Genomic DNA, 72089 nt, shown 5'->3' with positions numbered 1-72089 from the left:
CAACGCGAAAGACGAATAAGGTAATATGAGGCAATTCTTTTGACAATGCGAAAGACGAATAAGGCAATATAAGGAAATTCTTTCGACAACGCGAATGACGAATAAGACAATATGAGGCAATTCTTTCGACAACACAAAAGACGAATAAGGTAATGTAAGGCAATTCTTTCAAAAATACGAAAAACAAATAAGGTAACATGAGAAAATTCTTTTGACAACGCGAAAGATGGATAAGGTAACATGAGGCAATTCTTTCGACAATGTGAAAGACGGATGAGGTAACATGAGGCAATTCTTTCGACAATATAAAAGATGAATAAGGTCATATAGAGGAGCATGGCAATTCTTTCGATAATGCGAAAGATGAATAAGGCAATCCTTTTGGAGAGGAGTGAGGCAATTCTTTCGATAACGAGAAAGACGAATAAGGTGATCCAGAGGAGCAGGGCGATTCTTTCATCAACACAAAAGATAAATAATGTGATCCAGAGGAGCAGAACAATTCTTTCGACAACGCGAAAGATGAATAAGGCGATCTAGAGGAGCAGGGCGATTCTTTCGTCACTGCGAAAGATGAATAAGGTGATCCTTTCTAAAAAAATAGTAGGGCAATTCTCTTGACAACGCAAAAGATAAATAAGGTGATTCAAAGGAGCAGGGTGGTTTTTTCGACAATGCGAAAGATGAATAAGGCGATCCAAAGGAGCAGGGTGATTCTTCCGACAACGTGAAAGACAAATAAGGCGATTTAGAGGAGCAGAGTGATTCTTTCGACAACGTGAAAGACGAATAAGGTGATCCAGAGGAGCAGGCCGATTCTTTCGACAATGCAAAAGATGAATAAGACAACTCTATGAAAGATGGAAAGGCAACTCTTTCGACTATGCAAAAGACGAAGAGGCAACACCAGGATATATCAAAATAGACATCAAGTTTTTATTTCATATCAGAAAAGTCAAGAAAATTTTGCCAATAAAGTAAAAATGTAACTGATTCAAATGTTGAAAATGTGCATGTATGTGCAGAAGATATTCTCTTTTTTACCTAGAGTATTTCCTCCAATGAGATTAACTCCATGTATTCAAGAGTAAAATTCAAATTTTGTTGTTATTGGGCTTCTTCAAGGACGTTATTCATTTCCTTGATATGAAAAGAAAAGAATTATTCTCAGTTTCATAAAAGTAAATGATGAAAGGACATTGATAAAAGAATTTCGCATAAGAAAGGATAATTTTTGGCAACTTCAGCAGCTTGATATCCAGGATTTTCCCATGATGATCTTTTTGCACTCTTTTTGAGACCTTAAGCTTTCTTGGGGTTTGGCGAGAAGTTCATCACATCATCCTTCATCTCGAAGATGTTCTGATTTTCTCTGGAAGGATACGTCACACGCTTTTTCAACTCAGAGGTGATCCGAGTCTTCTTGGGTCCCATGAATTATATTGATAATATTGTCTCTTTGACTGAAAATCTCTTGATGATAACAGAAATCAAATATCTTTTAGGGTTTGTCGGGAGGTTCATCGCATCAACCTTCAACTTGGCAATGATTTGAACTTTTTCTAGAAGGATTTGTCGCATGCTTCTTCAACTTGGAGATGATCCAAATCTTCTTTGTCCCCAGGGCTCTAACTCGCCTATAAGCCTTCAACTTGGTGGGGATTGAGAGATTCCTTTTGTAGATAATTAATTATGCTTGCTATATTGATGAAATTGAGTCGATTTTTTATTGCTCCAGATATTTTCACTGCCTGATTGCTAGAAAATCATCTTTAAACATGCTCCATAGCTATGGTCAATATCAATTCATTTTTGGCTTTTCAAAATCATTGAATGCCCCTTTGCAGCCATATCAGGGACTTTTCCTTTATCCTTTCGGTTGACCAACATAAAAAAATTTGAATTTTGCTCCTTTTTTGCAGAGAGATTCACCCTTTTGAAAGGAATAATAGAGGTAATTTGAGGTGATCTTTTTTGTGCAATGAAATTTTGAGATCAACAAATAGCTTTGGTAGCAAATTGACAAAATATCCTAGAATTCTTGGTGAAGGAATTTACTTGATATTTAAATTGATGGAATCCTTAGCAGAGATCTTGAAGGAACGTTCAGTATAAAGCTGAAATTGGAAGGAGAGCCCAGCCCAAAGCTAGAATTGGAAGGGAATTCCGACATAAGGCTGAATCTGGAAGGGAAGTTCAGCAAAAACCTAGATTTGGAAAATTGGAAGGAAAGTCCAGCATAAAGCAGGATTTGGAAGGAAATTCTAGCACAAAGCTAGATTTGGAAGGAAATTCCAGCACAAAGCTGGATTTGGAAGGAAATTTTAGCACAAAGCTAGATTTTGAAGGAAATTCCAGCACAAAACTCGATTTTGAAAGAAATTTCAGCATAAAGCTGGCTTTGGCAAGAAATTCCAACACGAAGCCGGATGTGGAAGGGAATTCTAGTATAAAGTTGAATTTGGAAGGAGATTTCAGCACAAAGTCGAAATTGGAGAGAAAGTTCAACGCAAAGCTGAAATTACAAGGAAGGTCCAGCATAAAGATGAATTTGGAGGAAAACTCTAATAGAGAAAGGAGATTTTTGGGCTTGGAATTAAGCTAGAAAAAGGCAAATTTGAAGATAGAATTTTGAGAAGGGACCGATGAAAATCAGATTTTGGAAAGGAGATCAACCCAGTGGTTGTTTTTGGAAAAGATTGGTAAAAATTAAATTTAAAAAAGGAGACCAACCTAGGGGTTGTTTTTAGAAAAGATTGATAAACATTAAATTTAGAAAAGGAGACCAACCCAGGGGGGTTTTTTTTGGAAAAGACCAGTAAAAATTATATTTAGAGAAGGAGACCAACCCAAGGGTTGTTTTTTGGAAAAGACTTATTTGAAACTAGTTTTTGTAAAAGGAGATCAACATGAGGGTTGATTTTGAAAAGACTGATTCAAAACCAGTTTTTATAAAAGGAGATCAACACGAAGATTGATTTTGAAAAGACTGATTCAAAACCAGTTTTTGTAAAAGGAGATCAACACGAAGGTTGATTTTAAAAAGACCGGTTCAAAAACAGTTTTTTATAAAAGGAGATCAACACGAAGGTTGATTTTGAAAAGACCGATTCAAAACCAGTTCTTGTAAATGACTCAACCCGGGAGTTGATTTTAAAAAAGATTGGTAAAAACTATCTTTGACAAAAATATTGAACTCATGATTTCAAAAAAGACCGTTGCTTTAAAAAGCTCTCAGTAATCATGATGAAGATTTTGTAAAAATTTTCAAAGGTTCACAATTTTGGACAAACCCCTATGGGTAATCTTGTCGCTCCTATGAATGGTCCCAGGATTATCCCTAATCCTGAATGGGTAATTGAAATAGGAAATTGATGAAAATTTGATAGAAATTGATACAAATTGGTGATGAAAGAGTTTGATTCTGCCTGCATACAGGATATTTTGAAATAAAGATAAAATTTCAAAAGATGCCCCAATACAACAACAAGAAAAAAGGATATTTGAAAAATGCTTTCTGAAGATATCAAGGTGACGAGCTTTTTGATTGATTTGGGAGATACTCTGAATAAGGTCACTCCTCATAAAAAGACACTTTTGCGAAAAGAAAAAGAAGCAAAGAAGATGGCACCAAGCTATGAGGGAAATTGATGATTTTATTGATGCATTGAAGAAAGAGTGACAAAGAAAAGAAATAAGACTACATTGTCTCTTTAAAATGACAAAAGCAAAAATGGGAAAGCATTAGCATTGTCAGTTTCTTGAATGATTGGGGAAAGGCTTGGTCAGAACGGCTGGCTGGTTTCTTTCTTCATCTTCAACAAGGAGATTCTTGTAAATGCAATCTTGAACAATATTTTTGAAGATGAAGCAGTGGTCGGTGTCATGCCCTACTGCTCGATGGAATTTGCAGAACTGATTCATGAATCTTCCCATGATCGTGGGAGGGTCTGTGGCTCTTGGGAGTTTCACCAATCCCTTGGTCAGCATGTATTCAAGGACTTCTTTGAGCGGTTGCTCTAAGGGAGTAAACTTATGGTCGCTATCACAACTGTCACGCTTTATCTTTTCTTTTTGTTGAAAATTGGATGGAACCGACTTGTTGTTTTGCTTGGAAGACTTTTCTCCATGAGTTGCACAGTTGTTCTTGCTACCTTTGTTGTTATTGTTGCCAGAGTTGGTAGAGAAGGCGAAATTTATCTTCTTTTTTTAATCTTGACTGCTCTTGACGAGGGTGATGCCTTCATAGACTCTGTTGTCCATTCTCATTTCGAGACATTCAACTCATTCAGTAAGTTCGATGAACTTCGTGGAAGGTGAAGTTGAAATAAGACCTCTGAGAGGTTAAGAGAAGTTGTTCAAGATAATCTGGAGTGCGTGCTCCTCTAAGATAGGGGTTCTCATTTTGTTGCAGGTGTCTCTCCATCTGCGAATGAAGTCTCTCACTTTTTCTTTATCATTCTGCTTCAGATGGTATAGGTGATTGAGGGTTGGCAGTGCCTTAGTATTGAACAGGAACCTTTCAAAAAATAAATTAACAACTTTGTCGAACTCTCGTAGTTCAATCGGGTTGATGTCTTCAACATACCATCTCGTCACAGCACCTTCTAGACTGCGCAAAAAACATATAAACAAGGCTCTGTTATCCCTCTTAAACCGGTTGCATTCTGCGAAAAACATAGCCAAATGAGCCTTGGGATTGTCTGTTCCATCAAACTTAATGAATTTACGAGGAAACTCCTCCAAGTTGTCATCTCCTTCTAGGCCGTCATAGAAATCCTCACTGGTATAAACTCTTTTGCCTTTGTCCCGAGCCTGCAGATCTTTGACCATGCGGGTCATCTCTTTCAATTGTAGTTGGATTGAATCTTCTGCCGGGATTTGAAACTTAGGATTGTTCATTGACTCAGGCTCCTCAATGATTTTTTTGGGCTGATACAGGGGGTTTTAGAAAAATGCAGGCTGCTCTTCCTCCGAGTTTTCTTCTGCTGAATCTGTCCCTTCTGAATTGTTGTCAAGTTGAACCCTTTTCTTGGTAACTTTGATAGGTTCTCTCGTGAGATTTCCCTTGGATTTCTTCTTGGATGGTTTCTTTCCTGAATCTGCCTTGGTTAGATCTGATTGCATCTTGATCATCATCTTTTGAAATAAATCATACATGGCGGGATCAATGTCATTGCCGCCTATCTGATCCTGACCTCTGGCCGATCTTGGAGAGTCCATTTCTTCTGTATCGCCGTACTGTCTTCCTCCCAGATCACAATGCCAATGCTTCCTCTGCAGAATAAAAAGGGCGGTTTAGACTGAAGAAATTTTGGAAGAAAGAGAGATGATGAAGGAGATATTTGAGAATTGGGTTGACAATTTAAAAAAGATATCCCATTACCAGGGATTGGGTCGTCATTGAAGTCATGAAAATTGCATTATTGTTTTCGTAAAGGGAGTAAACATATAAAACACGCCTTGTTACCCAGGCGGGGTTGCCAACCATGACGAAAGAATGAGTAAGAAAATAAAAGATTCAGGCTGACAATTTCTCATTGAAATGATCAGAGGATTTATTGCAAAATATGAAGAAAATAAGGTGAAGAGATTTGAAAATAGGATTGAAATGTAGAGATCGAAAAATCCAGGAGGAAAGGAATGAGAAAATAGCAGGCATGATCAAAATAAGATTGGAAATTCGAGATCCAAAAGAAGAAAAGAGAGAAAATCACCTGGAGTTTTGGAAAAATAGAGGACAAATTTTATAAAAGGATTTCCAGGGTTTTTAGAAAATTGATCTTAAAAAAATATAAAAAGAAGGAAATATACACCTAGGTTTTGAAAATAGAGGAGAAATTTTGAAAGAAATATCCAGGGTTTTGAAAATATAAAGAAATACCAAAAATAAATGAGAGTTATAAGATAACATCCACATTAGCAAGCAAAACTATACGAGAAATGATGCGCAGAACAACATTCCCTAGAAGCTGATTCTAATATGCAAACTTTAAAAGAGCTTATAGGACCTTAATCCTAATTCTCAGATTTAGATCATTTGATTCCAATAAAGATATGTTGATATACTCAAGCCAAAGCTCAAAGTATGTGGCATAAAATTTTCTTCGGTTCTAAGATAATGGTTTCCTAACATACTTGAGCGCATGCCGATATACTTCAGACTATGGCCCTTAGTACGTGGCATGGGGGGTTTAGCCCAAATAAGTGGTCCAGTTATGAGGCTCTTTCACGAACTATGGTTCAGTGAGACAGCCCAGCAACGTGAAGACTGGGACAATATAGGTGGGGATGTTTTGAAAATATGATTCACATGCAAGAAATCAGATGTTTCTAATACAAAGTCCTAATGAAATAAAATTTTGAAAAATTATAAAGAAGCACAAACTTGCATACATTGTTTTCATTCAATCCCTAGATTGAGGAGAGTTGTATTTCAGACCTAAGTCTAAGTGAGCATGCATAAATAAATCTTCTCAATTTGGTCCTATCAAACCATACTTAATCCTATATGCTTAATGTCAGCTGGGTATGATTCTTGGTCTCTAAGGCTGCGTGAAAATGAAGCTGACATTTAAAGAATAATAACTTGGTCAAATTTAGACAAGGCAAAGGCATTTAATTTGATCAACTAAAAGATAAGTCCTATCACGGTCGCCAAACCTGTGATCATTACAAAAAAAATTCCTTTTGTTCCTTTTTAAGGGAAAAAGAGAAAAACTCTCGCAAGGTCTCACTTGACCTTTTATACAGATGTTTTAAAATTACTCATCTCCATTTTGAAATTTGGGGGACAATGGGGAGACGGGATTCGCTCGTCAGTACGAGGTTCAACCGTTCCTAGCGCCTTTATCAGGGGTAATTGAACCAAAGATCGAATTTATGCCTTTGACTTGCCTAAATTTGTCTAAGAAATTATTTTAAGTCCTAAATGCACACTGAATCAGGCTTGTGCTATGATTTTGAATTTGAGAATGTATATGCTTTTGAAAAATATTTTTTTAGAAGTATGAATCTTCCAAGTGATTTTGAAATGGATTCAAAGTTAAGTCTTGAAATTTGAGATCTGAATTGAGTTTAAGATAGAAAATCAAAATTCCAAGTTTGATTTATGAATTGAGAATTGAATTTAGAAAGCAAACTTAGAACTGCATTTGGAATTTTAGAATTTTGAAGCTTTAAAAAAAAGGAAACTTGAAATTCGATTTGAAATGAAATTAAGAATTGAAATGAAATTTCAAGTTAAGAATTGAAGTTTTTGGATGAAAAATTCGAAATTGGATTTGAAAATGAAAATAGAATTTAAAACTTGGAATAAAGATTAGAATTCAATATGTGAAATTGGAATGAAATTCAAAGTAAAAGTTTGAAAATAGAAAATAAAATCAACATTTGAAATTTGAAAATTGAAATTAAAACATGGAATTGAAAATGAAATTCAAAGTTTAATTTTAGAAATTTAAAAATAGAAAATTAGAATTGGAAATAAGAATTGAAAATTGGAAATTAAAAATAGACATTTGAATTAAGAAATGAAAATTATTTTGAAAATCACTTAGAAATTTGAAAATAACTTGAATAATAATTTTTGAAAAAGAATGATGCAATTCTATCTTAAATGATGAATGTATTTAAAAGAATTTATTTGAAATTGGAATTAAAATCAAACTTCATTCTTTAATAGAATTAAAAAAAGATTGAAACTTTAATATATTCATGACTATGGTCACAAATATATTCTAATTTTAATCTTTATCTAAATTCTAATAAAGAATGAAATGAATTTTTGTGCCTTTATAGAATTAAAACAAGATTAAATTTTTGTATATTTATGACTATGGCCACAAATATACTTTGATTTAATATTTATTTTAGATTCTAATAAAGGAAGAAAATATATTTTAAAATATGATGATCTTTTAAAATGAATTGTATTTTAACAAAGAATAACAATTTTAAGTATTATTCATATCTCGACTATGGGCATGAATACGAACTTTACTTAACATTATTTATCCTTTATTAAATGGTGCACGTGTCATTCGTGTTTCTATAGTATTTTTAAGAAATAAAAAAATATGCAACAAATTAAAATGAAGAAAATTAAAGTAAGATGCTCATTCATTTTAAACTACCCATAAAGTAAATTTTCTCATTAATGTATTATTACAACACTTGAATGAATTACATTAATTGAAAAAAAAAAGAAAAGAAAATCCTGCAAAATGAACAAACATGTTAGAAATAAATATACGCATTTATGTATTTTCTTTAATTATTAAAAAATTGAGCATTTACGGATTTTTTTAAATTATTGAAAAATTGAAGAAAATCCAAGATTTGTCGTTTTATGCCCCAAAACATAAAGGAAAAATCGTAAACATGTCAGAAAATTATAAAATTTTATGTAGATAAACTAGAACTAAAATGAAAGAAAACCTTCTTTACGGATTTCAAAAATAAATTTTTATTAAAGAGGACACATCAAATCAAGTTGAAATGAAGCTTGAGAAATGCTTAAAAGGGCAAAATGATAGTGTTCTGACTTTTGCTCAAAATCGAATATGAAAACTTTTTAGAAATTTCTGAAAATTTAGGAAGATAAACTAGACATGTAAAAGAAAAATCTTCGATTTACATATCTAGAAAGTAATCTTCCATAAGGGAGATCTCATCTGATCAAGTTGATCAAAAAATCTGTAAAAGCCTGTAAAAGAAATTTCAACAGGTTTCTAATTTTTTATTTGAATGAGAGATGAAAACTTAATAAAAATTTATGAACATTGACATTCATAAACTATACATTATAAGAAAAAAAGTCATTTTTACAGATCTAAAAAATGATCTTTCATTAGGGAGATATGAATGCAATAAGTTGGTTCAAGTCAAAATAATGCTTATAATTGCAAACAGACAAGGTTTCAACTTAAAATAAAAAATAAATAAAAATATTTCATACAAATAGATAAAAATTTACTTTAAAAAACTAGACATGAATTTGAAGAGGATATTTTTTATATATCTTAAAAATGATATCTCATTAGGGAGAAATCATTGAAACAAAATGGGCTAAAAATTAGACCATAAAAGTGATATAGTAAAACATAGTTGCGGTATTTGGCCAAAACTAGATATCAAAACATCATAGAAATTGATAAAAATTTACATGAATAAACTAGACGCAATGTTAAAGATTTCACTTTTTACATATTTAAAAGATCATCTTTGGTTAGAGAGAAATCACTCAAACAAGTTGATCTAATTTTAGGAAAAATTTGGACAAGGAAAAACAGCAGGTTCCGAATTCTAATTTGTTTGAGGGATCAAAACACATTAGAATGATCTGGTTTTTGGCATGGATTTCTAAAACATACTAATAAAGATGTGATAAAAAAAACAGATCAAATTAAAACCTAATTATATGTGAAATGATGAAGGAAAAAGTAGACCAGAATTGAAAATATTATCTCAACACCATTGAATGAAATAGAATCTCAAAATAGAGTGATCCAATGATCAAAACGTGAGATCTATCATTCTAGATCATTGTTGATAATAAAAATGATATAAAAACATAAAGAAAAGCATATAAAATGAAATTGAAATCATTGAGGCATAAATTGAAATTAATTTTGCCCATAGAATGTAGAATTTGATATATTGAAGATCAAATCCTAATTCTAAATGGCTAAAATTAAAATGCATAAAATAAAAAGCAATTTGAATAGATCAAAGCATAAAAAATAGAAATTTACATGAAATTAAACTAGTTCTACAATGCTATTACACAAAATTGAAAGAAAATGCTAGAAAGAAGAGAAGAAAGGGGAGTGATTTTTGAGAAAATAAAGAAAATAGAAAGAAAAAAAATCAAAAGAAAAGGAGAGAGATGGCCTACCTTGGGATGGAGGAGCTTTCTTCTTCTTCTTCACTTCAACCACCAAGAGAGGAGCCAAAGAGGAGGAGGGATGCGTGAGGGAGAAGAGAAGAGAAAGAGAGAATTTCTTTGATTCTCTCAATTTCTCAAACTTCTACTTGTTGAGAAGAGAGACCCCCAAGGGGTCTATTTATAGTTTAAGAATGAGGTTGGCTTTTGCAAAACTTTAGATATGGGACTAAAAAATCTTCAACAAGAGTGGTGCCAAGCCCATGTGGGCATTTCCCTTTTATTCTAATGGGCAAAAATGCCACTTTATAAAAATTTTGACACATGACACCTCTTTTGCAAGTGGGTGCCCATGTGGGTCTTTTTCACCTTTTATAAATGGGTAAAATGGGTACTTGGCTGAAATTTTGACACATGGCATCACCTTGGAGGGTGATATTCATGTGGGTTTTTAAAAGTGAAGGGGTTTTTTAAAGGTTTATTAAAAACCGATTTTGATTTTAAATCTTGAAAATGCCAAGTGGCACCCCTCTTTGAAAATAATATTTTTGAAATTAGGGTAAAAAGGAAAATAAAACATGAGAAAAAAAGGGAATTTGGGCAAAAATTGGATCTAGATTGAATTTTGAGAGATTTTGCAAAAATATCGATTTTGGTTTCTAAAATTTCAAATATTATTTTGAAATTGGGGATAAAATTTGGATTTTGAAATTGAAATTGAAATCCCCAAATTGATTTTGAATAAAAATTGGATTTTAAAATTGGATCTGGATCCATTTTGACATTTCGAAATCCAAATTGAATTTTGAACTGGATCCAAGGTATTTTTTAAAGGAATTTTGAAATTCAAAGGTTTGTTTTTGGATTTTGGGATAAAAATTGGATTTGATTTTAAATATAAAATCCTCAAATTGATTTTGAATAAAAATTGGATTTTGAAATTGGATCTGGATCCATTTTAATATTTCAAAATCCAAACTGAATTTTGAACTAGATCCAAGGTATTTTTCAAAAGATTTTTACAAACTGGTGGTTTTGAATTTGAAAATCCAAAGATTGATTTTGAAATTAGAATAAAACATTAATTTTGAAAAGGATCTGGATCCAAAGTTTTTGAAAAAGATTGGATTTGGATCTTGATCTGATGAAAATTTGGTTCAAAATGGGAATTGAGCCCTAAATTATTGATTGCAAATGGAGAAAGCCCTAAATTGATAATAAAATTGGGATTTTGGATCTGGATCCAGTTCAAAGAATGATGCTGGGTCTAGATTTGAATCAAAATCTCAGAAGTGAAATTGAATATGAGATGTTAGATTAATCTGAGTTCAGAATTTGGTTGAACTGAACTTCTAAATGGATCAGATGGTGGATCCAAACTGAACTGGATCCGAAATGTTTAATTGGATCCTGGATATCTGATAAGATATTTTGGGTTCAAAGAATGAAATTGGACTTTGGATATGGATTTCTGAATGAATTAGATGAAAAATCCAAGTTTAGGGAGGAATTAGACACAAGATCCAACATTGGATCCAATATCTGAATTGAAAAGGAGCGGATCTCGGATATCGATAAAATATTAGATGAAGGAATTGATCTGAATCCTAATTTGGGGTCTGTCCCAGTTCAAAAATTATTGGAAACAGTGTCCCAAATAATTTTATTTTTTGGGGTCTTCGCCCTGCAGGGGCAGAAACACGGTACTAAACTAGTCTGAACTAATTTGAGTTGAACTGGCTCGAAATGAACTGAATTAGAGGAAAGTTATACTGAGACGAACTAATTTTGGAGCTAAATCACTAGCTTAACCAGCTGGAGTCAGCTCGATTTGGACTGTATCGAGCTCAAACGAGCTAAAATGAGCTAAATTAAAGGTCCAAGTGTGAAAAAGTGACTTTAAATTGAAACTGAGCTACTTGAACTTCTGGTGAACTTAGATAAGACTCACTGAGATGGGATCTACTAGATTTGACTGACTTGGGGATAGTTTGGTTAAGATTTGAGCTAAAATGAGCTTATTTTTCTTGAAATGAGCTAAATTAGCTGAAATGGTCAGAAATGGTTAGGATTCACTCATCGTGAGCTGAGAGGAGCTAGAAATGACAGTCATCCTAACTTTTCTGAACTCGAGATGAGTTTGGTTAAACCTAACTAATAAGAAGACTAAGGGTGACCTAAGGGTAAAATGGTAATTTTATTGGCTAAACGGGGTAAACTGGTCTCTAAATTGGGATAAACCTAGGAGTGAGACTCGATATCACCCTGCAGGGGACTGGCATCTATAAAATAAAGATGTCTACAATGAACTTGAAAATTTTGGGGTGTTTACAGTAAGGTATCAATTTAGCAGGGTTAAGGAGTGATCCTCCTAACCATTGCATCATATATCCAACCTTTGTCTTTGTGCAATTAGACTTATATCCAAACTTATACAAAACCAGTTTGGGAGCATTTATCAACCGGCTTAAGTTTATGGGTTCATGCATGAAACATGCAAGATGTATAGTTATTCCCTATAACTTGGTTTTGGTTCATACAAAATTAGGTTTGGGTTGGGTTTAATTGGGTATTAAGCATTTTTAGTCCATACTCAATATGAAAAGTTACAATAATAACTGAAAAGTAAAAAAGCTTTTCTTTAACAAATCAAAAGATGATTGTATTGTACAACAAAAATGGTGTTTTATGAAAAATCCTATAATTTTTGGAAATCCGCTTGTGTCCAAAGCTACAACTTTTTTACAGTAAAAATACCTTTTTACCATTTTGCACATTCAAATTTCCTCTAGACATGTAATGATCTCAAAATTTTGATCATTTTTCTTTTAAATATATATAAAAAGATTTGGATATTTCAAACCACAACGAAAGAAATATTATTTGAAAAAGTTTTCTTTTAAAAAAACCAACAAGATGAAAAAGGAAACAAGAGAATTCTTTGCATGTCGAAGAATACAAAACCATTTCATTCATTGAATATTTCAATACAAAGTTTAATGAAATACAATCTATTTACAAAATTAATGTTTTCTAAATGCAATGTTCACCTAAACAAAAAACTGGTAAACAACCAATACTATTTACAAAAATAATGTATCTATCATAGGGGTAACAATACAAAAAGAAACAAGGGCCTCAATATATAATCAACCCAATATACAAAATAGTACAAAAAGCAATTGTGGTCCCAAAAATAGAGGAGTCCAGAGTTAGCTCTAGGGATGACCAAGTTCTCAATATCCATCATCCTTGATGCGCAAGTATGAGACTAACCACATGTCTCAGCAGGAACAAGACCACTCATCCTGCAATAGTGGGCACAGATAGGTCACTAACCCAACTAGACTCCAACTAAATCTGTGGCTCAACACGAATCCAAACTCTTGACTCTTTACGAGAAAGACTTGACTCAACCTCTAACTAAGAGATTGAACCCACACATGTATGAATATATTTTATTGATCTTTCATTTATCTTATTCTTTTTCTCTTTACATGATATATTAAATTATTATTTCACTTTCTTTTAATCTTCTCCTTAGGGGGACACCATTGCTCGAGCCTCTCTAGGCTCACCGGTCTACTTGGGGGTGTATTTTCATACACTTGTGTTTTCATCATATTTTATTATTATCTTCCAAGTGAAATCCGGATTTTGCTAGCACCAAAAGTCCAGAACGCTTTGTCAAGATGTTCATTCCCTTAAAAAATTATAGTATACTACCGCTAGCGTACGTAGCCAAGACCTCCAACAAAAGAGTCCTTGTCCCCTAAGCCGTTGTGGTTAGGGACTGGTCCACCCTTAGTGACCAAGGTGGGGCCTACCAGAAATCACCACCGCCTTCAACAGAACATCCACGGGGTTGGTGCTAACTTGCTCAACGAGCTGAGTCCATTTATAGATCACCCATTTTTCAAGGCATAATTTTTAAAATATGTGTAACTTGTTTCATATTTAAATATGCATTATGAATTTAGTTTTCATAGTACCCCTTAGGTACACAGGGTCTTGCTCAAACAAGTTACATTAGTTCTTAACTTATGAGAAAATTTATTTAATGTGCCAACTCATAGTTGCACACTTGGGTTCACCATCGGGTCCCAAACAACATTATAATTACCTTAGCCTTACTGTGTCACAATAAGCTTACACATGGGCAAATCTCATCTCCCAAGGTCTAATTTATTTACAAGAGGTAAATTCATAAAATTAACCTTTTACGAAACCCTAAAACTAATACATATTCTCCATAGACCTACGCATTTCTAATAATCTCAACATGCGAACTTAATCACACTAACTAGTGCTATAACATAATTCAGCACAAGTTCACCGTTTTATATATATATATCATCACTTCTTAATAACTAAATGTATGCATATTGATCATGCATATATTTTAGGGTTATTTCATATAAAAAATATGCATGATTTCATAAAAAATGATTTGAAACCCAATTTTATGCTGGTTTTGAGTGAATGAGCTAAAATGAATTAAAAATAGAAAATGCTTGAAAATTAGTGTTATTTTGCAATTTAATGAATATTTTAATGTTTGTCATTGTGAGTTCCTAAAAATGAAATAAAAATTAGAGTTGAGAATATAGTTAGTTAGTTTTAGAAAAAAATAAGTTGAAATGAGGTTTATTGTAAATATTTTTAAGAAGTAGTTTTTAGGTTAGAGTAAACTAATTTTGTTTTGAGGTTTTTAGCAAATAAAATTTCTTTAAATAGTTTTTAGATTTTTAAAAAAATAAAACAAACCGGTTTACACGGTTTGGGCTTTTTGAAATTAAAAACTGAAAATAACAAACCGGTTTACACGGTTTGCTTTCTTTGAAAAACTAAAAAAAAAACTGAAAACAAACCGGTGAACTGGTTTGTATTCGTTTTAAAAACTCAAAAGAGGGGAAATTTTCGTTGTCTCCCCTCTTATGCCTGAGTCTCCCCTTTCCCCTCTTTCCCTCTCTTCTCTCTTTCCTAATCCTTCCCCTCCACCGTGTTTCTTCCCTCTTTCTTCCCCTTCTCCCTATCTCTCTTCTCTTTTTCGGTGGAGGTGGCTACACAATCCGGCGACGGCGTGGGCGGTGGAGTCCACCAGCTTCTCTTCTAACCCCTCTGGTTCGGTAAGATCTGATTCTTCTTCTTCCTCCTCCCCTTCTTCTTTCAATTATTCATTCTTCTTATTCTTCTTCTTTACTTTTTCAATCGGTGATGTGCTTATTTCAAAAAAACTAAAAAAAATCATAACTCACATCCGTTTCCCTGTTTCTTCTTTGTCTTTTCAATTGATCTTGTTTTTGTTTTAGAAAAAAATGAAATTCGGCTATTAATTTCTGTCAATATTTGTTCATGCTTTCCGTTTTTTTATTTCATTTATAGAATTAGTTCAATTGCTGCTTAATGTAGTTTGATTCCCTGCTCTTTATTAATTTCCATTCTTGTTTATTTTTCTGTTTTACAATTTCCTGTGCTCTTCCTGTTTGTTTTGCATTCAACAGTTCATGTTTTTTTCAGTCATCGAATTGAATTTTGAATTTTCTGTTTTTTAATTAAGTCATTTCTTGTTTTTACATTTATTTTCCAGTTTTTATTTTGCATTCATTTCCTTCTCATTTTGTTGAATTCTTGTTTTGTTTTCTTTCAGTAAGTTCATATTTTCTGCATTTTCTAAAATTCTGCTTTGCAACCTCCAATTTTTGTTTTTATATTTTATTTTCTATATTTTTTTCAATCCATTTTCCTGTTTCATTTTCCTGTGTTTGTTTTGAATCATTCCATTTTCTGTTTTACCTTTATTTCTTATGTTTTTCAGTTGTTATTTCCAGTTTTAATGTTTTTCATTTGTTAAAGCTTAAATGTTTGTTTGTTTGATCGTATTTTCCTGTTATGATTTCATTTCCTGCATTTTTTGTTTTGTATTCACACTGTTTTCAATTTCGTCATTTACATTCAGTAATGTTTTGTTCCATGTTATCACGATTTCCTATTTGATGTTGTATTCCCTGTTATTTGCAATTCCTATTTTTTTTTCGTATTTCAGTATTAATTTCCATTTTTTTGTTTGTATTTTTTAGTTAATTTCCTCTTAATTCCATGTCATTTAAGTCATTGTTTTCAATATCTGATTCCTGATTGTAGTCTTCTCTTGGTTTGTTGTTTGTTTTACTTTATTTGCAGTGCATCATTTGTTTCTTGTTTTTCTTTACTGTATTTTCTGTGTTAAACCATTTGATTTACTTGTTTTTAATATTCGTTTTCCAGTTCTAGAGTCAGTTACTATTTTCACTAATCATCTTCATTCCTTGTTTTCAATTTTTATTGCTGGTTCATTTTCCTGTTTAGTTCATTCAGTAATTTTTCTGCTTTTCAAGTCATGCATTTTCTACTTGTTTTTACATTCTGAATACTTGCTTTTCATTACATCTTTTATATTTTCTTGTCTTTCCTGATTTCTTTTATGTTTTTAGCATTTAATTAGCATAACCTGATTAGTATAGTTTTTCCTTCTATCTCTTGTACTGCTTGTGTTTCTTTGTTTTGTGCAGAATAGCACAGGAGTGGAGCTGAAGCGCATACGTGACATAAAAGCACAAGAATAGAAGATTTTTGCTTTATTTTTTTAGAATTAGGAATTTAATTCTGGGTTTGTAAATATTGCATTTTACGCCCTCTGCGAAGGGTATTCATTTGTTGTAATAGTTAGTTGTTTTTACTTTACTCGTACATTTTACATTTTAATAATACGACAATAAAGAATAGTTTAGATTTGTGTACTTGAATACGAAATATTCCCGTTCTCTGAGTTCGACCCGGTCTCATCCACTAGTGAGAACCGGTTTTTATTATTTGATGTCTGGTTTTCATATGTTTTACATATAAAAATCTTTTCAAAATTACAACGATTGCAAAATAGACATCACATATCTCTCTCTCTCTCGTTCTCTCTCTCTCTCTCTCTCTCTCTCTCACACATACACACACACATACTGTGTGTGTGTGTGTTCAATTTCACCAAACATGTTCACAGCACAACTGAATATCAGCTCAACCATATAATAAATAAATAGCATGCTTAAGTGAAATAAAATCACACGTTCAGGTATGAGCATCACATCTGCAACTCAAGGTGAGTCGGGTCCCTCTTTGGACTGTTAAACTCAAACTGATGCATACAACCCTTAACCACATCATACACAGGTTACTTAGCTTGATTCATGATTAATCCATGCATTATCTAGGCTTAACAACCTTCATTTGGGTTCAAAACACCAAAAATTATAAAATTTGGTATAAAAGAGTCAACTCTATCAACTCAGGAGTCAACTCTTCCTGAACAGAAACATGTTTAGTTCAGCAAGGGTCGACTCTGTTACAAATAGGGGTCGATACTTAGTGCTGCCAAGAGTCGACTCACAAGAATGAGAGTCAACCCTCAGGTTTGTCCAGCATCCAATAAAGTAACAAGGGTCGACTTTTGCATCACAAAGGTCGTTTCTTGTACTTCTTAGCAATGGGTAGCTTCTGAAACAACACCATAACAGTCGATGTACCAAATAAAATCTTTTTATAATACAATCATTCAAAAATTTATAGAAACTTACTTCTAACCAAAAATATATATGCATTTTCATGATACAACCTTATTTATACAATGAAGAATATGAAAAACTAAAAGCATACATGAGTCTGCGCTATTTTTTAAAAATCTAGAGGTTGTCTCAAAAGCATGCAAATATGTAAGTATATTAGGTTTCAAAACATATTTTCAAAACATAAGTGAATCTAAAACCTTCTATAGTATAGAAAATCATTTCCAAAGTATTCAGAAGTCCTAACTTCCATGATAACCAAAATCATTTCCAATAACATGAGTTTTGGAGATTTTCTAAAATCATGTGTTCATAGATTCACAATTGAAAACCCAAGATTTATTTTATCAAAACTCGGTCAAAACATGGGAAAATACTATTTAAAATAATGAAAATTCATTCACACGGTGTAAGGATAAATTCTTGTCCAGCAAAGATCAACCCAAACACTTTAAGATCAATCCAAGACTTGGCAAGTGTCAACTCTTAGAACCAGGGGTCGACTCTCGTGGGTTAAGGATAAACACAAAACCCATCAAGAGTTGAGTCTTGAATCCTAGGGGTTGACCCTCTCGGGTCTATCCAACAAACACACTCATGAAACAGCATGGTGTTAACTCTTTAAAAGCAAGAGTCAACACTCGGGCCTAAGAAACATAAACATCACAGCAAGGTGTCAACTCTTCAAAAGCAAGAGTCGACACTCAAGCCTCAGAACAACAAGGTGTCGACTCTTCAAAAGAAAGAGTCAACACTCGGGCCACAAAACAATAAGGTGTCATCTCTTCAAAAGCAAGAATCGACACTTGGGCCACAGAACAACAAGGTGTCGACTCTTTAAAAGCAGGAGTCAATACTTGCTGACTTAGGGTCATACAACACATCTTGAGAGTCGACTCTTCAAAACCAAGCGTCTACCCTCAGGCTTCCTTTAACTTCCAGAACATACAGAGGTCGACTCTTGCAGAGCAGGGATTGACTCATGTGTTCACCTAAGCTATAATTAAATCCTCCTCCTTTAGGTGTCAACTCTCGAGTTCTAAAAAATCCTCAACAACACCCAGAAATTTGATTTTTGGCAAACCTTTTGCATAAAAATCTTTAATAACATGCTAACAAAACACCCATGCTATCATGCAACATGCATAACATACAAAAATTACATTTTCTAGCATGTTTATTCATACGAAATGGATCATTTCAACATATAAATGAACACATCACAGTTCACAATTTTTAAAATAATTCAACATTTGAATTTTAGAAAAACAAAGGCTCAATCATGAGCTTCTTCACATATTTCATGCAAGTACACAACATAAATCCAACATGATACACCTTTCATAATTTCACATCAAATGTACACATCAAAAACCTAGTTTGTGCCTATGCATGCCACTATCGTGGAAAGGGGGATCAAACTCCTACCTTGGAACACAATTCGACAGGTAAAGAATCCTTATGAAAACCTAAGGTACTTTGTTCCCTTGTAGCCACCAGGGTGCTGCAAGACATCCTCCGCCTTGAGAACATCAAAAACAAGGAAAACAAAAGAAAAAAGATGAGAAGAGGAATGAGAAAAGAAAGAGTAAAGGAAGACAAGAATAGAGAAGGAGAGGGCCAGCCAACCTTGGTTGGTCCTTCCTTACGAATCCTCCAAGTAGCAACACTCCACCAGCTGCAATGTTCCTCACAACTCCACCATGCAACTCCTCAAAGAAGAAGATGGGTGGAGGAAGAAGCACTCCAACAACTCCAACAATGGAGGAAGAGTGAGAGGGAGAGAGAATAACAATAGAGTGAGAGGAGGGAGATAGAGATATACATATTGTGAAAGGGGTTTAGAGAGAGACGTTGGGTCATAAAAAAAGGGGGGGGGGGACTGAGTTGGGTCAGATCCTGGATTGAATCTATTAAGACCTAATCCAAAATCCAACTAAAATGAGCTCTTTGAGCCATAGTTAGCCTTCTATTAGGCTAACCAGGTCCAAAGCCTAGTTGCCCTAACTGATCAAACAAAAAGCCTAGCCACCTGACTAGACTCTGCTGACCTTGGTAGGTTTGGCCTACTGGGGTTGGCTGAGCTGGGCGACTGCTCAGTTTCCAAAAAGTCAAAAATGCCCCAAAAGGTAATTATGAGAGAAAAGGTATCCAAAAGTACCCTTAACCCATGACAAAACCACAACAAAGCCATCCAAACAAAATCAATAATTTTGGATATGTCTCCCACGTAGTTGACTGACCTCGTCAACTTTGGGTTGGATGACTATGTCCTTCGAGACAAAATTACCCCTGAAACTCTCTTGAAATATCTAAATTACCCCCAGAGCTTATCGGGCTCAATCCAAACTCAATTTAACTCAGTTTTCAATGAAACAAAGATCGTTCTCTTCAAAATTTTGATATGAACGCAACCGCGAACTCAAAATCCATGAATAATGTTTTCATAAATTATATTATCTCAAAATTATAAACATTCAGAAAAACACCAAAAAATGTCAGATATTATACATGTGATCTTCTCTCTCAAATATTAAAATATGCGAATTTCTTCTTAAAATATGAGAATATGCGAATGTCTTTCCAAATATGTGATTTTCTTTCCAAAACATGTGAACATTGTATTGTATTTTTTGCAAATTTTCTCCAAATATGCATATTTAAAGTGACACTAAAGGCTTTAGCGGTACTTTTTAAGTGTCGCTAAAGGCCCATTATACTTTTTGAAGCATCACTAAATGCTTTAGTGGCGCTTTTGAAGTGTTGCTAAATGCCCATCACACTTTTGAAGCTTTGCTAAATGTTTATCGCGCCTTTGAAGTGTCACTAAATGCCCATCGTGCTTTTAAAGTGTCAGTTTTTTAAACAAACTCCTTTTACTAAAAATCTCATAAGGGGCATAGGAAAAAGGACGTTCACAAGTGTGTGAGGATATTGACATGCGAAGGTCTAGACATTCACAAATATGGAAGCATGCAAGAGGGCATTTACAAATATGTGAGAGGAAATTAACATATTTGTGAGGAAATTCACATAATACAGGAAGAAATTTGCATATTTGGATATTTGAAAGGAAAATTAGTATACCATAAGAAATTCACATGTGCGAAGGATGAATATGTCCTTTTATAGTTGAAAAGTTGTGATTTTGGACACAGGCATATTTAAAAAAATTGTAGGTTAACCCATCATTTTTGTTGTACAGTAGGGTCATTTTTTTCGTTAACAAATCTACTCTTTGATAAATTCTACCATAAGTGTGCAAGAATCACATTCTAAAGCATATCAAAATTTACATTACCCATGAAGTTGAGTTTTGGGACCCAGAGGTGTATAATTCAAAGAGCAAAACAATTTGAATCTAAAATGGTTCCATTATTGTATATGTTTAGGTAGCATATGAAATTAGGTCCGGGTTGGTTTGAGTGCATATTTCATGCCGGCTATACATCGAGCTAGTTAAACATTTGGAGTTGTCCTACATCCAACTAAAATGATCCCCTAATTGGATCTAGATCCTTTTGGTTATAACTCTGTAAACACCCCAAATTTTTTAGGTCTATTCCGGACAACCTCCTTTCACAAATGCCAACCCTCTACAGTACAATGTAGGAGTCTCAAACCAGTCCATTCCAGTTTAAAGGTCATTTTACCCTATTTTGTTAGCAAAATTACCATTTTACCTCTAGGTCACCCTAAGCCCTTGTTAGTCTAGACCCAACCAAGCTCATTTTAAGTTCAGAAAAGTTAGAATGTCAGTAATTTCTAGCTCCTTTGAGCTCATGATGAATGGTGTCAGTTCATTCTGGCTAAATTTGGTTCATTTCAGGCAAAGTGAGCTCATTTCTAGCTCGAATTTCATCCAATTGTATTTGAGTCAGTCGATTCCAATAGATCCTATTCTCATGTGTCTAATTTGAGCTTATTAGGAGTTTGAATGGTCCAGTTCCAGTTCAAAGTCACTTCCCACATTCTTGGAATCCATTTCAGCTCATTTTTCACTCATTTCAACCAAAATTGAGCTAACCTCAGTCAGGCCAGCTAGTGTTTTAGCTCTAGATTTAGCTCACCTCAGTATAACTGACCTTCAATTCAGTTTTATTCAGTTTAAACCAGTCCAGTTCAGTGACACTCTACACCCTATAGGGCAAAACAAAAAAATAAAATAAAATAAAATAAAATAAAATAAAATAAAAAAATTTCTTGGTCATTTTGCTGAGAACATCAATTTTGTCAATTTTCAAGCTGGGACAATTCCCAATCTGGACTCAGACCAATTCCTTTATCTAATATTTTATCTATATCCAAGATCTAATTCCATTTCTGGGCTCGATCCAATATCAAATCCAAGATCCAAATCCAATTTCTATCATGGGCCTAGATTTTTCATCTAATTCCATTTTATAAATTCATATCCAGGGTCCGAACATCATTTTGGATCAATTCCTTTCATTTTTATCTTCAATCTAGATCCATATCCACTTTATTCAAAAATTTAGATCCAGATCCAAATACAAAATCCAATTTTTATCCAATTCTCAAAATTAAATCCCTGGATTTCAAATTCAAATTCAATATTTTTGCAAAATCCTTTGAAAAACAATCTGGATCCAATTTAAAGCTCCGATTTGGAATTCATTCTAAAGCCCGGATTTCAAAATGGATCTTAGATCCACTTCAATATTAGATCCAATGTTGGATCTGATATCCAATACCCATTTTCTACCTAGGACCTAGACCTTTTATCCAATTCATTCTATTATCTATATCCAAAGTCCAATTTACTTTCTGAATCTGGATTATCTCATTAGATATCCAGGATCCAATCAACATTTTTTGGATCAATTTCTCAATTTCCAGGATCCATGATCCATTTTCATCTTGATTCGGATCCAATTTACAATTCTATCATCATATCTAGGATTCAGTTTACTCTCTTCATCATTCGGGATCTATTTTAAATGTTTTTATCCTCGATCCAAGATTCCTTCATTATTTTCAAACATGGATCCAGACTCATTTTCTAAAATCTGAATCCATTTATTACTTTTAAACCTCGGATCCAGATCCAAATTCAAATCCTTCTTTTTATCCAATTTCAAACCTGGGATTCAAAACCAAACTTTATATTTCAATTCAAACCCAGTACTTTACATCGGATATTTTGAAATGTTTTTCAGAAAAATATCTTTTTTAATATATCAGATCTGGATTCGGATTGGATTTTTTATTTAGATTTCATCAAGCTTGTATTTTGAAAATGGGTCTTAGATCTAATTCGATCCAAAAGACCCACCTAAGTGGTGTCACTCTTGAATCATCCCTTTCACATTAGTCTTGTTTTTAAAACTTTGTTTTTCACCTTTTATTTCCTTTATTTTTAACTTTGATTTTAAAACTTTCTTTTAAAAATCCTTGTAAATGCTTTTAAAATCCAATGTGGGGCCCACTGAGGTGGCGCCACATTAGGGTTCCTTTTAGGGCTTTAGTTAGTTTAAAGCTATAAAAAATCAAAACAAAGGTTAGTTAGAAAATCAAAACCAAATTTCCATTAAAACCAAATTAGGAAAATCCCCCCCCCCCTTAATACCCCTTAATTAAATTCTAATTAGGCTAATTAGTTATGGAACACCCTAGAAACCCTAACTAAAAACCCTAAAATTTTCTATAAGTAGTAACCCAGGGGCGGCACCAATCCCAAGAAGGCATTCCAGCCCCTCTCTCTCATTTCCCTTTTGCTCTCTCTCTCCCTTCCTTCTTCTTCTCCAAATAGCTGCCACCCTCTCTTTTCTTTTCTTCTTCATTTGAGTTGCAGCCAAAGCTTGAAGGCCTTCTCTAACAATTAGAACTCTTTCTTTTATTTTTCATTTTGCTATTATTTTACTGATTTTACATTACTGCAATCTCATTTTATTCAAGCCATCATGAAGATGGAACTCGATTTTTCCATAAAATCGAGTTTCTCTTCAATCGGCTATAGCAATTGCTCCATGTCTTTTGTTGTTTTGATTTTGGTTTTATTGATTCTGTAGTAGATATATTTTAATCTTAGATTATTGTTTTCCTTCATGCAAAATAAAAAAAATGTTGTATCTATGTTTTTTTTTTCATTTTATATATAATTAGATCATGTTCTTTCATTCTCTTTTTTTTGTAAATTGGAGTAGCTTCGTGATCATGTTAAGAAACTCTTCCTACAGATTTGGGAGAAATTGAGTTAGTTTAGCCTTTGCAACACCCAAATTACAGAAACCTGTCTGTTTTTTTTTAATCTTAAGTCTCTAAAATTTAATTTCTCAATGTTTTATTAATATCTCGAGCTTCAGAAATGATTTTCATATTATGTAAAAATGAGATGTTTCTTTGTTTTGTCCTGAATAGATGGACTCAATTTGGGTTTGAATTGAGTTTGTTTACACCTCCTTTCACCCAGAAAACCCTGACAGGGTTTTCTGTAGAATTTTATTTCTGCAAATTCCTGTTTTAATCTAATAAAAGACCCTAATTCAGGGTTTTTTTCAATGATTTCCCAAAAATTTTCAATTTTAGATTGTTTTTAAGGTTGTTAAGGGTCTCCATACCAATTGTCATAAATTTTCATGGTCATTTAGCATCTCATTCATTGAAAATTTAAAAACCGGTTTTCTAAAAGTCATAATTTTGCTAAAACAGGGGCAAATTAGATATTTTCTCGTTTAATTTTTTTATTTCAAACATTGTTTTTATGGCTTAAAATTTTGATAATGTTTTTTATCATGTTAACAAGTTATCTAATCAATTTTATAAACTTTTGAGCTTCCATGAGATATACATTTCAAAATTTCTTTCAGAAAACCCTAATTTTAAGGCATAGTCTTAATTTTAGGGTATTTTGGTCATTTTGCCCATAATTTCAAAATTTATTTTCCCAAATAAGTTCATTTTTATAGTTTATCAAATCATGCATTCATCATTTATTTCATTTATGATTTTGATTTTGTGAAAAGCATGGAAAAGGCTTATTTCAAGAAAATATCATTCAATTTCTAGATATTGTTGGATAAATCTAGAAAACCTACATTTTCCACTAACATGTTTGTTAATTTTGCAGAAAAAGCTCAAGATGTTGTCTTTCTTTATTTCCTCTTTTGTTTTCTTATTCTATTATTCAATTATTTGATGTAAATTGTAATTAAATATAAAAAATACTGAAAATTTCCCTTTCTGCATTAGATAGATTGCATTTACATATAGTTTATTTTCTCGATATTAAATGCTATGGTTTGTCATACATATATTTCAAATTCTATAATGGTCAACATGAATGGCATGTGCACTTTCTTCTAAGAAGTTGATAAACTCAATGAAATTCATATTTTTGGTTAGAGTCAGAATACGAATGAAATTAAGATTTATTAATTTCTTTTAAGTTACAAAAAACCTACACTCATAGGCTATTTTAAAAAATCATTACATATTTTGAAAGATTTTTCAAGATTTTTCAAATTTAATAAGATATATTTAAAACATATTTGTGGCCATAGTCATGGATACGTGACAAATTCATCTTTATTAAATTTTTATAAAGGCACAAAAATCAATTTCAATTACAAAGTAATTTCAATTTCAATTAAACAATAATCTCCTTTTCGAAGCATTTCTCAAAATTTTGAATTTTCCAAAAGTCTTCTATTTCCAACTTCAATTTTAAAATCAATTTCAATTTCAATTTCAATTTCAATTTCAATTTCAATTTCAATTTCAATTTCAATTTCAATTTCAATTTCAATTTCAATTTCAATTTCAATTTCAATTTCAATTTCAATTTCAATTTCAATTTCAATTTCAATTTCAATTTCAATTTTAATTTTAATTTTAATTTCAATTTCAATTTTAATTTCAAATCTTAATTTCAATTTCAAATTCAATTTCAAATTTAAATTCAAATTCAAATTCAATTTCAATTTTAACTTCAATTTCAATTTCAATTTCAATTTCAAAATAATTTCAAATTCAAGATGATTTTCAGAGCAATCTCAATTCAAGGTGATTTCAAAGTAACTTCAAACTCAAGATAAATTCAAAGTAGTTTCAACTTTAAAATAATCATCTGGATTCCTTCTTCAAAAATCATTTTTTTGGGTTTTCTCTCTTCAAAATCGATTTTCTCAAACCATCTCCCTTTTCAAAGTAATCTCAAAATAATTTTCAAGCAATTTCAATTTCAAAGTATTTCAAAATTTTGAATTTTCCAAAAGATAAGTATTTTTAAAACATTTTCAAAAGCATTTTCAAGATTTTGAATTTTTTAAAAGAAATTCATCTTCAAAACTATTTCAAGGCAAATCCAAAGCAATGTCATTTCAAATCAATTTTAAAACAGCTTCAAAGTCATTTCAAAGCAATTTTCAAAACCATTTCAAATTTCAAAACCATTCTAACCATGCTTCATAACTTTCCATGAAAAATTTTCAAAGTCACATGTATGATTTCTTTCCTGCATTCTAGGACTTAGAATAATCACTTAGGCATTTAAGCAAAGTCAGGCATACAGTTCAATCCTTGGTTCAATTACCCCTGGTAAAGGCACTAGGAATGGTTGAACCTCGTACCGATAGGCGGATTTCGTCTCCCAAATTTTCCTGCATTTTTCAAAAAAACAGAGGCAAGTTTTCAAAATCTTTTTCAAAAGGTCAAGTGGACTTGTAAAAGTAAAAATTTTGCAATGATCACAAACTCAAACTATGGTCTAATGGATATTACAAAACCACCCAACCCAAAAATGGGTTTGACTAAAATTCGTCTTGTTTATATATAGGGGTATCAATGGGTCAAACCCCGCTAAAATAGGTAGGCCTGAACACAAATCTGACCAAGTGGTGCAAAGATCGGATCCAACCAGATTTTACACAAGAGAAACCTTACCTAGATCCAGTAAGAATTTCATAAACCAAACCAGGTCCATACCTGGTAAAATATTATTTTTTAAGTTTTTTACATTGAAAAATTATGAATCCTAATTGAAACTCAAGTCAGGCCCAAATTTGACATATAATTTCATAAACTATACCTTATCGGTTTAATAATCGAACCTCATGGGCTCAATCCAGATAATTAATCAGATTCATTGTAACCAAACCCCGACCTTATAGGATTAGGTATGGGTCGTGATCGGGTCATACCCGATTTGTTGACACCTCTATTTATATCTGACCCAACTTATACCCAAACCTAGCATCTCATACAGGTTTACAATTTTAGTCACATACAAACCCGAATCTGAGCCTGACAAGATTGGGATCGAATGCAATTTTTAGACCCGTTTCAAAAGTGAGCCCGATGAAAGCCTACCCAAACTAACCCAACTGCAGCCTCACCCGAAACCATGTCTCTCTTAGTAAATATCGTGAGATATCGCCTGTTTTTGTTAACATTTGTTTTCATTTATTTAAAGCCCCCTCTCAACCGAGCCCTGACCCCATTCTCTCTCACTCACATACATATCACTCCCACCGTGCCCGAAAGATTCTGGCATGATACTTTTGTCCGATCAAACCATCGGTGGTGAGTCTCTTGTTGTCCTCTTATTCTTCCTTCCCTTATCCTCCTCCTCCTCCTCTTCTTTCTTCTTTTGTTATGTCCTGTATTTTTGTGCCCACTGTAGGGATGGAAGTAGACCGGGAGAAACGGAGAATGGAACGGAGATGGATGTTAAAATCAAAACCCATGCGGGGATGAACTTACTCATGCTCTGCCCGCCTTGCCCCTCCCCAATCCCAATTAAAAAAAATATTATTATACCCTTATACATATTATAAAATCTTATATATATATATATTCCTATCCCTAACATAAAACTCTTTCTCGAATCTCTTCTCTTTTTTTTCTCTCATTTCTCTAACAAGTCATGTGAGCTCACATTTCTCTCCTTTCCTTCATTTCCTTCTTTTAATGGTGGAAGGTGAAAGGTGACCGCAACAAAAGGATTGAGAAAATAGAGTCTTGCCCCCGCCTCGCCCCGTTTGGACCAAAGATGGAGGACACAAAACGAAAAATGAACTAGGGATGAAGGTTAAAATCAAAACCTGTGTGGGGATGAAAAGCAAAATTTTGAAACAGGGCGAGAGTGGCGACCTTCCCCCTCTGCCTCCGCCCTGCTCCACTGCCATCCCTAGTCCACAAGAAAAGGGCCTCAGGTTGGGTCCTTTGTTGATTGACTAGCTGTGTTATGACCGGAAAAGGGCCTTCCCTAAGACCCTTTTCAATCATCTATCCAATTTGTCAGGAAAGGGCAAGATTAAAACCATTTTCTGGCTATTTCTTTGCAATTGGATGGTGATGGGGATTTGCTTTTTATGTTATTGTTGTGTATAGAAAATGCAATTTTTTTCTTGTGTTTTGGTATTCTCTACTAACATTATTCTAAGATTTATATGGTTTGTAATTAAATAAATAAATCTGTGGAGTTAGTAGAGAGACATAGAATGAAATTTGGTATATAGGAAATAGGGTCAATTGATTGAGTGATTGGTATTTCTCTAAAACTTAAGATAGGTTGTGGTACTTTTAGATTGGTCTACTTGTTTCATAGTTTGTTGATCATGGCAACATAATACCAATTTCTGTTCTTGGCCATTTGTAATGCTCTTTTGCTAATACCATTTTGATATATATTGTTTGAAATTGAGTAAGTAAATTTGTCTACTTGACATAGAGATTTCTATTATTTTTGTAACTCTTGTGGTCAATGGTGCTCTTTTAGTTGATAACTCTTGCATATTTGATGTTTGATACTTCTTAGATATCGTGAGTGGAATTGAAAATAAATTTTATATTTTTTCATGTCAAATTTAATTATATAATTAATTTATTTTTATTTTTTTTAGATTATTTAAGAAAAATATTTGTTTTATATATTTTTCTTGAGATTTTGCCAAAAAAACTCAAGAAATATTCAGAAAGTTGAAAATCTCATGAGAAATTCACAGCCGAGAAATTATTGTTTTAGACTTTTGTCACTAAGAGTATGACTTTGCCTTCTTCAAGGTGGATCTTTGTGACAAATATTGGTGAGATTTAGAAAAAAATTATGAAAAAAATGTAAGAAATTATCAAAAAGTTTAAAATGATATTTACAAAATCTCACAATTTTATCTTTTATCATAAAATATCACGAGAAAATCTTCTAATTCTTTGCTATAATGCCCCCAACAATTTGACTAAAAAATTTTAGAATAAATTTTTCTTCTTCTTTTCTTCACAGCGGAATAATGATTAATTTATCTGGTCAAACCGTTGGGCGAGTTACAGGGTATAACGAATCATGATACCTTTGCAATATTTGATACCATTAATAAATGATATGTTCAAAAATTATTACAAACTTATAAATAAAATATCAAAAGGTCAATCGGAGTTATACAGGATCACAATGTTGAATCTAATGGCTTTGCTTGCAACGACGTCCGCAATTGTCAGATATTTTTAATTGCTACCTGAAAAATAATAATTCAGATGGGGCCAGACTACTCTCCGTCTGAGTAAGAAGCATAATATCAATATGAATGTACTCAGTGTCATGTGTACAAACATGCCTCACATTCGAATAATGATAATGAAATAATACAATTTTATAAGAGTTCCATGATAGTCATCCAATGCAAGCAATTCATGGTGCGGTACATAAGGAAAACATTACTGAAATATGCTTCACATAAATGAACTACAATTATATCATAACAAAAGCAGCATTAAGCAGTGTATGTACTTAAAGACATCTAAAAGTGAGTTAGCTTTATATTTCTCTTGTTAAGTATCATGTGGTACGCACAAGCATTCGACATTGTAGCAGTCCGAGACCACACGGGGGTCTATTATGCTTTTTCAATTAAAATTAATACTTCATGTGACTAGCCGTACAGATACTCAAAGGAGACGGTTCACGACCGAGAGAGTACTCTCCAATGGCAACAAGAAATAAGATGCAGTAACTTCTGCAGAAGACTTAGATCTACCACATAGGACACACTGGTAGTCTTGGCCTCCTAAATCTGAGGACTGGGGACCAGGTGAGATGCCTTGATTTCACGAAAATATAACTGTCCCATGGAGCTTGTACCATCTATCATCACCAAGGTAGAACATGGGTCTGGTAACATACATCGTCTTTCAGGTGTATCCAGAACCCTAAAAAATTGCTAACATATACCGTCTTTTAGGTATACCCAGAATCTCGAGAAACCAGTAACATATACCGTCTTTCAGGTATACCCAGAATCCTGCAGATAGGTTATTTGTGCATATATTAAGTTTTGTTTATTTCTTTGTGAGAGTTATTGCACCACACAGGATTTCCAAAATCCTAAACCCCCACTCGGGGTGATCAGGTGTATGCACATTACCAATCTTAGTGCCCAATAGGCACCACCAAAATTTTCAAAATTATGGCTCAAATCCGATCCAAGTACCTGTACTTGAATTAATTTAAATATTAATTCTTAATTAGAGTGTATGCATCGTATCCCACTGATCATGTCAACACATGACATGTCTCAAGTACGAAAATTCAGGAGTGTTCATATAACCTTACAAGGGTTCTGAGGAACCACAACCTTTGTCTCGAACTGAAACTGGTTAAGTTAGAGAATTCTATACAGTCCTGCAACAGGACAAAAACTAGTCGCATGTTGTAACAGACATATCTCCTATGATACAGTTTAAAATAAATCAATTAAATACACCAAATTCAAGTATAGAATGTGTAGATCAAGAACAAGTGCTAATTCATATTTTTCAAATTTGTATTCTAGGAGATACAAATGTCCTTCCGAAACAGGTCAGATTAGAACATCAGTATCGTCCTACAAATAAGACAAAATTAGTCTCATATTGCAATAGACATATCTTTTAGGATGCATATTCAAATAAATGCACCATATTCAAATACAGAATGTGTAGATCAAGATCAAGTACTCATTCATATTTTTAGATTTGTCTTCTAGGAGATACAAATATTTTTCTGAAACAGGCTGGATTAGATCATCAATACAATCTTGCAAACAAGACAAAATTAGTCCTCTATTGCAATGGACATATCTCTTAGGATACAGATTCAAATAAATCAAATAAATATACCATATTCAAGTACATAATGTTTAGATCAAGATCAAGTGCTCATTCATATTTTTTGGAATTGTCTTCTAGGAGATACAGATGTTCTTCTGAAACAAGTCGGATTAGATCATCAGTACAGTCCTGCAAACATGATAGAACTAGTCCCCTATTGCAATGGATATATCTCCTAGGATATAGATTCAAATAAATTAAATAAATACACCATATTAAAGTACAGAATGTGTAGATTAAGATCAATTGCTAATTTATATTTTTTGGATTTATTTTCTAGGAGATACAAATGTTCTTCCAAAATAGGTCGAATTAGAACATCTGCACAGTCCTACAAACAGGACATAATTAGTTCCTTATTGCAATGAACATATCTCCTAGGATATGAATCCAAATAAAACAAATAAATATACTAAATCAAAGTTTAAAATATATAGATTAGGATAGAATCTTTTTTGGAGGTTTTTGATTAAGATACGAGGGCAATCCAGTCATTTTTTTGAGACTGGTCGGTATAAACACATAACACCGGACACACACATAGAGATATAAGGCTCCCTACCTCTTCCGATGAGTCGAGTCACCAAATACTCTTACACAGTTTGGCCGCATCTACATTTGCATGCCTTCCTCCGATGGTTCCTTCGTCTAGCAACTCTCGTATGATTGATAGCACGATCAGAAAAATGATAGAAAGGAGGAAGAAGGAAGAGAGGATGAGAGAACTCAATAAAGATGAGAAATATAAGACGGAGACTCAATCAGAAAATTGTGTATTTCACTTTTTTGGCAAGTCACAAATTTCCCTTTTTATCTTTTTGGTTCACGGCTGATATTTTTAAACTCTTGAAACCATCTTTCCTCAACCACAATTCAATATTATCGTTTTTTATAAAGCTATCAAAAATGATAATTCTTGTTTTGCCCTCTCTCCTCATTCACGCTTATACAACTTTTTATCTATTTGATTCCTCAATCTCATTTTCCCTCTTGCCCTTCCTTCCATCTATGCACACATGTCAATCACTAAAATCGTGGAGGTGAGAGCAAGATTAGCTAACTACCTCATTCAAACTTTCATCTTTTTTTTTACCTTATCTTAATCCTATCTTGACTCCTTTAGAGGAAAATCGTGTGCTAGATGCCAACATTTTCTCCTCTTTCTAAAAATCAAGTTTCTAAATGTTAAAACCCCAATTTAAGTTTCTCATTTTTTTGAATATTCGTCTAGCTTATCTCTTTCATAATATAATTCACCAATTGAATTTCAGATTTTTTTTTGTAAAAAAAGGAATCAATAGAATTAAAAAGCAAAAACCCATGTGCAAGGGGGGATTTAAACCTGAGTCATTCCCTAAATATGCAACGAACCACTCCACTACACTATGTTTTGTTTCGTTTTAAATAGAATCTTCTTTGTTTTACTTATACACGTGTAAGCTTTATGTGTTTTTGTCAAAAAAGCACATGTTTCTTTATTAAGCCATGCACATAGGTGTGGTGGGATTTGAACTCTTGTCAACTCTTAAAGAGGCAAGGTGTGGTGGGATTTGAACTCTTGTCAACTCTTAAAGAGGCAACGAACCTCTCCACAACACCAATTCATTTTTTATTGCAAGTTTTGTCTAATTTAATTTAAATATACTCTTATTCAGGTTTTCTCCAATGGGTCTCGAGTTTTTGGATTTTGAGTTCTCAAATATTACACATTTATAGAATCTTTTAATTGGTTTTCAGATCTTGATTGGGGTTATACGATATTTGGATCTATTAGGATCCAATTGAGTTTTGGATCCATCTGAGATCTGAATCTACTTGCCATATCCGATTCCAAATACCAGATCCATATAATCTTTTTTTGGATCCAAGATCTATTTAGACCAAATCCATTTGAAAAATATCATATTATCATATTTATTTCCAAGAAATTTTACTTTTATTTATTTTGATAATTCCCAAAAAAAAACAGGTTTTACATTTGCCATTGTTCTTTTCATTTTTTTTCTTTTTTAACATAAAGCCTTATCCCCTCTAGAGTTGTTAACGGGTTGGGTACCCCTTGACTCATCAGGCTGAGCCCGAGCTTGCCCAAATAACTAATTGTCAGGTTTGAATTTGGGTTCAGATTTTTCCATGTCACGAAACTGAAATCTCAAACCCGGACCATATGATTTCAGAAGTTTACTTTTACTTAAAATAAATATAAAACACTCTCATCAGGTTGGGTACTCAACAAAAAATATAATCCAAACCCGACCCACATATTGCTCGGGTTGACCTGAATATTATTAGTGTTGGCACTTTTTATGCCCATACCCATAAATTCAGGTTCGGATAGAATACTTGATACAAACCCGACTCATTGACAGCCCTATGGCTCAACCTAAAGTGAGCCTTCATACTCTCTCTCTCTCTCTCTCAAAATCTAGCATGGATGTCATTTGCAGACCGGTGAAGGCCACGATTTTCCGGTGTGGCATCTAGCCATTGGCACCAGTGAGCCTCTATCTATCTATCTATCTACCCCTATGCTCTTTCTCCCCATCTACTGTTCTTCGTTTTATTTGTGACATGTAACAAGTTATGGATTGTCTTTGGAGTAGGACTGTGAAGGGGTTTTGTTTTTGTTTTGACGATTGTGTACGGAAGAGAAGAATGGAGGTTTGACTTTATTACTGTGAAGGTGTAAGCAAGGTGGAAGGAGTTGGGTTCTATTTATGGGGGCTAGAAAGTTTAAGGAACTGGAATGAGTTAGAAACTTTGAATATTGAATGGGCAAAATCTGTGTTGAGAAGATGTCAAAAAATTTGAATGGTTGCTTTTGGACGGAGCTCTTCTATAGCTTAAGTGGACATGTTCTTTAGAATGAGTTTGATGATATGATCGTCTGTTTTGCATTTTTTTAATGTAAAGTTTAATTGTGTAATTAGTCTGTTTTTATTTGATTTTTTAAATCTGTTAAGATCTATTGATGAATTATTTTATTATTTTGGTTTTTGATAAAAAATAAAAAATTAACAAAATGTGCTTCACAAGAAATTTAGAGCCGAGAAATTGTTGTTTTAAACTTTTGTCACTATGCATGGGATATGACAGGACTTGGGTATGAGCTTAATGCAATGGGTGTGAGAATCAATTTTGAAAATCTTGTGATTTTATCGCGAGAGCTTTCAAATCATAATATCATGCTTTTATTGCGAAATTAGCACATTATTAACGTGGTATTTGTATGTGTATTTATTTTCTTATATTTGTAATGTTCATATATTTTTATTTGTTTTTCTTACATATGTTATATTTAAATATATCAGTAATTCCCAAGATTTGTCCGAGAGAAACAAAAATGTTAATTTATCGCTAGATCGAGATTTGTGATTATGCCTTCTCTCTCTCTCTCTCCCCTCTCTCTCTCTCTCTCTCACACACACACACACACACCAGTTCTGCAGCAAACTTATCTCAAGACATAGGTTTTTCTTTTCAGGATTTTGGGGTGTTAACGACATCGTCGTCGCGAATGAACTTGGTTCAGAGGCATAGGTTCAAGTTCATGGAGGTAACAGAGGAGCAACCAACTCCCCCCAAAGCAGACACTGACCATGAGGAGATAGTTACGAGGTATGTAGTTATATTGATTTAATTTTGATCCCCACATGGAATTCTTAACTATTTTCAGAGTTATATATGTTTTTGCATCGTTGGATGTCTTGAGTTTGCTCTTATACCAATTGGGCCTCTCTCTCAGAGACGCCCCGAAATTGGTGGGTTTGCTCAAAGAAATGAAGGATTGGATACTGTCAGGAGTAAAGTTCAATCACTCATCGAGAAGGTTTCCTTATTAAATGATTTTAATTAAAAATGGTAGTTTGAGTTCGATTGGCTTTGATTGATTTATTAGTTAATTTATTTGGTTTTTGGTGGATGGTTACAATTGGTGCCAGGTTAAGGAGAATTGCTTCCCAACTGGGGAGGGGATAAGCTACCTTGATGCCAAGCACTTGTTGCTCCTCCACTATTGCCAATCGATTGTTTACTACTCGCTTCTTATTGCCAGGGGTCTCTCAGTCTGCGATCACCCCGTCGTCCACAGCCTCATGGAGTCGAGATTGTTCTTGGAGAAGGTCTGGTTGAGATTCCTTTTAGTACAATCTTTTTGAGTTATTAGTGGGTAAATGCACCCTATTTTACGATCTACTTGTTTTCCAGTGCCCAAATATTTTGATGCCTAATTTTCTCCCTTCACGTGCTCAATTTGTTTAGTTTTCGAGAAGAGGCTATTGATCATTGAAGTCAATTTGCAGCACGATTACTTTCACAAATTTAGGACTCATGCTTTTACGCTCTTTGCTTTTGTTCAATCTTCTTTAAATATATATATTAAACTTTCAGCATTGTTTTGTTAGAGCATTTACATAAAACATTGAATTCAAGCCACTCATCTTTTAAGCAATTAAATTGTCGATTCAGTTTTGTTCATTATGGTTACATCTGCCCACGTGATTGTCTATATACACAATCAATCATGCTCATATTAATACAAGTTTGCATGTTTTCTAACCTGTTATATTGTTTCACAAATATTGAATTTGGTAACTTACTTCTATAGGTTTGTCCTATCGATAAAAAACTTCAATATCAAGTTGAGAAATTGGTAAGAGCTGCTAATAGTGGATCTACAAAAGTGGCACCTGATGGGAAGGAAAGTGAGGATAAGGATGATCTGTTGAAATATAAGCCTAACCCGGATATGATTGTCAGTAAGATGGATCAGGATGCTCAGGTAACTTTGGCATATCCTCTGTCAGTTTTTGTGATTTACAATAAAACTGTTCTGGTTGTAACTTTTGATGTTCACATTTAGGATGGAAAAGGTGTATATCGTCCTCCTATGTTCGTTCCTACTAGCATGGATGAAGGGAAAAGCTCAAAACATAAGAGGATGGAGCTGAGAAAGGAGAAAGAAGCAGTGAGGCAAGCTTCACATAGTTCCTTCATGAAAGAAATGTTGAACGAGTTTGAAGGAAAACCAGAAGTAAATCTTTCATCATTGAGCTTTTACTTATCATTATTGCTCTCTCTCTCTCTCTCTCTCTCTCTCTCTCTCTCTCTCTCTCTCTCTCACACACACACACACACACACACACACACACACACACATTTCTTTGTTTTATGATTAAGCTTGGGTATGAACAATTTGGAGTCCTGCCCAAGACCCATGGCTCAGATAATGCCTGCTATTATCCAGGCATCACACAACGCATTATGTGTAATTTTATTACTGTAATTTATTGACAGGTGAGAACTAGCGGTTGGTACGAAAGTAGGGATTTTGTCAGAGAGAAGGCAAAGTTGGAAGGGCATGGACGCATAGAGGAAGAAAACTTTATACGTGTTCCATATTCTAAGGAAGAAAAAAATAAAATAAAGCAACTGAATCGTGCTAGAAATGGGTATGAAGATAACATTATCCAGATGACAAACTCTATGTTTACAGCACAATTAAATATTCATATCTGTTCACATGCTTCTTTTCATCAACTCTGTTTTATTTGTTAATATGTTTCTTTTTTTACTATTCCCTTTTTTATGCCCTTTTGTGATTTGTAAAGATAACAAACTATATAATTGCAGGTTATATTAAAAAGTTGAGTTAAATACGACATGAATTTCTTTTCTCAGTATAAAATGTTTCTTAGTTCCCTTTTGATTAATGGCTTTTATTACTTTTTTTTTCTCTGTTTTTCCCTTTTTCCCTAGGTTGCTTGGATTGGTGGATGATTTTTATCATGAAGTTTCTGGTTTGTTACCTGCCGAAGAGAAGGGGGTTAAGCAGAAGACAGACTATGCCAATGTTAGCAAAAGAAAGAAAGGTTTTAGCAAACGCAAGGTATATCTTCCATGTGACATTATTTAAAAAAACATGCAAATTCTTTCAGACAATGAGTTTGCTAATATGTACTAAAACTTGAGCATATTGGACTTGTATCGTGTCTTTTTTCGAGGTCAATTTACCATTTTAGGAGAATGGATTATTATGAAGAGTTTGTCATCTGACTTGGATATGAATCAGTCACTTCCCTAACAACTGGTTACAGTTGGTTTTGTAATAAGTCAAGACTCTCAAACAAAATAGATTTAGTAATGCTATTTTTGCATGATCTTGTCATGAGTTTTCGACCGTGTGTGATACTGGTGTTTGTAGTTACAGTGGTTGGCAGCTCATAATGGAACCTAGACATATTCTGAGCCTGATTTAGAAGCAAAGAACTGCACTGAATAACATGGGCCATAAATCATATGATTTTTCTATCCACGTTGTTGTTAAGCTTATAGACTTTTTTGTTATATTGGCAATTTCTAAACATGTGCATATAAATGCTGCTTGCACCAAATGTTCTTAAGCCGCTACTAAGAGATGGAGACAATGCTAATTCATGTCACAAATATACTTTGTAATCCAGCTTGTACTAGGTATGTTTCTTGTCTGCTCATTGATACTTTTGATGTCTTTTCTTTTCCTGTTTTACAGTGCCATGTTTCTTTTTGGTAGTTGATTTAGCTTGATTGTTGTCACTGTGAATCTCTTTTTCTATCCAAAATTGAAACTGTTGACATCAAAGTAGTTTTTGGTATTAGGATGAAAAGTGGAGATAGAAGCAACTTTTGATACTAATAGAGATCCAATTTTGTTCACTGATTCTAGAGAGGAAACTTGATCTGTGTAAAGTGATACATGAACATATGCACGGTTCCATGTTCCTGCAACGAAATCAGGTTTTCAGTTCTGCTTTCTTTTTATGCTGGTTGGAGCCTTAAAGCCGCTTACATTTTATTCTGTTTACTAGAGTAAGAAGCTCTCTCGCATCCACCCCTAGCTCCACAACTGACCTACACAAGTGTGAAACTTTTGGTTATCATATGTGTTCTCTGGTGCTGCAGTTTCTTTGTTCATTGTATTGGAATCTATCCTTGTACAGTCTTTTATAATGACAATCTGTCTTGTCACTGTAGAGGATGTGATGAAATAGTAGCTCGTGGGAACTGAGATGCACGGTTAACTGTTAAAGAGAAGCGGATGGATACAACATATGTGAGGAGTGTTACAAATGATTCTGGCTGCAGTTCACCACATACGACGAACTCAGAGTTAGTTTTTCTCATTCTATTCATTTCATTGTATTGAATAAAAGCCATCATCTTGGAATACATAGGCTGAGCCAGAACCATTGCAGCTGACCAGCAGTTATGAACTTTTTAATGTTTATTTTTCATAGTTGGTTGCGGATGAGTGGATTCTATACTCTCAAATATTGTTACATCCCACAGCTCCTGTCTGGTCCAGGCATTTTGTGAACTTAAACAAGTATGATAGCATTTTTTTTGTTTCTGTAAACCTTTGTTCCATTGTTTAAATTAATTCATGGAAAACCTCTCAAGATTCTAGCCTGACATTTTTCTTGGGGTGGTGGGACTGATTAATTTAGGGGCTGTTTGTTACATGGCACTAGGGTGGAAAACCTTTTGCCATGAAAGGAGCAAAATGAATGGAAAGTCATTCACGGCTGAACTTTGCCATGAGAGTGGTTCTCTGCAGGCCCCACAGGATGTTTCTGCCTTAGATTTCCATTTCACCACGAGTGAAACAGGGCCACTTTCACCTGAAAGTGGGCCTCCTTCCCATTGGTGTTCCCAGGTTCTCTGATTATTGATGTTAAAGTTTTGGAATTAAAACTCTCTAACCATGGACTACTAAGATGATGGGGTTGTCCTGAAGAGTGCTCGGACAGGGGTGGACATTGGGCTAGGTAGCCCATCTGTATTGGAAATTGTTGTATATTAACTCAGGAACCTTCATAATACTAAAGTAGCATTGTTCATTTTCTCATTAGCTGCAAGCAAGGTTGTGTTTGAATGTTCAGATTTCAAGCTCGGATTTGAGATCTGAAGATTAGCGATACGCATATCTGTGGCCCGAAATGGAAGCCCCAGGTTCTCATACAAACTGCATCCAAAGGATCTCAGCAAACACTAGCCACTAGTTAACCACAATGTGGGACTCTTAGATTCCTGTTTAGTGGAATGATGATGCAGTATACTTCTGTTATTATGATATCCCTTCATGGTTTTTATTGTCGGCCTCCCTAAGACTGGATCTGGATCTGGATCTTGGCGGTATGAGAAGATTTCCAACAAGGTGGAACTCAAGGGTGCACTTGAATACCACGGATTGTAGATCCTTTATCAAATATAGTGTGGGGCCTAGACAAAGACTCTAGGTAGACAAACTCTGAGTCTCAAATTCCCCTTGGATTCCAAATCCAAGTTTGAGATCCAAGCATTCAAAATGCAACCTAAAACTCCAAAAGTTTACCACATGATACAACCTTAAACAAGGTATAATCACTAGGCCGCAAATTCTCAATTTCCCATTGTGCATTACAGATAATATACTAAGGATTGTTGAATACAAACTTGAGAAATCATTGCTTTTATTAAGACCAAATTCAAATTCGGTAGCAATATGTCTCTGGATCCTCAGAAGAAGCCACACATAATGTAACCATTTGTTGTCAAATATAAAGATTGAGAAAGCCCATTGAACCTTGGCGAGCCCATGGGTCAGAATTAAGAGGCAATTACATCCAAGTCCGGGAAAATAATTTCTAGCAAACAAAGCAGTGAAAACGATGAAAGGCTGAATATCTTAGCAAAGTATTTTTTTTTTACCTACTAAAATGTGTACAATATTTCAAAATGTATTTGATGATAAGAACAAGAAAATTTTGCTGCAGGGAATACTCCAGGAGAGCCCGGCTTGGATGGGCCCAAGCCTTGTCAGGTCAAGACCCATGGCTCAGACCCACCTTTATGTATAATTGAGTTCAGTTAACGCTAGGCTCCAAAGAATCTTTTCTTTTTTCTTTTTTCTTTTTTCTTTTTTCAAGTCAAGATGGGAGATAACCGGAGCGGGATCAGGTGATCGGGGCGATCACTCTGATTACCTAAACAACCAATCTCATCAAAATATGCAAAGCCTTGTAGTTGTAGCAAACAAAACATGGATCCTGCAAGGATGCTCCCACGAGATTGGTTGCAATGGCCTGTGGTTGTTGGATTTTTTTTCAAGATCCTGTGATTGTTAATCACAATCACAACGATTTCTAAAGGTTAGTGAAACATGAGAAGAGTACAAGTTATGATTGTGATTGCCAACTGTGATTGTTTTAAAAGTTGGTCACAACAATAACCTTATGACCAACAATCACAACTTTTTACTTTCTCAGCTCTGATTGTTCATCTCCACCTGTGACCAAAGCAAACATGCCCAAAGTGATCTCCACAATAGCTTCATCCCTTCTTGAAATAACCCCTGTAGAACCTGAGACCCCTCAATTATGATAGCTTGACTAAAAGTCCAATCTGATCTACCGTTTTGCCGTTGGGGCCAGGTAAAGCCCAACAGCACATGCAGCCCAAACCTTGCCCACACCCCACATGTTTGATTTGATATTTTGCATTGCCCAAGCTGCACACCCAAAGCTAGGGCTGGGAAACAAGGAGCAGTTTTAACATGAACTTCTTGACTAGGGCTGGGAAACGAGACAAGCAGCTTGCTGTTTGGCTCAACTCAGCTCGTGAAAAGTTCAGTTTGGCTCAATAAGCCGAGCCACAAGCTAGCTCAAATAGGTATCCAAGCTGAAGATGAATAGGGGAAGCTCGCTCGGCTTGTTAATATAAATTATATGCTTTATACATGCATAATATATATTATATATTATAAAATTTTAAAAAGCACTTAATTTTTTTTTAAGAAAACAAGCCAGCTCACAAAGCTCAGCTCATAACGAGCTCAGGCTCTGCTTGGCTCGAGACGAGCTCATGAGCTGAGTCTGAACAGATTTTCACCCTTAAAGAGCTCCCGAACAGACCCAATTCAGCTCGTTTACCAGCCCTACCTAAAGCCCAGTAGGCCACCCAGCGGGCCAGCCCCTTGTCACTAAAATCTGGGTTGGGTCCCAAAGTAGTTTCTTTATAACAAGTCCTATTGGAACAGGTGGACCCTCGTCTTTTTTATTTTTTTCCTTTTTTTCATTAAAATCCAAATTAAACGTGATTCACAAGAGAAGGTAGTGGATTCCAGGAATTGAATTCAATCCCCAAAACCCAACACATTGAGTCCTAAAGTAGCTTCTTTATAATGAATCTTATTAGAGACAATGCACTCATGTTTGATTTTAGAAGAGGGAAAACAGCAAAGACACATCACTACGCACTTATATTTTATTTTAGAAGAGGTTAAACAGCAAACTCAAACTCACTGAGAAATCACAACACTGAATTCTGAAAGCTTCAGAAGAATTAGTTCACCACAATCCAGAGATAAATTTACCACCATTGTCGAACGGACTTGGTTAATCAAATTAGCACCACATATAGCCAAAGCTCAAGTACAAGCTTGGTTAATCGTAAGTGAATTTAAACGAGCTTTAACAGCTAAAACTAGTGCTTGAGATCAAGCTCGTTTAATTGACAGAGTTTACATATAAGCTTGAGCTGAGCTCGTTTAAAAAATAAATGACCTCAAGTCGAGCTTGAGCTACCCGGCTCCTTGTGGCAACCCTACATACCAATATGCTTGTTATTCGTAGACCTTGCTTAGTGCATCAGCCCTTTAAATACTTAAGTAAACATGTACTTTTCTTCAAAGTGATAAAATTTCCACTGAAAGGCGAATGGTGGTAAATGAAATCACTCTTCACCAGCATGAGTGTGCACGTGCGAAATTTCTGACAGCTTGTCCCTCAAAAAATGCAAAACGAGTGAATCAACTCAACAAAGAGACAGGAAACACACTACACATCTCAACATTTATTCAGGTTGAATAAACCTGATCAAGATCGACACTGACCAACTACTATAGAAGAACACTTTCCCCCCTTACACATCCTTGCAATGACCTTTAATGTTTATTTCCAAAAATTCAAAAAAAAATGTCTTCAATCACAATGGACTGTATCTTGAAAACAATGATTTGAAGAAATTGCTCAGACAACTTGATGTTAGTCAACATTGTACTTCCTTTTTCTTGGGTTTTGGAAGATTGTATAGCAACAAACCCGATACTAGTATGATAGTTCCAATAGCAAAAAATGGGGTCAGCATAGCACCTCCGGGGATCCAAGGCAAAGGAAGTGAAAGGATGTAAATGGAAAGCGGCACTGCAGAGAAATGAGAACATTAGTTCCTAAAATTATAGCATATGCATATCAAATTATTTATTTATTTAGTATTTATATTTACAGTCCACATCTACATATTTATTCACTTGTTTATATTTATATTTATAGTCCATATCAATGTCTTAGACATCATCCAATATTGAGTTGACTTGACTTGAAAAAACTGAACTCAATCCTGCCTACAGGTATTTGGAAAAACAATGCACCTAGGCAACTCAAGTATTCAGCAGGGTCGGTTTGTTATCTGCTCCATAATCATGGTAGGTATCCCATAATGAGCCAAAATGGCAAATGATCCTTCAAGTCTACTGAAATGCTACCTCAGTTATTTGTAGTCATCATGCATTACTAGCATATCATCATTCCTTAGCTTGTCGTTCAAGAGTTGAGTCCAGCTTCTACTTGTCAGCTAACTCAAGCAACCAGTGTCAAGTTCATGCCAGTTACCAAATGTGCATTTCGCATGCACACAAGCACCTGCATGTATATATAGAGCAGTCAACGGGTTGGGTATCCAACCTATCATGGTGTACCTGAACCCGCCCAAATAACAAGTTGTCAGATTCGGTTTTGGGTTTGAGTTTTGCCGGGTCAACAAAATGAAATCCCAAACCCAAATCAGCATAATATCAAGAGCATACTTTCACTAAGGGTCGGATATCAGTAAAAAATAATAACCCAAATCCAGCCCACATATTACTCAGGTCGGGTTCGGGTCGACTGAAATAATATTCAGGTCTGCATCCTTTATGCCCATACCCAGATATTTGGGTTCACGTCAGGTCGGGTCAGGTACCCAATACAAAACTTGACCCGTTGCATATATTGAAAATATATTTGGCACTATTTGCAATAGCGCGTTATCTACTAGATTCCATTCATAAAATATTAGTTGCAGGTGTTTTTTGCTTAATCTGAAACCACCTTTCAATGCTTGTTTACTAAAAAAACATGCTTTGAATCAAATTACTTTTTATGAAAAAACTGCCCTTTTTAATACAAGTTCTGTTGCAATATAGACCGTGATTTGTCAATTATCTAAAAAAAAAACTATCTTAACATAAAAAAATAAGCCTATGGTACCTAGACACTCCATTTTGCCCTCCGTACCCATGTCGACATGTGTATTCCCGTGTCGACACACATCGACACCGAGACATGCCATTTTACCATCCCTACATACAAGTTTGTATTCAATTTATAATTTATAATTATATTTTCAGTTTATAACTTCAAATTTTCAGTATATAATATATATTTTAGATATAGCATATATATTTAGACTATATTCAGTTTATTTTGAATTTATTTTATATTTATATGATATATATAGCTGTGTCCCTGTACCCACCTTTTTTGAAATTACCGTATCGTACCCTCTGTACCCGTACCCGTACCCGCACCTGCACCCGTACCCAGGTGACATAGAATTAAGCTATATCTAGATTACAACTTTTGGGTTTTTTAGCTGCAAACCATGCAATAAAATACTAAAAAAATTAACAGGGTTTACTAGATAGTATGGAACACTTGAAACTTGAAAGTACCAAATGTGTGTGTTGCTGCGAAAATGAGGAACGAAATTTCAAATTCCAACACATGGTGACCAACTGGTTTGCCATTGTCTAAGCTACCATGATGCAAGAGTTCTAAAAGTTTGGTTATCTAATTGCTCAACTAATTTACTATGTAATATATAACAACAATGATTAAAGAATCAAAATCAAAGGTAATACCTGATAGAGTTATTGAAAGTGAAGCAACCAGGGCAGAAGAAGTCTTTAGAAGATTAAGCAAGGAAATATTGAACGCAATATTCACGCACATGAAAAGCAAGGGAAGCACAGGAGCTCCTTCACAGCCTGAAAGTGTGATAATAATTCCAATGAATTTGGAAATACCAAAGAATAAATGGATGAGAATATGATCATAGAAATAAAGAATATAGTGATAACTGATAACTACTCTATATTGCACATTTTTACCTCTGACTGATGACCTGTACATTGAGAGAGAGAGAGAGAGAGCAACAAAACTATAACTATCTAACTTGCCTGCTACATTTGCTTCTGCATTGACAAAGCAAGCAGCACCACTTGCCACATATGCAGGAAGCTCAGCAAATGAAATGCCCCTCAGGTTTGATAAGAAGGGAAGAAGAAAAAACACAAAAAGTGCCTAATTTGCAAAGAGAGAGACAAAAAGGATCAGAATGACACCAACAAAAAGTGAGATCTATTCACAATAGAACATACAACTCAATCATATGCTTCCACTTCTCTTCAAGCATAATGAACACAAAACTTTTTACTGATTAACAATATTCACCTGGAACCCAGACCCGAATGAGTTGACAACAAATAAGTCAAGAGGTTTTCCCTGCACTCAAATGTGGCAAACATTAGGAAATCTTGATCAGAAAGGCAAGCAATAGTATTTTCTGCACAACGTACAGCATGGAAATACAGTGACATGGTTGCTTTCCTACACTGTGAGTTTAGGAATATATACAGGAAATTGGATAGGGAAGCATACCTTTAGATGTTTTGCAGCATCAATAAAAACAAACTCCTGAAACATAACATAAAATTTTAAGTTTTACTCTTTTTTATTCTACAGTAGAAAATTTCTGAATAAAGAGAGACTAACATGAGTTGCAACCTTGAGAATTGATGCACCTGCTTGAAATGCAGATGAAGCTACCATCAATGCTGGCCATATAACCTTTATTTGGGACAGCAACTGGCCATCATTTGCCCCACTGCAATACAGGAGATATTGAAGAATGTCATCTAGTTGATCTTCAAAGCAAATTAGATAACCACATCTGATGGATGAATCAACTAGGTGATAGATGACCATTCAGAACTCAAATGAATTAAATACTTCAAGCGAAATTAGTCCTAGCAGGTGTACATCATATAAACTGATAAAACAAGAGAAGTCACCATGTTTGAGTAAGAGGCAAATGAGTTCACAGCCAACATAGCATTTACACGGTTTGTTAGTGGCGAACATGCAGTGGAATTCACTTACGATCCCCTAATAGGAGTTACAGTGGGAACCTTTGTAAATGATTGATCTGATTCTGCCTAGTCAGGGCAATGATTCTATGTATATATAATCTATGGAACCCATTTTGCAGCAGAAACCTTACTCTGCAAGTCCGAACACAACTTACAAGAAACACAAAGGGATGCTGTGAACAATTTAAATGAAGTGATTCTTGATACCAGAGGCCCCATTACAAGATTTTAAAAGAGAATTGCCAATCATTGACAGAATCATTACAGTATCTTATTGTGCACTGTGCACATCAAGAAAGAACCAAGGAAAAGAAAGTGTGTAGTGGAATCTGAACAAGCACAGAATGCTTCCAAGGAATCACCTTAAGCAAATATAAAAGTTTAACATTTACTTTAATCTAGGCAGCCAAATATCAGGTACAAAGTGTATACCTTGCAACAGCTACAATTACTCCAGCAGCTACAAGAAAGCAACCAACTATCTGGTTCAGAGCGTATCTTCTTCCCAGGATCAAAACAGAAAAGCAGAGCTGCCACACGAGGAATGTCTGCAAGAGAATGAATCATATTCCTAACAGTAAGCTCCTTTATTTCCTTCTTCATTTCCTTTCAAGTAAGCAGTGAGTGATACAAATAGGGGGATATAATTAGAGGGGTCATAAATCATACTCAAAAATCAAAATAGAGAAAATCAGAAGCCTCAACTACTCTTTATTAAATTTTCTACTGTATGACCTTCAACAATGTTCTTTCAAACATAGAATCAGGTTTTGGTGGTTATTAAGATCCAAGCAAACCAGAAACAGAAAGGGAAAGTGAATTACTGCATGATTTGAACATTAAGTTCAAGTAGAAATTGCAACATGGATCACACAGATAGAAACTACTAAAATGAAGTAGATAATGTGGGTACAATGAAGGAATATCTCGAAAGTCACAAAAGATAATTGCCTATGAATTCAATATAGATAAGAACTTTTCTTTTCTGTGATTGGACAAGTTAATTATAAATGAACATTACCTGCGACAATATGGGTATAGCTGGCCCAGGAAGCATTGCTGCCACACATATAAAGGAAAGAAGTTACAAATCAATGACTTTTTCCAAGACAAAATAATGCAGCAGATTCATTGGAAAAGTTCTCAAATTAATTATACATGTTTTTTTACTTACTATGAGTCATCAAAGATCTCAGCCAAACAAGGATTATTGTTGTAATAGATGTAAGAAATATTTTGTAAGTGAGTATTTAGTATTTACATTAGATTCTTGTGCAGGCGCAAGATATCCAAGTAATTAGATATTTGACGCATAGTTGAGTGTTTGATAGTATACCTCCTGCGGACATCCCTGCAGCCACTCCAAGAGCTTCTAGGAAACCAATTGCCATAAAGCGGTATTTAGGAATAGTAAGCATTTCTTTCGTAACAATTCCAAGGCGATGCCGGATATACAGAATAGAAAAATAAATAGCCACGTACCTGCATAAAGTAATGCCAGTGAAACATACGTGTGCGTGTGAGAAACACAACGGGATCCAGTAAAAGAGAATAGTAAATGCCAAATGGAGTGACAGGGAAGAAATCAAACAAATTAAGCAGTACAAGACAAGGAATCATGAGTGCCCGGAAAGTGGAAAAACTCAACCATAAAAGCACAAGGAATCTTGTGAAGGAAACTAATAGAAACTTGCAAAGAACCAGCAATATGAGTAATTCATTAGATGATTTGGATATAAAAGTTGGAATTATGTCAAAAATCAATTTCCCCACCCGGGAAGCCTCCTTCTGACCATGGTTTCAATTGTAAGAATGCCAGACATTAGGTGAAATTCACATTACCGTTTCCACAAGAAAAATGCTTTAACTTGTAGGTGAAAAAAATAAGGGAAAAAGAGTGTTGTATCGGACATATGGAAGCCGATCTACACCACTAAGAAGTATGATAAACAAATGCACAAACCCGAGCGGAAAATTGTGCAATGTTATGCTAACGATCCTAACTTATGACATATAAAGAAACAGGTCCCCATGCAAAGCCTGGTAAAACCCACAAACCACAGAGATCGATTCGCATGTCCCACCAAAAACCCATATATGTCGATGCACAACCGAAGACGCAGAAAAGAAGGAACATAAAAGCGGCAATATTTCACCAAATATCGCCTGAATTCTTCAATTGTTTGCATAGTCCGGGACTAAAGATTGATGTACCCATCATCAATTCACAGACAATCAAACGGGCGAATAGATCACTGAATCATTCCCCTACTCAACTATGCATTCTCTAAATTCAATGCATGTAACAACAATTGTGACGATCAATCACCACCAAAAGTGATATCCAAATGAAACTTTCCAATCAATTTCAATAGCTCTCATCAATTCCAATTAAAATTACAAGAACACCTCTCAGAGATAAAAAAAAAAACAGTGGTTTCTCCCCGACATTAAAAAGAAAACAACCAGAAGCCCAAAATGAATCAAGAATTTAGGAAAGAAAAAAAATGAGGAAGAATTCAGGATCGACGGCTAGACATGCATACCCGAAGGTGGTCATCTGGGCCATGAAGAAGGGATACTGCCGCATGGGAACGAGGGCCAGCTTGTAGAGCACCCGATTCGCCAGCGCTAGCGTTACAGTCACGGCGGACGCGATGAGAATCCGGTGGCCTCCGCCGCCGCCATCAGAGACGCCGGCCGGTTCCGCGATGGAAGCGTGGATTCCAGAAGAATCGGCCCGTCCGGGGGATTTCTTTCTCCTCCAAGCCCTGAACCTCCTGCCGAGGAGCCCCTCGGGTTGCCCGGTTCTGGGAATCGACGGCATAGATATCTTGGGGTGGAATCTGACGGTGGAGGGATAGAGAGCTAGGCTTGGCGCCAAGCCTGCCATGGGAGGGTTTGAATCGGTCACGGTCTGATCATAGCACCCAGCGGTATCTGAAACACCAGGAACAAGACGTTCTCCCACGTTCAGAGTCAAGGGGCATGTATATATCTATATATAAGTAATGGGTCGGTGCTAAACCGCGTCCAACACAGGGATGAGTTTTTATAAAGTTCAAAAAATCAACCGTCCAAAATCTTTGTAAATTTTTTAGATTCCAAAGGTATTTTTTTCATCAAAAACACATGATCCAGGTATGGATTCTTAGTAAATCAACCATGCCCAACACATTTATAAGGCCGGAACCGCATAGAAACTGAAAAACCCAGTTAACATGCGGTTTAGCACCGACCCATTACTCTCTCTCTCTCTCTCTCTCTCTCTCTCTATATATATATATATATATATATCAGCAATTGAATTCAATGGCAAATCCTCGTGCATTTTTTAAGAGGACACGAGACTGTATATAGACTTGCACAATTTTTTTTTTTGATATTTAGAATGAGAATCTGTTCCTTAAGATCAAAGACCTAGCCGTGCTGCGTCTGCTTGTCGTACTTATAGCCTAAAACTTCGGACATGTTTGGTTTAGTGAGAATCTGTTTTTTAGATTTGTCTTGTGTAGGACGCTTATGGTAGTCTCTCTCTCTCTCTCTCTCTCTTATAAGAATTCAAACATCTAACACCGCGTGCATCTTTTTATGACTTTATAAAATAGTAGTTTTAAAAGCCGATTCTTGGCATTTGAGCCATGATGTCAAAACAACCTGCGGAACATGTTTAAATATGAACCCAATTTAATATATTTATTATATATATTATAATAATTTATACTTCTAATCTAATTGGGAATATTTTTTTTTAATTATTAATAATTCTGACTTCATAAATGTGATTTACATGCTATGTTTAATAGGGATTAGCTTATGGATCATTGGAAACCAATGTATGTACTGTTTTTTTTTTTTCACAATGCAAAAATCAACTGCTGCACCAAAATGTATCGATACAAAAAAAAAAACGACCATGTTTTTTTTTGTTGAAAAACATGATTAAAAAATCAGTCCCTAACAAATCTACCTGCTAAACACATGGACTGCGTTAGATTGGGTCAAAATGGTTTTCATAATGAGATCTCAATTATATTGTAGATAAATATTATATATATATATATATATATATATATATATATATATATATATATATATATTTCTCTCAAGTTCCAAAGAATTATACTACAGAAAAGTAATTATGTGCTCTTAAAATTATTATTACTCTCAAAAGTGTCTCATTATTTCAATAAATTGAATGCCCCAGATATAGTTAATTTAAATTTAAATGGTTGTATTTTTTCCATCATTCTCTTTGTGTCGCCAAATGGTGAGCAAGCACATTGTTTTTTACTTGTAATAAAATTAATATTTTGAAAGTTTTGAAAGCGCACTTAATATTTAAGGATTTGCAGGTGGGGAAACCCATCGTTTTTACTCTCTCTCTCTCTCTCTCTCTCTCAAAGGACAACCGATAACCCCACCCACGAGAAAAAAATAACCCACTGAAGACGCCCACATGAATATCAACTCCACGCGGACGCGGACAACGCGCCCTCGTTGGCTGACTACAAAGTTATGCATCACCGTAACCTTCCCACATCGGCCGTTGCGTACACGCACGCACGCACCAGTCAGTTTGTGGGCGCTTACCATTTGTTCCATCTTTCCTTCCACTGCCATCGAATTAGGGATGTAGCCGATTTGGATCCAAGCCAATTGTGGGGTTGGCGTAGTGGGTTTGGGGGGGGGCTTTGGCTGTTAGATGAGTTATTAAGGTTCGATTCTCATAGGGTGTCGTCCTTCTTCTGTGCCAATCAATCCGTAGCATAGGCTGTAGGGGCAGGAGGGGTCCTGTCGCTGGCAGCATGATGATCGTAGCCAGGTATGGCAGGCAGGTCTTCGTGTTGGGTGTGGTTTCTTGGGGTTATAAAAAAAAAAAAAAAAGTTGAATGTAGCCAATACCAAATTCGGTTAATCGACTTAAAACTCCGTTTGAGATTCTGATGCACCCTCAGCTTGATGATGCGATATTACACTACAAACTATGCTAAAGAAAACTTGAATTTCAATAAAAGTAAATGAAATTAACAGTTGTAAAAAGGAGGAAATAGGGTTTTAGAGAAAGAAAAAAGGAGATCACAACCAATCTAATGTCCCGCCTGGCTCTTCTCTTGAATTTATACAGAGAAACCCTAAATCTAGAGTGGATCAGATCTTTACCCACTCAGATCACGGGTATGAGCCCATGAATAACACAACACTTTCTTTGCCCCCTCGTTTTCCTCGTAGATGTACTCATGGTTCGGTTCTTCGGCTCTTAAAGAATCGATACTGGATCTGACACATAATACACATGAGAATTCGGGTCAGCCTGCCCTATTGAATTTGGGGTACTCGTTCTTTCAGAATCTTTTAGATCCTGGTAATCTTTGCTTGCCCTTGAATAAGATTCAAAGAATAAAGAAGTTGATACCAGATCTAAAAAAAACTACATGCATTACATCCATCGAAGTCAGTCATAAAAAATTTAAACCTAATTCAAATTCTACTACTAATCAGATTTAGTTTTCTTAATTTAATCCAAATAACCGGGTTCCTAATCGAGCGTAATATCCAATATATCTGATTTATTGACATATCCATCAACGAAGGGTAAAGAAAGTGGACCGCCACAATATATGCCAGAGATAGGGACAAGAACCGTCACCTGATACTAGTTTGAGGTAAGAGTTTGCCAAATAATTCTCAAAATATGACACAAAAACACAATTTTTTTATTATTTAATTGATTGGTTAGTTATTTTAATGCATAAAATATATTTAGCATTAAATTATTAATAAGGTTGTTTAAAAGTTAAAAAATAATAAAATGTCGTCTATACATGTAGGCATGACTCATATATCGTCACTAGACAGCAAAAAAATATGTGCTCTCATGAGATTATACCATATCAAAGACTCAATGTATGGAATAGGGTAAAATAGAGAAATTAAATAATTGTACCCTTTTTGTATGGAACATGAACCACAAATTTTGTACCTTTTTGTGATAAATTAAATAAAGAAATTCTTTTTAGTTAAATTTATATATAAAACTTGTTTCCTTTCATTTTTCTAGAAACCATGTTTAATACCAGGAATAAAAGAGGGTTAAGGGAAAAATCATAAATTTTAAAATTTATTTTATAATTTTTAACACATGGATGCATTTGTATCTAAAAATCGAAGAAGACGGTCTTTATTTCATTAAAAACAGAGTTAAAACGGATTCAAAACTTGCTCAGCAAATTTCAAGGGCAAAATGATCATTTCAAAAAATTTCAGGGTCAATTACGACCTGAGGGTCGTATCAATCCTACACAGGGTTGACCAACTTAGGGTAATACCTATCATTTCATTTAACTTTAGGGTATATTAATAAATCCTTATTTTTTGTTAAAAAATAATGAAATCCTAAGTACTAGTATGAGACTTAGTTATATTAACTAGATTAGAATCTAGTTAAAGTAACTAAGTATCGCAACCATATTCAATATAGTTTGGATCTGAACTGGGTCACATAAGACCCAACCCAGACCCAAGACCCACATTACGAAAGCCATAACATGTATTTCACTTTTACCAAGTGTAAGACCCGCAAATTTTCTGAGAAAATTATTCAAATGATAATGAAAATTTCAAAATGCATGTATGAGCCTATATATATATATATATATATATATATATATATTCAATTGATTCAAACCCTGGAAATCTTTTAGGATTTTATTTTATTAAAGGAGTTTTCTTTTTTTTACGTTTGTGAATGATAGGAACTTAGGAAATGAATTTAAACCTTAAGTTTAATTTCAAAAAAAAAATAGAAATGATACATTCAAAGATTAAAGCATAACTTAAAAAAAAAATGAAATGAAAAATGATGAGGTTTTTGAAAAGAGCCAAAACGGAATTATACAAAATCAAAGAGAGGTTTTCAAAATTTTTGAAAAGTAGGTTGGTTTTGGGAATTTAGAAGAAGTTGCCATGAAGCCAACGAATTTCCAAAAGCTTGGGCACACTCTAGGGTGCAGCTCATGCTAATTTAATGTGGATTAAAAATAATAATAATATATTGATTCAAAAAAAAAGGAGGATGAAAAGTAAAAAAAACAGCTCCCTAAATCAAGGAGGATTTAGAGGAGAGTGGTTGGTACTCTTGAAGGGGATTTAGAGGAGAGTGGTTGGCATTATTAGAGGGGGGCTTTGAAGTAACATAGAGGAGGGATTTAGGGGGGGGGGGGGGGTGAGCATGGAGAGCCCTCCATCTCACCCTCCTAACCTCAGCCCTCCATCTCTCTCTCAACTCTATAAGAGCTTGAGAAAGGGGAGGAGAGAGAAAACCCTTCTCTCTTCTCTTCTCTTCTCTCCTTCTCTCCTCTTTCTCTTCTCTCTTTCTCTCCCTCTCCCTCCACCAAATTTTTCTAAGGGTGAGTGTGTGGGTGTGGGTGTGTGTGGTGGAGCCCCATCTCAAGCAAGAGAAGAGCACCTATTCTCCTACCTCAACCAAATCCGAAGGTGAGATTCTCCATCCCTATATTGTCATTTTTGAAGGATTAGCATTCGGTTCAGCCATGAAGCCCAAAACCGACTTGCACATATTGCATGCAAGTGGTTTTCGTGGTGGATTAGAAACTATGCATGTTCTTCTTTACATGTGGTAGTGAGGCCTAGGTAAGTGTGTAACGGGTAGAAATGAAAGGGGAAGATGATTGTGGCTAGTGATATGGCTATGCAAGTGGAATGAATATGCTGTGTGGTTAAGTGGCCAATGCAAGTGTAACTGGCCATGAGCATGCCGTTAGCAGATGGATGAGGGAATGAAGTGCAACAGTGGGTGATGAGGTAGCATGGGTTGAAAATGAAGGGAGTCACAACTAATATGAAAAGACCTTACATTTCAGAGGATGAATTCAGAACATGAGCAAAGAAAGCCCAATGGATTATCAAGTTCCTACCGTTATTAATCGTTGTAACTATCTTTGGCTCAGCATTGAGTTGGAGTGCCTTTGTGGGGACGTACGAAGCCAAGTTGGCAAACCCTGTCTTCCTGTAAATGTGCAAGATAGATGTGAAGTATGTAATTCTGAGAAACTAATTTTATGTAGAGTCTATACTAAATCAGTTGCCAACATCACCCTTCCATGTTGAGTAGTGGGAGACAAACTCACAGAAATGGAAAAATTCCAGGTCTGGCTGGAGAATCTTAAGTGTTGATGATGTTACTTGGTCAGCCCCACAAATGAGAAAGTTGCAGTTATTAACAAAAGAACAGTTAACTCCACCTTCCCCATGACACGACTTGTTGAAAGTTAACATGGCTGTGAAGTTTAAGGCATTCGTAAAGGGGGTTGCAGAATATTAAGTGCAGAGATATACAAATGGAGCTATGGTAAGGTGGGCCGCTACTATGACAGGTAAGATGTGAGTGTTGACAGTTGCAGGGAGGTGCATATGGGTGTATGGAGTGGTGAGGGCTTTGGTGCTCCTAAATACATCCATGAAATAAAGATGCTGGAACAAGAGAACTCTCCGGAATCTGAGAAAGATTTTTTTTTATCAAGAGCATTTAGCTCATTTTTTAAGGAAAAATATTGCACAACAAACAAGAGTGACCAAGGTTTATACATAGCACATAAAGAATGCACATTCCAATATATAAAAGCACTTAACTGATGGTGGGGATAGCACTGTTTCAAAGGCATCTTCTCTGCACGCTAAGAGCTTCCATATGGTAAACACCACCAACTCTTCTAGAATTTGTGGCAAGTCCTGGAATTCAAGCAAGGCCCATGCCAAAACTATCAATATCAGAGTCACAAAACCCAGGCAGGTTGCTATTCTCTAATTTTCTGAATACCAATCCAACGAGCATAATCCACCCACATCAACGATCCCAAGAATGTATTTCCTCAAATTGCTAGAAACTGCCATGTAAACACCATAGGCTACACTCATTGATAATATAGGGACATCCTCCACTTCACCAGCAAAAGATTTGTCAATCGCCTTTCTCGCATTAATTAAAGCATTTGTGACACCTGTACCAACCAAAGATGCAGAAGTCCCAACAGCAAAAAAAAAAAGCTTTGAACCATTACGCTGTAAAATAGAACAATACATGTTAGAAACAGGATCTCATGACAAAAAAAACAAAAAAAAAAGATGTCAATATAAAAATATGGAACCCCATTAATGAATCTCAAGGACTTTTACAGTTTTACCAATATTGCCCCCATTCGCTGCAAAAATGAGTATGATGTTTCTGCCAAAGCAACCTGAAAAGCATTATCAGGACAGCTGTGGAAGAACTTTGTAATAGATTCAGTACTAATTGCCAGAGGTGGCTTCAGAGAAACTGTTGGTGCTGGAAGCCATACAAGCATGAAATCTGCAATAATTGCCATCACCATATCTGCTAACGCAAAAATCAAGCTCCTTGACAAATTTTTCCCTCCGGTGTTCATACTCTGCAGCGGTCAACGCCAATATACTCATGTCAGGATCACCCATTTCATTGGATTTGATCCTTTGGTCATATTTGTGTAGCTTGTATTGACGATTGCAAGAATGTAAGTGTAGATTTTAATTTCTTCAATAGTTCCTTGAGCGATCCACCAGCTATCTTTCGAACAGTTTTACAAGCTTGAACGTCCCCTATCCTGGAATCATAAAATACAATAGGGATTGCAAAATTCCAGGTAAAGCTTCGACCTGCTCTGAACTCACAGTCGCATTGTGAACTCCAGGGGAGTCTGGTCCATCACAGAAGCTTACACCAACTGACCTTGTCTTGTTCTTTACAGGGATTCTGAAACGAGAAATGGGACTTTTCCCTTTGTTTTACCGTGAAGACCCTCTACTCTGGAGAAGAAGAGGGGAAGAAGGTGATTCTGAAGGGTTCCTTCAGGGGAGGGATCAGATGGATCCAGAGGAAGATGCGTGAGAACAGAAGAGGAAGAAGGGTGCGGGGGTGAAGACGGATAAGGAGTGCTTCTCCTGCGTTCCTTTTTAAAGAGGAAAAGGGAGATTCTGGAAGACGATTCAGTTAGAGATGAGCGGAGGAGGAAGAGGGTGTGCGATGGAGGATCGAGAGGGCCTGCGAGAAGGTAAGCATACGAGAGAAAGAGGGAGAGACCTCTCCTGAGAAAAATTGATTTAGGGTTTTTCTACACCCTTCAATTTTATCGGAATTTCCAAAATGAGTTTTTTTTAAAAGGACGATTTTTCAAAAAGGTGGTTTTTAAGAGCTTTATTTTTTTGTATTTTCTTTTTTAATTTTCCTATTTTTTTGTTCTTTTCTTGAAATCTTCTACATTTTTTGTATTTTTGAGAATAAAAACTCTAGAACTAGGGAAAATGAGAGATTAAACTAATTTTGGAAATTTTTGAGAAATATTTACAAAAGAGGGGTTTTTTGAGAATTTTAACGTTGCTTCTTGAAAAATCTTTCAGAAAATGGGTTTGGAATAAAAAAATGAGTTTGGATTCCAGCGAATTCGAAAAATGAATGGAATTTTTGGTTAAAAATTGACCTGATTATTCAAAGATGAATCCAGGGGCAAAAAGGGAATTTTTTAGGATTTTTGGAAAATTTGGGGTGTTCACATCCCCTTGGAAAAATGGAAAGATAAATTTTGCAAGTTCCACCAAGCAGTGGGGCACGATACCGAACACTGCTTCGTTCTCAAGAACATCATCCAGGGCTGCATCGATAAAAACCTTTTGATAGAGGACGAAGACGAAGAGCAGCCCACTGTCCTGACCAAGCCTTTCCTAGATCACTCAAAAAAATGATGATGCCAGAGTTTCTCTGCTTTCCTCCTTTTTTTTTTACCAGTCATCTTGTAGGGGCAAGTTAGCCCTAGTCTTTTGCGATCGTTTGGTCACGTACTTGTAAATATTCAAGTTTTTGTTTTCAGTTTTTGCTTATCAATGAAATGTCAATTTCCTTCGTATCTCTGGTATGCAAATCTTTTTTCTTTTGCCATACTGGGGCATCTTTTATTGTTAAAATTATATTTACAGTTCAAAAATCTTCTTTGTCATCAACTTCTATTAAATTCCTACTCTTTTTAGGATAAGGAACAATCCTGACATCATCCACGAGAGAAATGAAATTACCTATGAGGGTTTATCCAAAATCGTGAAATTTTGAAAATTTCTGCAAAATTTTCATCATGATCACCGAGGGTTCAATATTTTTGTCCAAACTTTTTCAAGTCAACCTTCGCGTTGATCTTCTTTTTTTCCAAAAAAATGGTTTTGAACCATTATCCTCAAAAATCAACCCTCGTGTTGATCTTCTTTTCCAAAATTGGTTTCGAACCATTTGTCTTCGAAAATCAACCCCTCATGTTGATCTCTCTTTAAAATCGACGCTCGTGTTGATCTCTCTTTAAAATCAACCCTCGCGTTGATTATTCTTCAAAATCCACCTTTTGGTTGATCCTCTCCTCAAAAATGAACTTTCACTGGCTTTTCAAATAAGCATTCTCATCTCACTTTAAAGATCCTGCAGGCAGGATCAAACAAACTCTTTTTCCTCAAATTTTATCAATTTCTCATCAATCTTTTGTCCATTTGTATCAGTTTTATCAATTTTTTATTCATCTTTATTAATTTCATCAATCTATTAATTTCTCATTAATTCTATAAATTTCTTTAATCTTTATTGATTCTTTATTATTAGTTTTTATTCTTTATCATTTTTCATCATTTTTTATCGATTCTTCATCCAATTTTTATCAAATTTTATTCATTTTCCACTCAGATTAAGGGACAAACCTGAATTTCCCACTCATGTTAAGGGATAAAACCTGAATTTTCCCTTTCAAGTTAAGAGATAAACCTGAACCTCGTCCTACGCGGTCCTTCTTCCTTCAGGATAAGGGATAATCCTGAAGTCTTTCATCGTCTTTCAAGTATCATCAATTTTTTCATTAATTTTACCAATTTTCACCAGACCTTTGTCAATCTTTGTCAATTCTTTATCAAATTTTATGTCTTTATCAATTTTTATTGATTCTTTATCGATCTTTATTAATTCTTTTGATTAATCAACCTTTTATCAATTTTGTCAATTTTTATTTGTTTTCCCATTTAGGATAAGGGATAATCCTGAGATCACTCATGGAAGCAACAATGCTACCTGTACGAATTCTTTTACAAGATAATTTCCTTCAATTTCCTCAATTCTTCTCCATTTTTATCAATCTTCCATCAATTTCTATCTCTTTTCATTAGTTCTTCTCAATTTTATTCATCCTCATTCAGGATAAGGGGTTAATCCTGAAAATCAGACCCCATACAATTAACTATGATGGTCTTCTTCATTGTAAGTCAAATAATTCAGTCCTCGAACTGGTCATTCTCAGAACTCTCGATCCTAGATCCGGTCCTCGCGCTGGCGAATTTTCAAAATTCAATCTTCTAATTAAAGCTTCCTCTTGAAAAACCTGAGTTCTGACTCAGATTCCCTTCTCTTTTTCAAAAACCCAACTCTCAGGTTGGTCTATCTTCCTTTTTAAATATCTGAGTTCCTACTCAGACTTTTTTTTTTTTCTAAAACTCAACTCTCAGGTTGGTCCAGCTTTCTTTTTAAATATCCGAGTTCTGACTCAGACGTTTCTCTTTTTCAAAAACCCAACTCTCAGGTTGGTCCATCTTTCTCTTAAATATCCGAGTTTCGACTCTGACTCTTCTCTTTTTAAAAAACCCAACTCTCAGGTTGGTCCATCTTTCTTTTTAAATATCCGAGTTCCGACTCAGACTCTTTTCTTTTTCAAAAATCCAACTCTCAGGTTGGTCCATCTTTCTTTTTAAGTGTCCGAGTTTCGACTATAACTCTGTTCTTTTTCAAAAATCCAAGTGCCAGGTTGGACCTTCTTCCAAAATCCAGCATTCTAGCTGATCCCTTCCATACTTCAAGCTTCAGTTTTATTCTTTTCAAAATTCCTTCTGTTCCCCTTCAGGTTAAGGGATAAACCTGAGCTTTTCATTCAGGATAAGGGATAATTTTGAAACTATTTATAGAAGCAGCATAGTCTTCTATAATGCTCCTTCCAAATCCAGTCTAACACTGGTCTTTCATCAAATCCAATCCTCACATTGGTCCTTCCAAATCTAATCTAACACTGGTCCTTCATCAAATCCAATTCTCACGTTGGTCCTTCTAAATCCAGTTTAACATTGATCCTTCATCAAATCCAACTCTCACGTTGGTCCTTCCAAATCCAGTTTAACACTGGTCCTTCATCAAATCCAACTCTCACGTTGGTCCTTCCAAATTTAGTTTAACACTGGTCCTTCATCAAATCCAATTCTCACGTTGGTCCTTCCAAATCCAGTCTAACACTAGTCCTTCATCAAATCCAATTCTCACGTTGGTCCTTCCAAATCCAATCTAACACTGGTCCTTCATCAAATCCAATTCTTATGTTGGTCCGTCCAAATTCAGTTTAACACTGGTCCTTCATCAAATCCAATTCTCACGTTGGTCCTTCCAAATCCAGTCTAACACTGGTCCTTCATCAAATCCAATTCTCACGTTGGTCCTTTCAAAATTCCAGTTTTCACACCGGTCTTTGAAATTCCAGTTTTACACTGGTCTTCCAGATCCCAGTTTTAACAATAGTCTTTAAAATCCCAGTTTTTACATTGGTCCTTCAAAATTCCAATTTTCTCAAAATTGGTCCTTTAAATTCCAGTTTTTACACTGGTCCTTCAAAATTCTAATGTTTACATTGGTCCTTCAAAAGTCCAATTTTCTCAAAATTGGTCTTTCAAAATCCCAGTTTTAGCACTGGTCTTTCAAAATTCCAATGTTTATATTGGTCCTATAAAATTCCAATTTGTCAAATTGGTCCTTCAAAATTCCAATTTTACACTGGTTCTTCAAATTCCAATTGGTGCTTCAAAATTCTAGTGTTTACATTGGTCCTTCAAAATTCCAATTTTCTCAAATTGGTCCTTCAAAATTCAAGTTTTACACTGATCCTTCAAATTCCAATTGGTCCTTCAAAATTTCAATTTCTCAAATTGGTCCTTCAAAATTTTAGTTTTACACTGGTCCTTTAAATTCCAATTGGTCCTTCAAAATTCCAATGTTTATATTGGTCCTTCAAAATTCTAATTTTCTTAAATTGGTCCTTCAAAATTCCAGTTTTATATTGGTCCTTCAAATTCCAATTGATCCTTCAAAATTCCAATATTTACATTGGTCCTTCAAAATTTCAATTTTTACAAAATGGTCCTTCAAATTTCAGTTTTTACACTGGTCCTTCAAAATTCCAATGTTTACATTGGTCGTTCAAAATTCCAGTTTTACACTGGTCCTTCAAAATTCCAATTTTTCAAATTGGTCCTTCAAATTCTAGTTTTACACTGGTCCTTCAAAATTTCAATTGCTCAAATTTGTCCTTCAAACTCCAGTTTAACATTGGTCCTCTAACCAAAATCCTTTTTACCCAAATCCATTTAGTTGGTCCTGCTAAATCCAGTTTTTACTGATCAAGATTTTCAAAGTCTAAAATTCTTACATTATTTCTTCCGAATTTCAGCTCAAGATCCTATCAAAATCTATATTGAGTGATTATTTCACAAAGGATTCTCGAAAATTTTGCTAATTTGCTAAAAATGTGTTGATTCCAATATTTTACTACACAAAAGAATCACCTCAGATTACCTCTAGTATTCTTTTCAAAAGGATGAAGCTTTTTGTAAAAAAGGATAAAATTCAAATCTTTTCTCTGTTGATCAACCAAAAGGATGTAAGAAATATCTTTGGTATGATTAGCGAAAGAAATATTCAATGATGTTGAAAAGCCATAAGTGAATCAATATTGATCATAGCTATGGCGCATGTTTAAAGACGACTTTCTGACAATCAGGCAGTGGAAATATCCTGAGCGATAAAAAGAATCCACTTAATCCATATCTCTTCAGTCATTTAAGCTGCAATCAAATATCTGCAAAAGGGATCTCTCAATCATCGTCGAGTTGAAGGCTGGTGGATGAGTTTAGACCCCCGGGGCCAAAAAAGATTTGGATCATCTCCAAGATGAAGGAGTTTGTGACGGATCCTTCCAAGGAAAGTTCAGATCACTGTCAAGATGAAGGCGAATGTGATGAACCTCCTGACAAACCCTAAAAGATATTTGATTTTTGCTATCATCTAAAGTTTTTTTACCAATGAGCCAATATCATTAGTATAATTTTTGAGACAAAGAAGGATCGGAGCATCTCCAAGATGAAGGAGTTTGTGACGTACTCTTCACAAAAAAAAGAAAAGTCAGGACATCTCCAAAATGAAGGATGATGTAATAAACTCCTCGCCAAAAACACAAGAAAGCTCAATGTCTCAAAAAGAGTGGCAGAAAGATCATTATGGAAAAAGCCCCAGGATATCAAACTGCCAAAATTGTCAGAAATCATCTTTTTTTTATACGAAATTCATTCATCAATATCTTTTCACTTCTTGCTTTTATGAAATTGAGAGTATTTCTTCTCAGTTCATATCAAGGAAATGGATAACTTCCTTGAAGAAACTCAACAACATAAAAATTTGAATCTGACTCTAGAATCTGGGAAGTTAACCTCATTTTGGAGGAAATACTCTAGGTAAAAAGAGGGAATTTCTTTCACACATACGTGCACACTTTCAAGCATTGAATCAATTACAATTTCATCTTATTGGCAAAATTTTCTGGTTATCCAAAAATGAAATAAATGCTCAATATCTATTTTTGATGCAACCTAGCGTTGTTTATATTTTTCAAAGAGAGTTGCCTCATTTTGGTGAGGTATTTCTCCCAGTCCCATCATGGTCTTCCTCATCAAGGAATCCATGCTTTGTGTATCCATTCAAATAAGGATTATACCTGAACCTCGTCTCATGAGGTATTTTTCAAAAATGTCTCATCGTAGTTTTTCAAATATCTTCGTCCCATCCAGGTTAAGTGCTAAACCTGAGTCTTTTAAAAAAAATTTATTTTTGTCTCAGCCATGAGACTTCTTCAAAATCTCTCCCTTTTACCATTTCGGGATATTTGTCTTAAAGTTCCATCACAATTTCCTGATTTTCTTTTGTCCAAATTATTCTCATTATCGAGAATTTCGTTTCATCCCAAAACCTTTCAGGATAAGGTATCAAACCTGAGAATAATGTTTTACAAAAAAACAATTCTTTCACACTCAATTCAGACCTCCTAACTGGGGCATTTTTTAGAAAAAAATGGTGTATTTTCTTTGCCGCTAAGTTCGGCTTTCAACCGGCTTAGCAGCAAAGAGGGGCATATGTGAACACCCCAAATTTAAAAAAAAAATCCAAAAATTCTCTTTTTTCCCCTAACCCACATCTTCTGAATAATCAGGTCAACTTCTGATAAAAAATCCATTCATTTCTCAGATTCACTGAAATCCAGATTCAATTTCCACTTCTGACCCAATCTCAGACCCAAATCTGATATCCGAATCCGATTCTGAGTCTGAATCTCTTATTTCTTTAAAAAAATAAAAAAATCTAATTCTTTAGAGGTTTTATCTGGATTCAATCTCAATCTGAGTTCCTAACTCCATATTTTCTAAAAATCTCAGATCCAGACCCATTTCTGAAACCCATTTACAAAATTAACCTTACTTTTCGCAAAAATCTTATTTCAGAATAACTTATAATTTTAAAAAGAATATTTTATAAAAATCTTTCAAAATCCTCATCTGGATCCCATCTTTTAAAAATCCTCAGAATTTTCCTTGTATTTTCTCATATTTTAGGTTTTTTCTCAAAAACATAAAAGACTTCAAAAAATATATATATTAGTTTAAACCATTTCTTGAAAAGCATGAAAATTTTCTTTTTGAAATTCTTGAAACTTAAAGAACCCCCTTTTTGAAAAAAACCTTTTTCTAAAACCATCTTTTCAAAAATTCCTAAAAAAACAAAGGACCTATCGAAATTTTCTAACGACTTTCCATTATAAAGGAAAGCCGCAGGGGTCCTTCCTCCTCACTGCTTCTTCACCCCTCCATGTGCTTCCTCCTTCACGATCGCCTTCACCCCTCCACCCTTCTTCTTCTCGATTTTTCTCCCATTTCTCTCTGCTCTCTTTTGAGCTACTGAAGAAAGCACTCTTCCTTCCTTCAGAGTTCCTGCGATTAAGAACTGAAGATTGACCCCTCTTCAAAGATGCCTCCTCTACAGTCGCCTTAAGAAGATCAATCCCACCACAACTAGAGAAAATATCAGGAGATATCTTCAGTTGTTCAAACATCTGAAGAAACTATAAAACTAGAACAAACCACTTATCTCAAAAGTGGTGTTGTTATATGTTCCCGGCCTTGAGGTACAACCATACATGTCACAGTCCTGTCTACATGCCGACCTCAAGGACTGTTGTGAAAGTTCAATACCAGTTTAGTTCTCAGGTGAGTGGCATGAGTTCTCTAATTTGCAAATCACCACACATATTCACCTGCAACAATATCTACACCTTCAACATGATGGATACCCTATCTTTTCTTATAGCATTGGCATGCCCTGCACTTGTACACTACTTCACACAACATGCCTTCTCATATTTACCACCACCTGCTAATACTATTGCATGTTCATCCAGTTCCAGCAAGTCCACTCTCATGCCACCATCAAACAACAACATCATCTGCACCCTACACATTGTTGTTACCTTCATCCTACACTATTGTCACCTACGTTCTTTACCTCACATTCACGATTCATTGATTTGTACTTGCAGTAGTATGCTCCATTACACTTTTGCACACTACCATTAGTCGCACCTCACCTATATACTACATATTCCTACAAGCACCCTTTTACAATATCCATTTCAACTCTCAATCACTTACTATTTTTGTGGTTGCACCCCTTAGACTTTACTTACATCATTCATCTTCATCCACTCCTTCATCATCATCTCCATTCCCAGCCACTGCTGCTACCAATTTCCCCTTTTGCACAACACTAACATCTTCTTCACCACTGCGCACAACCCTCCTCACAGCCCTATGCAGCAGCCCAGCCACCAATTTTTATGTATCCCTCCCTCCCAGTTATACCTCTTGCAACATCGTTAGCCACCAATGCCCACCTACTTGTTGTACATTACAGCCCAACTTCACCATAGCTTATTACTCTCCACCCTCACCCACATGTGCATCACTATCTTTTCTCTTAATGTTACACTTGCCCACTTCGCATGTGCACTTCTCCATCAGTCACCTTGAACTTTCACAAGCAATTTGTGAACCGATTTCTAGCCCTCACCTTTCACTATGATTATTGCTTGCCTTCATCTCACAACACCCTGTTGAATCACCATGTGCTTCCATAACTGTTTATGTGACTTATTTAGTATTAACCTAGCCCTTGGGCAAAATTCCATGTTATATTTTCCATTAACCTTAGCCTCGTATAAATATAAATTTCCCCCATTTCATTATCAATCACAAGCATTGCACTGCCACTTAGATGATATATATGTATTCTAACTACTTAGAATATCGTTCATGTGTTTCAATATCTATTTTCCATCATCTTCCATACTTCTATGCTAACTCTGTTTTGCAGAAATACATGGAAACTATTATTTTTCTTTCTTAGTTCAAAGATTTTCAATTTAAATGATGTAATAGTAAGATATCAACGAGAAAATTTTCATTTTCAGTCTTAGAATAAAATGTATGAGCATGCATATTCTTTTTAGAATTATTTGTTTCATCTTATTTCCTCTTTTTCAAAAATTCACGAATGGGAACACGAATGGCACATGCACCATTCTAATAAGAGGTATTTAATCTTAAGCAAATGACCCACATTGATGGCCATAGTTAAAATATGGACAATGCTTAGGATCTTTATCTTTTATGGAATAACCTTAGATCCCACTTGGGTCTCCTTAAAAAATCATCATATTTTCTGAATTTTTCTTCTTTTATCAGTGTTTAACTTGAAATTAACTTAAAATATATATCAATGGCCATAGTCAGGATATATTGAGAGTTAATTTCATTTTAAACTCTATAAAGGCACCAAAATGTGTTTTACTCTTCATCTGAATTTAAATATAGATTATTTTATAATACATTTCATGACCATAGTCAGGAATGTATTATATCTTCAATCTCATTTTAATTCACTTAAAGAATGAAATATGCTTTTGAAAACCCAATTTCAAATTCTTTTTAATTCATTCATCATTTAAGATAGAATTGCATCATTCTTTCAAGTTATCTTCAAAATCCAAGTGATTTTGAGATATATTTTCAAATATCTTCCTCGTTTCTCGAATCAATCTTCAATTCTTATTCATAAATTCAAATTCATCTTTCTATTCTCAATTCTATTTTATTTTAAAATTCAAACTTCAATTCGACTTTGAAATTTCAAATTCATTTCTAGATTCAAAATTCAATTTCCATTTCAAATCAAATTTCAAAGTTCGATTCCACTTTGAAATTGCAAATTCATTTTCAAAACTTAATTTCAAATTCAATTCAATATTCCAGATTGAATTTCAAAGTTCAATTCAACTTTGAGATCCCAGATTCATCATTTGATTTTAAAAATTCAAGTTTTTAAAATCAAAGTTTATTTTCTATTCTTCACTTCAAGTTCTCAAATGCCCAAGTTCTTTTGGAATCTTCTAAGTTTTTAATCTTCAAATCACTTTGAGATTAAGATTAGTGCTAAATTCAAGTCCATTTTTTTTAAATTCAATCAGGATTTCTCAAATCCAACTCTACATTTTCGAATTCCACTTGGATCTCTCAAATCCACTTCCCAAATCAAATTCAAACTGGATTCCTAAATTCAAATCCATCTTTAAGATGTATCTGGATTTCTTGAATCCAATTCCAATTTTTAAAGTTTCATCTTGAATTCTGAATTTCAGATCCAACTTCTTCTTGAATTCTGAATTTCAAAAATCCAATTCCATCTTGGATTCCAAATTTCAAATCCCATTTCATCTAGAATTCCAAACTCAAATCCATTTCCAAATCTCACATTGATTTTCAAATCTGAATTTCAATTCCAACTCTATTTTTGAAATTCACTTTTCTCAGGTTTAAATTTAACTTCCAAATTCAGTTCCTATTTCAGGTTCTGAATTTAAAACTCAAGATCAAAGATCCATTTTCAAAATTGATTTTTGAGAATCAAATTCAAATTCAAAGTTCATTTTAACTTTGAAATCTCATTCTTTCTTAATTTTAATTCTCTCTTTCTCTTCATCCAAGATTTATTTTCCAAACTCTGATTATTCTGAGACTTAGAATTTCAAAGTCTCTTCTTCCATATTCATTGCTCAAAGTTCTAAGTTAGATTCAAAGTCTAACTTTTTCAAATCAATTTCAATCCTTTGAAGTATTTCTTCAGGTGTCTTCAAATTATTTCAAAATCACTTAGAAAATTCCAAAATTTCTAAATCATTTTCTCAAAAGCATACATGCATACATCTCTGCATTTGCATTCGTACAAGCATGATTCTTTGTGCATTCTTAGACTTAGAATAAATTCTTAGACAATATTTAGGCAAAACAAAAGGCATAAGTTTGATTACCCTTGGTAAAGGTGTCAGTAACGGTCGAACCTCGTACCGACGAGCGAATCCCGTCTCTCTATTTTCCTGTAAATTTTCAAAAATAGAGGTGAGTAATTTCAAAGAAATTTCAAAATTAAGGTCAAGTGAGACCTTTGCAAAATAGTTCCTCTCTTTTTTTTTCTTCTTTTCTATCTTTTATTCCCCTTTAAAAAGGGAATAGAGGCTAGAAAGGCAAAGAAAAGGAAAAGAGGAAACAAGAGGAAAATTTTTGCAATAATCACACTTAACACCCTGGTAAGACAAATGTCATGGCAGATGCACTTAGTCACAAATCAAGCAGTGTTCTGGCTAGTCTTATGTGGAGCCAGAAGTTGATTGAAGACTTCGTGGCCTGGAAACCATTTTTGATTGGAGGCGAAACTATCAAGTTGTCTGGTTTGGCCATTCGATCCGAGTTCTTGCCTAAGGTTATCGAGGCACAGAAGCAAGACACACATTATAAGAAGTTTGTAGATCGAGCTCATGAAAATGGCTTAGTTTTTCATGTTGATGATGATGGTAGTATCTGTATGAAGCATCAACTTTGGGTGCCAGATGACCCTGAGTTGAAGAAAGAGATTCTTGATGAGGCACATTTATCAAAGTACACCGTTCATCCTAGTGGTAATAAGATGTTCAAAGATCTTCAATGACAGTATTGGTGGAACAGAATGAAGCAAGAAGTAGCAGTGTATGTATGGAGGTGTTTGACTTGTCAGCAAATCAAGATCGAGCATTAACGTCTCGAAGGTTCCATGTAGAGGATCAACATTCCTCAATGGAAATGGAAAGATGTCACTATGGATTTCGTGGTAGGTTTACCGCAAACCAGATAAAAGCACGATGCAATATGGGTAATTGTGGATAGACTCACCAAGTCTGCTCATTTCTTACCTATCCGGATCAATCAGTCACTTGAAAGCTTAGCCGACTTGTATATCTGAGAGATCGTACGGTTATATGGTGTACCGATGTCCATTATTTCGGACCGTGATCCCAGATTCACATTGCGACTGTAGAGACAGTTGCAGTCAGCTTTAGGAACAAGGTTGAAGTTCAACACTGCCTTTTATCCTCGGACTGATGGTCAGTCAGAAAGAACAACTCAGACATTAGAAGATATGTTGCGAGCTTGTATGCTCGATTGGAAGGGTGAATGAGATACACACTTGTGCTTAATTGAATTTGCCTACAACAACAGTTATCACGCTAGTATCGGGATGGCTCCGTATGAAGTCTTGTACGGGAGACCTTGTCGATCACCATCATATTGGGATGATATTAGCGATGGATCCAGTGAATCGCCAATTATTCTTCAGCACTACACTCAGCAAGTGCAGAAGATTCGAGAGCGTTTGAAGACAACTCAAGATAGACAGAAGAGTTATGTAAGAGATGACAAGAGCTTCATTTTGATGTTAGTGATATAGTTTTTGTGAAAGTATCACCGATGAAGAGTGTCTTTTGTTTCAGAAAAAAAGAAAAATTGAGTCCTAGATACGTTGGACCGTTCAAGATTCTCGAGAGAATCAGAGAAGCAACTTATCGGGTTAAGCTACCTCAGCAATATGATCAGATTCATAATATTTTTCATGTGTCGATGTTAAGGAAGTACATTCCTGATCCATCACACATCATCTAATATGAAGATGTAGAAGTACAAGAAGATTTGATGATAGCAGAGAACCCTATCGAGATTATTGATCATCAAGATCAAGTTTTGCGTACTAAAACCATTCCATTGGTAAAAGTACATTGGCAACACCACGACATCGAAGAATGCACGTGAGAGCCTGAAGCGAGCATGAGGGAGAAATACCCAGATCTTTTTGTTGACTAATGTTTGTGATTTCGCGGGCGAAATCCTTTTTAAGGAGGGTAGGATGTCAGTCCCGCAATTTTTTTGAGAAAATTATTCAAATGATATTGGAAATTTCAAAGTACATGTATGAGCCTATATATATATATATATATATACACATATATATATATATATGTATGTATAGGTGTATGTATGAGTACGTATCCACCTATATATATGAATAAATATATATATATATATTCAATTGATTCAAACCCTCGAAATCTTTTAGGATTTTATTTTATTAAAGGAGTTTTTATTTTATGTTTGTGAATGATAGGAACTTAAGAAATGAATTTAAACCTTAAGTTTAATTTCAAAAAAAAAAATTAAAAATGATACATTCAAAGATTAAGCATAACTTCAAAAAAAAAATTGAAATGAAAAATGATGAAGTTTTTTAAAAGATCCAAAACGGAATTATACAAAATCAAAGAGAGGTTTTAAAAAAATTTGAAAAGTAGGTTGTTTTGGGGAATTCATAAGAAATTGGCATGAAGCCAACCATTTTTCAAAAGCTTGGGTGCACTGTAGGGTGCAGCCCATGCTAATTTAATGTGGATTAAAAAATAATAATAATATATTGATTAAAAAAAAAGGGGGGGATGAAAAGTAAAAAAAATAGCCCCCTAAATCAAGGAGGATTTAGAGGGGAGTGGTTGGCATTATTGGAGGGGGCCTTTGAAGTCAACATAGAGAAGGGATTTAGGCAGGGGCGTGAGCATGGAGAGCCCTCCATCTCTCTCTCAACTCTATAAGAGCTTGAGAAAGGGGAGGAGAGAGAAAACCCTTGTCTCTTCTCTTCTCTCCTTTTCTACTCTTTCTCTTCTCTCTTTCTCTCCCTCTCCCTCCACCGAATTTTTCTAAGGGTGAGTGTGTGGGTGTGTGTGGTGGGCAAGAGAAGAACACCTCTTCTCCTACCTCAACCAAATCCAAAGGTGAGATTCTTCATCCCTATATTGTCATTTTTGAAGGATTAGCATTCGGTTCGGCCATGAAGCCCAAAACCGACTTGCACATATTGCATGCAAGTGGTTTTCGTGGTAGATTAAAAACTATGCATGTTCTTCTTTACATGAGAAATGTTTTTATTTTGTTGTTTCCTTTTTCCTTTCGTTACTTTTTTTTTGGTTGTCGGTTATTTCTTGGATTTTCGCGTTTTGGATGTGTTTCGATTGGTTGTATGCATGGCTGGTTGGGCTCCCTTACAGTCCAGCCTAGGCATCATTTTCTTCTTGTTTGTGTCGCATTGACCTTGTTGCAGCAGTTGCACTTGCTGCAACAATGACCCAGACCGACCAAGGGATGGTCAGTCCGGGCCACCCAAGTCTCTCTCTTTTTGCGCCCTTGACCGAGCCACCGCAGCACCCCCAAGCCCGAGGCTCACTGTGGCTCTCTTGTTTCAGCCCTGGTCTGAACCACACTAGGTTCAGACCTGTCAGGGTGTCCCATAACCAAGCAGAGGCTCGGTCGGGGCACCCCTTTCGGTCGCCTCACTAAAATAGGCAACTCTTTTACACATGTCAACGTGTTGCAATGTGGTTGCATAGGTAAGCGTAAGTGTCATTGATTTCGTTTCAATACTTGTGCAAAAAAGTGAAATTTTACGTAGCATGACTTCACACATGCACATTAGCACATCATGACACATTGTGATCGTTATAAAAAAAAATCCTTTTCTTCTTTCCTTTTTTCTTTCCTTTCCCTTTTTCCCTTTTGAGGGGAGAAAGAAAGAAAGAAGAGAGAGAAAAATAGAAGGAAGGAAACTCTTTGCAAGGTCTCACTTGACCTTTCTTTGAAAAAGATATTTTGAAAAATTAACTCACTTCCATTTTGAAATCTTGTAGGAACAATGGAGAGACGAGATTCGCTCATCGGTATGAGGTTCAACCGTTCCTGACGCCTTTACCAGAGGTTATTGAATCAAGGATTGAATCAAATGCCTTTTGCTTTGCCCAAATTTGACTAAGTAATTATTCTAAGTCCTAAATGCACATTGAATCATGCTTGTGCGATGAACTTTAAAAATGATGATTTAAAATATGATGCATGCTTTTGAATTAAAAATATTTCAGAAAATGGATTCCAAGTGACTTTGAAACAAGTTTGAGAATATCTTTGAAGAAGTGGTTCAAAAATTGAACTTGATTTGGAAAATTAAAATTTTAAATCCAAACTTGGATCTAAAATGAATTTGAGATTTGAAAAGGAAATTTGAAATTGTAATTGAAATGAAAGGTTGAAATAGAATTGAGATTTTGAGAGTTTCTGAAATTGAAAATTGAATTAAAAAGGAAGGTTTGAAATCGAAAATGGAATTTGGAAAAGCGTGAAGTTTGAAAAATAAAGACTAGATTTGGAGTTGGAATTTGAAAATTAAGTTTATTTCTAGAACTTTGAAATTGAATCAGAGTTTGAAATTGAGGTTTGGAATTGATTTTGAAATTTGATTTGATATTTGAAATCAGAATGGAACTTGGAAATTGAATTGGAATCTCAAATTGGAACTTTGAATTGTCTTTGAATTTGAAATTTAACTTTGAAATTGGAAATGAACTTAAAAATTGAAATTGAAAATTAAATTGAAAATTAATTTTGAAGTTGGAAATGAATTTGAAAATTGAGATTTGAATTTGAATTTGAAATTGGAATTTAAGAACTGAAAATTTGAAAAAAATAGACTTTGAAATTGGATTTCGAAATTACAATTTAAAATTGTACTTGGAATTTGAAATCAGAATTGAATTTGAAAATTGAATTAGAAATTCCAAGTACACCTCAAAATTTGATTTGGAATTTCAAAGTGAATTTCAAAACTTTGATTTAGAGTTGAATTGAAAATTAAAACTCATGATTTGCAATAAAATTTAAAAATTTGAAATGAAAATAAAGAATTTGAATGAAATTTGAAGTTTTAGATGCAAAATCCAAGAATATAAGGTTCAGAAATTGAAATTTGGAATTGAAAATCAAATTTAAAACTAAATAGAATTGAAAATAAATGGATAAATCTGAATTTGTAAATAAAAGTTGAAAAATAATTTTGAATTCAGAAAAAACTGTATTTTGAAAGTTTTATTTCAAAAATCACTTGGAATTGAAAAATAACTTGAGAAAGAATGCAACTCTATCCTAAATTATGAATGCTTTAAATGAATTTAAAGATTGGAATTTAAAAGCAAATTTTATTCTTTAGGAGAATTAAAGTAAGATTAAATCATAATACATTCATAACTATGGTTACAAATATATTATAATCTAATCTATATTTAAATTCTAATAAAGAATAAAATAAATTTTTGTGCCTTTATAGGATTTAAAATAAAATTAACTTTTAATATACCCATGACTATGACCACAAATATATCTCAAGTTAATTTATATCTTAAATTCTGATAGGGGAGGAAAAGATATTTAGAAAATATGATGAAAATCAAATGTTATTTCATAAAAGATAAAAATTCTAAGTATTGTTCACATTTTGACTATGACTATAAATGTGAATCATTTACTTAAGGTTATTTACCTCTTATTAGAAAGGTACACGTGCTATTCGTGTTATACCATAGTATTTTTTGAAGAATAAAATAAAATAAAATGCCACAGGAGATTATGAGAATCGTAAAACATAACTATATACTCATACATTCTAATCTAGGCAGAAAGATAAAGATTCTCATTAACATGGAATTATTACAATTGAAATTGAAATTCCTAATTTAGGAAAAGAAATCAACATCTTCCATATTTTTCCTACAAAAATGAGTTAGCATAAGGAAAAATTGTAAAATATAAAAGGAAATGAAAAATGCCATGTTAAAACTAACATGCACATGGTTATGCTGATGAAGAATGCATATACCTAAGTGCTATGCTTATGCTAAATGAAGACTGCATATGCATATGCAAATGCTTATGCTAAATGAAGATTGCATATGCATATGCTAAGTGTGATGCTTATGCCAAATGAAAAATGCATATGCATATACCTAAGTGTGATGCTCATACTAATGGTGAAATGCATATTGCATCTACCTAAGTATGATGCTTATGCAAATGAAGGAGTGCATATGCAATCATAACTGCAAATGCATATATTAATAAGGAAATGCATATGCAATGCTTAGATGAAAATGCATATGCTAATGAGGAAATGCATATGCAATGACTAGATGCAATGCATATGCTAATGAGGAATAACATAGGCATATGCCTAAGTAGAGGCATGTACAGATGTATATGCTGGAGTGAGTATGCCTATACTGCAAAATGAGGAAAAGTATATGTGTCTAGGCTGAACTGAATGCCCGTGCAACATGAAAGGTAATGCATTTTCTGTTTTGATTACAGAAATCAGTGAGGCAATGAGATGTTGCATTGATGCAGGAAATAACAGTGAAGTGCAAGTGCAGAGAATGAAGGTGATGTACTGAATGCAAATGCCCAGGTGACAGTGAGTGTAAAATGGAAAAGTGCAGAGTGCAAGGTGCTGTATGCAGTGAATGTGCACACAGTGTGTGTGCACACTGTGGGATGCAGAAGATGAAAATGAAACCATAGCATAAATATAACGAATGTAAATTACAATTTTGAAATACCAATAGCAATGAAAAAATATAGGAAGCAGAATGTACATATCGATATGCAAGAAATGAGAACGGAATGTGTATTGTGATGTGACAAAGATGAACTATAATGTTAGTGCAGCAGGTGACAATGAAGGTGCAACAAATGGAAATGTGTTGTATGCAAGTGATGCTGCCAATGTGCAAGTGAAAGTGTAGAGGTGCAGCAGTAA

The 72089-nt window shown here is 34.6% G+C and overlaps 1 protein-coding gene and 1 pseudogene across 2 annotated transcripts; one reads left to right on the top strand and one right to left on the bottom strand.

The window, feature by feature from the left end:
* The first annotated feature begins 34073 nt into the window (after positions 1-34073).
* LOC149834873 (uncharacterized) lies at positions 34074-38013 on the top strand (annotated as a pseudogene). The gene is made up of 7 exons (XR_016432803.1): positions 34074-34414; positions 34527-34706; positions 35192-35365; positions 35447-35617; positions 35881-36035; positions 36343-36472; positions 37597-38013. The product of XR_016432803.1 is annotated as an uncharacterized LOC149834873 (transcript).
* A 3380-nt stretch (positions 38014-41393) lies between these two features.
* CLT2 (CRT (chloroquine-resistance transporter)-like transporter 2) lies at positions 41394-47821 on the bottom strand. Its single transcript, XM_090011598.1, has 10 exons — positions 47398-47821; positions 46188-46333; positions 45873-45910; positions 45284-45399; positions 44487-44586; positions 44361-44396; positions 44154-44204; positions 43880-44003; positions 43562-43687; positions 41394-41804 (listed from the first exon to the last, which is right to left on the bottom strand). The coding sequence occupies exons 1-10, from the start codon at positions 47742-47744 to the stop codon at positions 41650-41652; spliced, it is 1239 nt and encodes a 412-aa protein (XP_089867724.1). The 5' UTR covers positions 47745-47821; the 3' UTR covers positions 41394-41649.
* Between the last annotated feature and the right edge of the window lie 24268 nt (positions 47822-72089).

This window comes from Nuphar pumila, chromosome 6, assembly GCF_984573655.1.
Source record: "Nuphar pumila chromosome 6, dmNupPumi1.hap1.1, whole genome shotgun sequence".
NCBI lineage: Eukaryota > Viridiplantae > Streptophyta > Magnoliopsida > Nymphaeales > Nymphaeaceae > Nuphar > Nuphar pumila.
This window is presented reverse-complemented; position numbering and strand designations above follow the sequence as displayed.

Excerpts from the sequence above, each read along its gene's own strand:
- CLT2 (XM_090011598.1), bottom strand. The coding sequence starts at position 47,744 with ATGGCAGGCTTGGCGCCAAGCCTAGCTCTCTATCCCTCCACCGTCAGA. Across the intron at positions 44,004-44,153 it reads CATTCGGGTCTGGGTTCCAG|GCACTTTTTGTGTTTTTTCT; the intron begins GTGAATATTGTT and ends TTTGCAAATTAG. Across the intron at positions 43,688-43,879 it reads TGCAGAAGCAAATGTAGCAG|GCTGTGAAGGAGCTCCTGTG; the intron begins GCAAGTTAGATA and ends TCACACTTTCAG.